General features: G+C 38.9%; 1 protein-coding gene across 2 annotated transcripts; it reads right to left on the reverse strand.

Annotated features, from left to right (window-relative positions):
• Positions 1-1,539: 1,539 nt before the first annotated feature.
• LOC5571996 lies at positions 1,540-17,905 on the reverse strand. Of its 2 annotated transcripts, none has more exons than XM_001660049.2 (4): positions 17,760-17,905; positions 17,291-17,621; positions 16,756-17,232; positions 1,540-2,185 (listed from the first exon to the last, which is right to left on the reverse strand). In XM_001660049.2, exons 1-4 carry the CDS (start codon positions 17,772-17,774, stop codon positions 2,133-2,135), a joined length of 876 nt encoding a protein of 291 aa, XP_001660099.2. In that variant the 5' UTR covers positions 17,775-17,905; the 3' UTR covers positions 1,540-2,132. The 2 variants fall into 2 exon arrangements, with proteins under 2 accessions (XP_001660099.2, XP_001660100.2); XM_001660050.2 differs by having other exon boundaries at positions 16,756-17,235.
• Positions 17,906-72,089: the final 54,184 nt, after the last annotated feature.

Below are 72,089 nucleotides of genomic sequence, written 5' to 3' on the forward strand. Positions count from 1 at the left end.
GGTTAGCCGGAAGCAGAGCTGAGTGATCATATCGACCATGGATGCCGAATATGTAGCCCTATCTCAGGCCACATAAGAGGCACGTAGTTTGCTGGCGGAACTGGACGAGTTTCAACGGGGACCGACAATCAATACAATCAAGTTGCCTAGATTCCGTCGCGTTGGATCAGCAGAAGAAGAAGTCTAAGCACATAGACACGCGATTCCATTACACCAAAAGCTGCATACATCGAGTTGCAGTATTGTGCATCAGAGAGCATGATTGCAGATGTCTTAACCAAGCCGCTTTGGTCAACCAAGGTCAAGAAGTTCGCAACGGCCATGGACCAGCTGTGCCGAACAAAGACGAGGAGAGACAGAGTTGATTTCGCGAGGAGGATTGTTGTGCCATTATCGAATATTACGCTAGGCGCACACGCGTTGTAAGCATGTTTCCGGAAAGATTTTGACAAGTCTGTCGGTGTGGATCGAAAGAGAATTGAGCAGCGCATATATGTTAACAGACAAACACGTAATTTGTCTGCTGATGTCCGAGGAAATTACAAAATATGCGCGGCAGCGGCTTAGACTGCCGAGAATACGTTAATTCCCATATATCATTTATTCAATTATTTATCTTTCCAGATGACTTATAGTCATTTGAGAGACCTTTCAAGACGACCTTGATTAAACCTTCAATTTTGTCACCAAAAGCAAAAAAATGTACTTCTTTTCATCAAGATTTTTAAAAAGAAGTTCGCGATCTCTAAGATTGTCAGACAAAACGCTACAGTTCCCTAATTCCCTGCTGCCTAAATCCTCCAAATTCGGAACAACTGATCACGACTGGTGGCACCCTATGTTTCCTCACGTGAATCAAAGAACCTGGACTAGAGGCTACTTCGATTTGATGTTCGGAAGAAATTTTGTTTTTGGAAGGAAGTTGAGAATTCATTTGTTCGTAGTTGCAACCTGAGAGAGACTCGCGAAGAGGAAAAATATCAACGTCATATGCAGCCCAGATTCCCCTCTCACGAAACGTCAAATGCAGCCCACCGTTTTTATGGCTGAAAAAGTGAAAAGTGTTGTGTTCAAAGTAAATTGTTATTAAAACCTTAGTCAGCGGAGCAGTTTTTTCCAAAGTTGCTGATAAATCTAAGCAGAATATTTATTATTTCTATTGTCTGCTACGTTTGCTGGCATGAAATTTCATTCAAACGGCTATATATGATTCGATGTGATGCAAACTCAATCATTTTTTGCTTAGAGGTTCATGTGAGGGTTTGAACGGCTTGCGCATAATTATAAACACAAAGTGGAATAAGAAAAAAACTCAGCAATCACAGAAAAAGAAGGCCGTATTCGCGAGTCTCGTTTCAGGTTGCAACCATGTTCTTAGAAGGTGTCGTTTCACGAAAGAAAACGACACCTTCTAAGAGGTTTTTTTTATCAAGACGGCGTCCAAAAAGATGTTCGAAACTCATAGACAGTAATTTCAGAGATTGGTTTTCTTGTCGATATATTTTTCTTTGCCAACTTCATTAAAAGACCACACACCGGTTACTTTGTTTATAGAATCTCTCTTTTATTTTCGTCCTATTTATATGGTACTTAAATATAAGTAACAATTTGTTTCTCTCTTCCTCTAATTTCCTACAAATACCTTATTTAAAATTACGATCTTTTCGGGTTGGTTTCAATAATTTAACAGCGAAAAAATTGTCAGCATTAAATAAAATTAGTCTTCCACGTTGTCGCGACCGTGGCATTCGTGCTCTGGGATAGAGGGGGGTCTAGCAATAGGAAGTAGGCTATGAAATGGAAATAGGGTTGCCAGTGTTGCCATCTTTCCTCTGTCACCGTTACGCGAAGAAAGATGACCGTCAGTGGCAGTGTGCTCCCAGACACGAATGAACCATCGATCGCTTCTATTATAGCCCCTATTCTTGTTCCAATTAGTGTTGTCCGATGTCATAAAACGGTTCGAAATCGCAGCAGGAGGGGGGGTCTAACCGAGTATTGTCGTCGCACCTAGCAAATCGCGTTCGCTCGCACGCTCCTATCCAGACTAGTTTTAAAGCAAATACGGGAGGTATCGCGGGTTGATCAGCCGGGAGTAACGTTGGGGTCTCGAGCCTCCAGAGGTGACCCTTTTAGGGGTATCCCTGGTGACCGATGGGGGCTCCGTAGTCCGTGTGCGGCAGGCCTGCTTAGCGGAAAGAAGGAAATAAAAGAAAAAAGGCGGGAAAATTGGTTAGCAAACAAGTGTCGATGCGCTTGGGCGGGAAGAGGGAGGGGCGAGACGATTGCGCCATCAAGGTAATGACAATCAAATGAGGAAGAGTGCTGCGTCTAATTGTGGTGCACCAAATGGTGGAGGAGGAGGAGCACGAAGAGGCGGAGAACTAAGGTACGAGTGAAATCGTCATAATAAATATTTATCTAACATTTTGAAGGCATTTGTCGCACACCGCATCGTGTTTGGTTGTGCTTCTCTTCCATATGCGGAACCATGAGCGTAGCCAAGTTTTTCATTAGATAAAGGCAAGCGACCTCGAATGTTGATTGACAGACATTTTATACACTATTTTTGCATGAAACGTAAGGAGCCCTCCGTTTTTCAGTAAGGAAAGTAGAATTCGAATAGAGTCCCAAAGCCCTGTCCCAATTTTAGTACCAAACGCTTAAGTATATGCCAAAAACACATGTTTACTCAATTTTTAAATTCTTGTTGTTGGTTTACGGTGAAAATACATTTTTTTCATATTTTGCCCCACCTCTAGGTTTAAAATCAAATTTTGCGTGTATTTTGTTTTCCGTGTTCCTTCCGAAATGTCAGATAAGAACAACCTCATAAGCCTATTCACATGACGTTACAAAACAGCTGATCGGGAAGCTCTTTGACAGTTATTCTATGAAAATGACAGCCTCGTGTATGCACCGGTCCTCCACCGATGTAAACAAATGCATAGACGGACCTGTCACATGAAAAGGCCTATTGTTTAAAAATTGAACCCCTGTAGCGTTTTTGTCGACTAAGTGAACGTCAAAAATGAACAAAAGTGTGAAGGTTTTCATTTGGACCCAATTTATTCGTTATTTGAGCGGGAATTTTAATACTTTTAATTTTGCTGACGAGATTCTTTGAGTTCCACAACAAGCGTTATGCAGATTTCTCAGAAGATCTGCCAAAGGCTGTTGATGAAACTGTGGAATGATTTCTTGTTAGATCTTTGTCAGAAGCCCGATTTTGATTGCCTGTTGGTTTTGGACATAAATCTTCGGCCAAGGGGTGCATCGAGGCCATCCTCCGGGTACGCCCATGTGCGACACAACACGACAAAAGTATGCGATTATGTAGATTGCCGTAGCGTGCGAAGTGGGAAGTAAAACTGCTTTTCGCACGAGGATGGACGGACAATCAACCCGCAGGCAGCTGAAGATCTCTTCTTCCATATCGATCGACGGAAAAAAAAAAGTAGGTTAGATGATGATTTCGTTTGTTTAGCGATTCGCCGAAAAGGTCGAAATTTGCATGCATGTTATGCAATTCAGCAGTAGGCCATGATATTTGCGGAAGGCTGTCCCGTGTTGACCTTGATGGAATCCGTGGAAGCGTTTCTCGGTAGACGCCTACTGGGATCATTGCCCAAAATGAAATCGAAAGTGGTAGGTATCTGCCGAAGAAGGATGTTGAACATCGATTTCGACATCGTTTTTCGCAGGGTGAGACCTCCTCCGAAGTCATTTATTATGCAAATCTTTGAAATCTGAGACCCAAAAACCGGATATTCTCGGACCCCCGAAACCGAAATCGATCGATCATCTGTCAGCTTGGCATTCCGTGATGTTGCCGTGGTCGTCATCGTTATCCGGACCGGGACATGTCACTTTCGCTTTCCTGTATGCGTTGTTGCGTCGATCTTTATGCTAATCTAGCGTCCTACCCCGTCGACGGACCCCTCAAAAATGTCAAATCTAACTCCGGTCGGTCATATTAGTGACAGCCAACGAAAATTGCCGAACATAACTCGCTTGCACCCGGGGAAGGCGGAGAAAGTTTCCGGATTTTTTTTTTCTTTTTTCGAAAAAATATCAACAAACACTTCCTAATTTATTGACATTGGGCAAGTTTTGTCTAAAAACTGGTTCGTTACGTTTGTCAAACGTTGAGACGAAGGCAAGCCGCACACGTATTGTTGCTGAATGTCGTCGGCCGCCTGCTTCGATCTTCGTCATGTCATCGGGATGCCCGATCGTCTGTCACCCCTCTCGGATCATTATGTAAATATTGCGGTAATGTAATCGAACACTGTTGATGATCGTGCAGATGGGATTTAATTTTCAAAGTTTTCCAATTTGTGTGGAGGGTGATCAACGCAGGCGTCGTTTAAATCGAAGACGAAATAAGAACTTTCATGTGCAAGAGACTCAAAATTCAAAGGCACATGAAGTAATAGAACAAAATCTAGAATTCTGTCAAGTACTGCGTCAAACTTGGGTACTGAACGTTGTACTAGAATTGGTACCCATTATGAACCCGACCACTATGTCTTTATCTCATCTTTGGTGAAATGTCAACTGTGCACAGGCGATGATTTATCACAGTGAGCGATGATATCGGGACAGAGGGAGACGGGAGGTGCGTGGGAAGCGAAAGTTGCCCTTTCGCGCTCGCTCCTTGTCGGGATCCGCTCGGACACGGGGCGGTGGCCGTCTTTTGATCACATTTTCACATTATTTTGCGCGCATAAATATGTTTAACACGCCTGCTGCAAAAGGGAAAGGGTCTTCTCAAGGGTTGTCAAGATCCATCGCAGCAACGGGGTGGTCCTACGCCAGCCGTTGCATAATGCGGATAATGATCGTTAAAAAATTATTTACGATAAAGGAGTCGAATTTTTCCCATGCCGATGACAAACAGGTTCGAGAGTTGTTGTATCATCGATGATTCGGGGCGGGAAGATTGAGCCATTTGGGCAGGTTTATGAAGTAATGCGATGATTGAATAACTTACTGGGAGCGTTGAGCCGGGTGACGTAATAAGCTGCAACATTTTAAGGAGGACAATTCAATGAATGAGGGCCGAGCTCTATCAGGAGTTTTGATTCAGACTGCAAAATTTATGTCATATATGTAGTCTAAAATTGTATTGAGCAGAGAAATTGACACTCTCCGCAGCATTACAGTGGCGCTACCGTAAGTAACATTATATCATTTAAAGGAACTCATTTGGCACTTCTCGCCTCTAAAAAGCGGCGATACCAGAGATGAAATAGTGACGTAGAAGTCAGGCTTGAACCAAGTAGCTAATTTAGTATTAAATTCAGAAGTGTAGATAGACCCATATTCATTCATCGAACGCTCTCGTGAGAGGAATATCATTTGAGATCTCACTCATGAACATCACGCTTAAGTTTTTCAGGTCAAATCACTGTATGACATATTGTAGATTACATTAGACAAACTTGGGTATCTTTTGCAGTACCAACAAAGACAAAATAAAGATCTCAATGTCCCTTGCAGTTGCCCAAATTTTTTTGGCTCATAAGGTAATCTAGAATGCCGTGGAAAGTGTACTGAGATCTGTCCTTTACAGTACCGAGGGACCAAATGCAGTACTAGAAGTGGTACCCAATCTTAACCCGAGTGGGACGAACCTGGTACCAAGGGACCAAATACAGTACTAGAAGTGGTACTCAACCCGACTACTGTGTCCTTATTCGTCTCTGGTTATTCTTCTACTTCGTCCTGGCGTTACACCGCACTGGATCATAGTAGGTATCTCTTTCGGCACTCTCCGCATCAAACCAGTGGCGTCACCAGTCACCTAAAGCGAGGATTTGCTGGTTGAAACACGACTGCCTTCCATCTAACGAGTCCGACCTGTTAGTTGGGATGACTGACAGCTGGTGAAAATGCTGCAGACTCACGCGTTTGAAGAACAAATCGTCACGAATCGCAAATATAGGGAGCCGGATCCTATTCTTGGCACTTTTGATTCACTTCGACAGTGGAGTTTTTCGAAAGCTACTGAGCTCATATTTGGCCACAATATGTGTATTATTGAAGTGCTCCTTAGAGCAAAGTAGTAGTCGAGGAAAACCCCTCATGCCAAAGTGAATCATGGAAGTGTCCAAGTAGCTCTACACCAAAGACAAATTAAAGACTTCCATGTCCCTTGAAGTTGCCCAAAATATTATGGCTCTTAAGGTAATCTGGCATGCTGTGAAAAGTGTATTGCGATCTGTCAAACTTGGGTACCTGTTGCACTACCGAGGGACCAAATGCAGTACTAGAAGAGGTACCCAATCTGAGCCCGAGTGGGACGGACCTGTCTGCACCCTACATGCTCATTTATACTTGATTTAGATTAGTGATGAGTAACTCACTAGCGTATCGTCTCGAATTCCATAGTGGAGCCCCAACAAGTATGGGACGAGTATGCACCACAAGACTACGGTGGCGCTATCTACGCTTTTCAAAGCGGCTGTTTTGGTGGTTTAAGTGATCCGAAGAACATGGTTTTGGGCAGATATTTGTTTCCGTGCACAACGCAACTCTTTGGATGGCGATTATGCTTGAAGCTATTCCTGCACCTCTCATAATGGATCTTTGAAGGTCACTCATTTGCCACTTACCCAGTCTTGGGAACTGTGATCACAATTCACCACAGTTCATCGATTCTGCCATTCCACCAAAACACAAAGCAGCAGCAGCATCAATACCATCAGGCGTTGCGCTGCCAACGGTTCACACACTGCTTGACTGTTTTTGTCTCTCCACTATGACCATTTTCGGGCAGCCATTCCAAGCAGAATGATTGAAAAAAGTGTTAAATCATTCAATCGCTAATATTTCGCTTGTGTTTTCAACTAATTGAAATCTATTAGCTCTAACAGAGAGACCACAATCATTCCGTTACGTTACATATAAACAAGTTCAATTTCATACTGCTTTTATCGAGCAAAAATGCAAAACCCCGAAAACCGCAAAAATCGTGTCACCACTGTGCTCGAGTCATTTCGCATTCGGGGTTGAAAAACGTTAGGAAGAAGAAGATTACATTTTTTGAAGAGCCGTGACATTTTTTGTTTTGAACCGTCATGGTTTGCTTTGGATTTTGATGGTCGTGTAGAAAGATGTAAATGTAGAGGCGGTAAATGTTTGCTCCAGTACTTTTCTCATCCCTGCACTTACCACATCAAAAAACATTGGCGCCATCGTATATGAGATTTAACATTGTGACAGGTATTGCAGTTCTATCAAACACACAAAACAATGGTGGCGCTATCTATTCATTTCATTGCGGCCGTTTTGGTTATTTTAACGAAATCTTGTGAATGATTTCAGTGTGTTTAATGAAAACTTGTGAAAAGTTTTCCCTGCTTCTTGTCAGAAACTTTCCCAGCTTCTTGTCAGAAGCTTTCTTAGCTTCATTCACACATGATTCCCAGATTCTTTTCAGAAGCTTTCCCAGCTTCTTATCAGAAGCTTTTCCTGCTCTAAGTCCCTCAAATAGCCTTGAAAGAATTTTTGAGAATCCTGAAAAAAAATCCATGATACTAGGTGTTCCTTTCGCAATACTGGATAATCTATGCAAAAAATATTCGAAACCTTACACGAATCTTGCAGTATGGTGTACGCATGTGAAAAACTGCTTAGATTTGTCAAAATAATTCATGATGAAACTTGTACATTGAAAATATCGTTATTTGAGCAATTAAAGTGTATTGTACACCTGTATTGTCCGATTAAAGCTCCAATTGTCTGCTCAATTGTTCATGAACAAATGCAATGCAATAAATTATAATTCCAATGAAAGCGTTTGATCAAAGGTAAAGTTTTATAGGTAACTCAGTATCATTGGGGCCACCATCGAATTTCAATGCTATTCTAGAGTTTTCATGTGACCAAAGCTCTCAAGGTGTCATTGTAAATCGTGAAACCAGCAAGGCACTCAAAACACTAATGAAAAGAATCATAAACCAGCAATATTACCTACTAACAGGAAATGAATCCTGAGAAAATTGAGAGTATCTCTCACTTATCATTCTCTGTAACAATCATTATCAGCTAGGCATCATGAGAACTTGTTTATCATTTTCTGCTACAGATCTAATTAAATCTGGGAGATAACAGTGCATGATAAAACTTATCTAAACAATCTCCAAACCTGAGGGTGCTTTTGCTATAGTATGTTTGGGAATTTTTTAGCATGTCAGTAAAATAAAACACCTACCCCCAATAATAAATAAGCGAGAGAAAGGAGTTTTTTCATCGATCTCTCTACCGATACGGATGCGATGTTTTTCTTCGCTCGCTTGCTTGGATCGTGCTTCGAAATCAATTGAGAACGAATTCTATAATGCCTGGGTGCATGGTACTCATTTAAGGGGTACTTTGAAGTTAGCGTGCAAGTCACCAGAGGTCTCACTCAAAGTGGATTTCGATAAGAGTGGCGTCAATGTCTAAATTGGAACAGCGGCGAACTGTCATTTTCATACAAATCCACGTTCCAATCAAGCAGGAGACTTATCAAAACTAGAACATGACGTCACCCTTGTTTACAAGCACTTTAGCCTCACTGTTTGTCTTTTATCATTTTGACGTTTAGCAAGCACTTGCTGAAGTCAAGTCAAAGATTGTACAGCAGTTTTTCAACTAAAATTTTAACTTCCAAATACATTTCTACTAGAACCATCAGTACATGGTGTCAAATAATTGGCTGTGATCTGACAGCAGTATAAGCATTTGTTAAATTCTTTCACACGGATAAAAATCTGATTCTTTAACCATGATTTTCAAGTCCTTTAATTTCATGAACTGATCAGATCATGATATCCTGACGACAAATTATGATTTCATGAGCCATAATCATGATTTTTCGTAAGCGTAACATTCAGAGGGACAATACTAAGCAGTGAAATTTGCATTAACTTATTCTTCTAAGGATCATCCATAATCTAACACGACAAAGAAATTGTGTGGTAGAATATGTATATGGCTTTCAATCAGAAGGTTATTGGTTCAAATTCCGTTCTGACATATTTTTGTTTTCATTCTGTAAGGTTGGCATGAATGAATGCGCAAGTCATGACTCATGATTTCTAGCAATCAGCACCAAAAACATAACCCGTGTGTTGCGGTACGGTTAACTAAATCATGATATAATAATTTTACATCATGATGTACTTTCATACCATGAGTCATAATCATGATTTTGGAATTCTCTCTTTTTCTCTAGTGTCAAACAAATGTTTGGAACGCTATCAGAACCCAGTCAATCGTGTACTACATTCTCAAGAGTTACGTCAGTTTGTTTGCAATGAAAGCACAAATCTGTGTAACAATTCTAAACGCCAAAAGCTTTTCCAAATCATTCATTGCCCCCTGTTTAAAACAGCCAATGATCGAATCCTCTCCATCAAGAGGGCCTACACACAGAAAATTTCGCAAACTGTCATTGGCTTTAGCATGGTGAGAGACCAATGACTCTCTCTTGTTCATTCTTTTAAAACCAAAAGGGCCTAGCCTTGACGCTAACAAAATTCAAGTTGGCCTATAAAAAGATCGATGCCTGGTTGAAAATCGAAAATAGGCTATTTAAACTAATACGTTTTTACACATTTTTGACAGTTTTCAAAATAAAATGGATTATTAACGTGTAGTAATAATAAATCGCCACTCAAAGAGCAAGAAATCACATGATTTGATTTGTGTACTGAGAAATAGGAATTGAAAATGCGGTGAACAATATTCACATCGAGCTTTCTCAGAATCAACGATCTGAGGATTGACCCTTTTGAATTTTTACGCGATAATTCACTTTGGCATCAATGCAAGCTCGACTAAACAACTGGAATTTGTTACAAGAATAACTGGATGTAAAATGGGCTGCGTTTCGTTAAAGATGTAAAAGCATAAAGAAGAGCTACTTGTCATGTTGAACAGTTTACAAGGCTATTCTCAAATTTGATTGAGTCATCAATTTAAAAATTGTATTCTTAAGAATTTGTAATCTTAAAGCAATCTTCATACTTGTTTATGACACCAGTTGAGGGAGATAAACGTATTTTTATGGCGCATTCTATATCCAGTTACAAGATCGCCCTAAACCAATCAACCTAAAATCGATCCCAAATGCGATCACCAAACAATCAATAAAATCGTACCGGTCGTCCCATCTTTAAAAGTGTCTAACGGTATCACGTGTTGCTCCCGACAAACGAGAAATGGAATCCCAAAACAAAACTCCGAAGAAAAGATAACACTTCCCCCCTCCCAAAACATTCGCTTTCGATGCAATCCAGCATCCGAAAAGCGAAAACCTGTCCCATCGGGCCAAAGAACGAACCGCTTAAGGCTTAAGTCATTTCACAAGTGTGTGCCCCTAGGGAACCAGTTCTGGACCGCGCCGCGTGGAGAGCGTGATGATGTAAGGAGGTGACCGGCGGCCGAGCGCGGTCATCCGTGATTGCGGGACAAAACAAAAACGCCGAAAACTGTGCAGGTCAATGACCGGCTCGGAGTTCGGTTGGACGGAGGATTCCGGGGTTTGTCGTTCTACCAATAATGCAATGCACGTTGAAAAAGTTGGATTGAAAAACCTGAGCAGGGAAGATTCGATTCGTTCGATTAACCTGGTTTCGTCTTTGAAATTGAATTGAAACCTTTTTTTAAGTGAGTTAATCTTCTTTGGTTTTTAGAGTTGTTTGTTACCATTAAATAATCTAAGGTTCACGCTCAATTGGTTTTTCGCGCAATTCTTCGCATCATTTTTTTGTCAAACGACTGAATTAAAACTAGTCGATGATACATGGCAAACAAAACTAGCAAATCGAATGCAAACAATCATCTCAAGACTAGTTTAGGTTTTTTTGTAAGCCATAATTTAGTTCATAGCTGACTTACTCAATTTTGATCTACAGCATCGTACCACAGACGAACAGACATCAACCTCTCATCATTGCCCATCGACTACATTTTCAACTGTCGATTCAAAAATATGGTAGATAGTCAATCCGCCATCCTCGTGACTATGATTTTGATCGAGATTTGTTCTAAATGTAACGTCTGTTTGTCTGTGATCGTACTGTCATATTTTGATTATTTTGTTTTCTGTTTCTTGAAAACCGTACTCTGAATAAAGGAAATAGGGTCCTAAAGTTCTGTCCCAATTTTAGTACCAAACAGTTGAATTTAGGCCAGAAACACACGTTTACTCATTTTTTTTAAATAATTTTCGTTTGTTTAAGTCCAAAAAACTTTTTTTTTTGTAGATTTTTGTGAATTTGGTTCAAACTCAAATTTTGGGTGTATTGGCTGTATTCCGTGTCCGTTCCGGAATTTCAAATAGGAACCCCAGTGTCGAAAACTCAGATAGAAACAATCCTCTGTGGTGTTTTTGTCGACTAAGCGAACGTCATACATGATCAAAAGTGTCAAACTTCAAATTTGGAGAAATTTTTAAAATTAAGTTAAAATTTGCCAAAACAGTAGCAAGAACACGCTCTATCGTGTTATCAATTGAACACATCAAAAGTTTTAGGACCCTATTGCAGTTCCACGAAAAGTACTACATCTAGTGATCGAAAATTGAACCTAAGAACGCCTAAACCTTGCGTTAAAATGGACAAAAATGCTGCTTGCCTCCTTGAACAGCAAAAGTAACAGAAAATATGTTATTTATTAAGTCCTTGAATACAGAAAACACGGCTAAATTTCATTTTGAGGTTTATCATGGTTTTACAATTGATTTAAAACCGTTCTAAGAACCAATAATTTTGTTAGTTATGAGATCTAACTTCATTGTATTTTGCTGTAGTGAAAAGTGAGAAAACAAGATAGCGATTAAAATTTATATGTTTGCTTCAGTTATCAACGTTTTCAAATCATAAAATCGATTAAGAGAAATCGAATTGTATTGATTATGTAATTAACCTGAAGGTTCCATTGTGCTTTCTTTAAACATTCAAATCTAAAATTGAACAAATGTTCGATTTTTTGTTATTGATTTGAGGACGAAATTATATAATAAAAACACTTTTTATTCCCGTATTATCCACATTTGCCGTTTTCGGACCCTGCTGTATTTATGCAGGGATCAAATAAACACTAAATTTCAGAATGAATAGTGTTAGACAACCCCAAATGCAGTTGGCAATAGTGAGCTGTGAATGTTTGCTTCGACATTTTTCAAGACATTCGTTTCGCTTCCAGGGTCAGCACTCAAGTAATTTTTGTGCACACCGCCGCATTTGAGCCTTAGAATGAACATCGAATGTATACGTAAACTGTTTAATGAGTGTCGCTTGACGCGATGATATTTTCTAGCAACGCCATTGTGGTCAGCTGCATTTAATTGACATTTTTCATTCGAACGTTCGTTTAACCGCTCGTGTGGTGAATGCTGAAGGCAAAAGATTCCGAACGTCCACGAAAACGTGTCGACTATCGTGATTGCTTACAACACTGCTTACCAGCACTGTCTAATGGCAAAATGACGAACAAATTAGACATGCAACGTATAGTCTTTGATCTAATGAATAAAAGTATAGAAGACATCAGGCTTACATCCAGGCTTGACAGAAACTCTTCTGCGATGTAAAAATGAGGCGATTTTTTGGTTTTTCTGAGGATTAAAAATTGAACTCAAAATTTACAACACGAATCCTCAAGCGATTCGAGTGAAAGGGCATTGAAACGTGAGGATTTTTTTTCTGGTACTCATTCTCTTTAACTTCTATGCTCACCTTTACTCACACCTTAAAAATACAGTTCTTACAGAGTTACTCTTGAGTGACCAGTCCGAACAAAACAAGCCTCGCGGAGTTGTGATGGCACTCTGTTTTTGAGGTAATTTTCCTCCATTGGGTTTTGTGTCGCATCTTCTTCGCTCATTTTTCGTTCCCTCTCTGCTTTGTTTTGTTTTGCTCCCTCAAAAAGAGGCAAAGGCAGCACGCTACTCTAGACAACATGCTACCGCACTCTGGTGATGCTGAGGAGTATTATCAAGCCTGCTTCTATCTAATGCGCTAGGAGAAATGGATGAACAAGGATGAACTTGTCATTCAAATACTTGTCAAATTTCTTATTTTTTTTTTTATTTCTCAGAGATAAGTTCATTCCTCCTTTATTCTAGGTAGGTGAACCCTAGCCAATCCTGAGATATGAGCATAGACAAGCAGACATAACACTGTCGTTCCTGTCCATTGCACTTTTTAGCGGTAAAATTGAAAACATAATGTAGCGTGGACTGTACTCGCAACTGTCATGGAGCCGCTGCTGCACTCGCATCCCTTCTCTCTTTCGGAGAGAAACGAACGCTACGCCGCTCTCTGTATGGACCGATGCACGAGTTCACTATCTGACGTTTGAGCGGTGCCGTGTTATTTACGGGACCAAGGCAGCGAGTGAATTCGGCACCACTCAAACGTCAAATTAGTGAACTCGTGCATTACGTGCAATACATAGAATGACTCCAACGTGAGTGTTTGTTCATTCGTAATAAACGGATAACTGCACGAGGGAATGTAACGTGTACAATTGTTGCATGGGATTGGCGAGTTATGCAACCTGCAAATGATCGCATCATGCTATGTGTTGCAAAAAAATAAGCCAAACGATGTTTATCGAAACAATTTCTTCATAGTATTACGCTCTGTTTGTCTGTGATATGAGTTTGAAAACTTTAATATCCTAGAGCGCATCCTAGTGGTAGAATGTCGAACCAGCTTAACATGACCAACATTTATAGCAGTTACCACTAAACTGCAGCAGCTAATTTCGACTTGCCATCAAGTAAGCTTTTGAAAAATACCATGAAATCTCGCATGCAAAATGAGACATTGGTTTTCTCCAGGTTTCCCGACTATTCCGGAGACATTGCTAAACTTTTTCTACACACTAACACGTCAGCATCCTGGATGAATGCAAATGTAAAAAAATATGCTAATCTGACGACCCGTTCTCAAGCCATTTCGTGACATACAAACACCATTTTATTTTATTTGTATAAAAAGATAAGTTAGATGTGACTCGCTTGTTGTTTGAAGAAGTCAAAGCTATTACTGAGTTTCTGGTTTATCTGTACCAATATTTTGAGCAGTTTTCATACGAAATTGGTTACTATAAACCATAATTAGTTTTTGAAACTTGAAGCTTTAAACAACTCTGAAGAATGCCAATAATCTTATTTTTTCTAAAATCTTGAGTGTTATTCAATCTGGGAGATTTATTAAGCTTTTTAGAATCCTCAGACTTGAAATGTATCTCGTAGATTGCTTCATTTCATATGTATTTTGTTCTGCTTTGTAGGTGAATGGTTTTTTCATGTAAGTGATCATCTTTGATGAAAAGATATGGAGGTTTCTCCATACTTGTAAATTCTATGATCCATCTTCTGAACCTGTCTGACCTCTTGAATGCTTGGTGCATCGTTAATCGCCTTGATGTTGTCCAGAAACATGGAAGCTTGGAATCCTTATTCGATAATGTATCAAGACTTTTAAGGCAAAAATCTCGCGAATAAAATATAAAACAATTGTGCAATTTATATTTTAGCTTTGTGGGCTAGAAAAAAGTTTGAAATAAGAAGATCGACTTCATATGTGCGTTATTTCTTTAGATTGGTGCCTTTGAAACCGTGAGTAGGGATACAAGCCAGCCATTGTGACAGCCATATTTGGATTCTGACATGTTTCACCTTAACCGTAATGTTTGGAAAATGACCTTTGTGTAAGTTGATCTAGTTTTCAACTGAAATAAGGAACACATTGGCGATTTACCTTTCAAAACGGCCAAAAATCTCGAATTTCCAAAGCAAAAGATTCACAGCATTTCAAAAAGAACATTCAAGTAATAGCAAATATCCTATTTTGTGAAGAATTGCATGATTATGAAACAATCAACCTAACTAGAAACATAAAACAGTCAACTCTCCATAACTCGATATTGAAGGACTATCGAGTTGGGGAAGTATCGAGTTATACAGTTGACTCTCCATATCTCGCTGTTTCACATTTCGATATTTCTCTTTAGTCAATGATTTCTTCGGTCCCTTAATTTTGCATACAATTTCCCACCCCGTAACTCGTTATCTTCCTTATTTTGATATTTCCATATCTTTGTGTATTTTGTTGATTTTCTATTTCCTATTTTCTCTCCGTATATCGATACCATAAATATCGAGGGTTATTAGACCAGATTTCCGTGATTCCAAACAAATTAGGAGCGTGAAATGTCATCTGCTTGTTCATTATTCTATAGTATTTCATAAAAAACAGTCCCTTCGATATCGAGATGTGGAAAGACGACTGTGAAACGCAAAAACAGTGTAACTGTGTTTCAAGGGATCATCGAGGTAGCCATAAAACCCAAATTTGACTATGGTCTCTAACTCGATATCGAGATATGAAAACCAATAAAGGGAGAGCAAATTGTATTCTTAAAATTGGTTTGTCTCACCAAATCAAACGATTTTGCTTTGAAAACTTCCGTTTCAAAATATTTCAAATCAGAAAAATTGTGATTTTTGTCCTAATATAAGAACAGCAATTACTTTGTCATAATGAACGAACCAGCTCAGGGCTGAAAGGCTCTATAATAAAGCAATTAAATAAATGATCCTTCAATGTTTGATAAAACCTCTTGCCTGACGTCCACAAAATCGACAAGAACACCATAGGGGTTCAACTTTTCAACACTGGGGTTCCTCTCATCTGACATTTTGGAAGGTACACTGAAAACAAAATACACCCTAAATTTAAGTATAAAGGGTGTGAAAAAATAACAAAAACCGTGTTTTTGGACTAAAATTCAGAATTTGGTACTAAAATTGGAACAGGGCTTTAGAGCCCTATTTGGGAACAATTTGGAATACACTTAGAAGAAAAATCATTTGTTGGGTTGCGTATTTTATTTCGTACAACACTTCATATGTGAACTTATAGCTTCCAATAAACCACCTAAACACAGCTGAATGGAAGGCTGACAACGATTGCTATTCAAAGCACTTACAACCGGAAGTTGCGAGGGAAATTTCTAGAAACAAGCTGATAAGCTTCTGAAAGTGCAGGTTACCACAATAGAACTTAAGTTTGATCACAGTCTGAATAAGTGGGATTCATGCAAATCTCCGGAATCTAAGAACTGAGAGAACTTATCACAGGTTTTTGGATAAAAAAAATCAACTAATTATTGCAAATCTACACCACTAACACGCAAAGTACAGTCAAATCTACCATTTTGTGGTGAAACTTCTTGATAATCAAGTTATTATGACTCAAAATAATCCTGTGGGGGATGGCACAAACTTTGGGATTTTCGCCCTTTTCACACATTGATCTATCATTTACACTGTTTGTCTTGTGTATGTGTGAATGTAAGTAATATGTTTAGACATTCAAAATTTTAAGCACGCTTCTTGATAATTACTTATGAGGATTGGAAGAACGAGCAACACTTCATTTCTGTGATTGGTATAGAAGGCTCAAAGCATATACCGATATACCTTTCCATATAAAAAAGGAGCATTTGTGCTTCTTAAAATGTGCACTTAAACTCAACTTGTTAAGAATTCGACAAACTGTCTTTAAAATATTCAAATTTCAAAATATACCGGATTAAAAATCTGTCACTTTTCTTATAAAATGAATGTCGGGCACTTGAAGCTTGGATATTCCAAATTTCCCGACTTCAGTATATTACATACACACAGTCAGATTAGTTTCTTCCTCATTGATTCACCAAAAACAAATAAAGATCAATACTTACTGCCGCCAACAACGGAGGAAGAGCTGCTGCTACCGCTGGCTCCCAGGGTAGCTTCGAAGCCATGTCCCGAACCACCGTGTCCGGTGGCAATTCCGGCACCGGAACTACTCACGGAACCGCTCAGTCCACTCAGTCCACTCTGGCCGACATTGGCATCGAAAGCCTTGTTGGCCTTGTACTTGATGAAGTAGACTTCGGGCTTGCTTGGGGGCAGCGATGGCAGCTGTGGGATGTTGATGTCGGCCTGTTCATCGGGCTTCTTGACCAGCACGTAGACGATGGTCTTCTCCTCCTGTTGGGCCTGCTGGAGAGCGATCTGGGCGGCCGAAGGCTGCACGTTCGGTGTCTTGATGAAGATGATCTTGTAGTGCTTGCGGGGAACGCCCTGGCTCACGATCTGCTGGGCACGGGTCTCTTCGGGTTCCTGTGGCGGCACGTGCACGTAGATGTGCTTCTGCACTACGGTTTGCTGAGGAGCTGCTAAGTTCGGATGGTGAGTAATTTGCTGCTGGATGAATTCCCTGGGATAACTTACCAAAGCTTTGGGCCTGACCGGCTCCACTGCCGAAGGCACTTCCGAAACCAGAACCTCCGAAACCAGATGCACCAGTTGCAGAACCTGAGCCGAATGCTCCACCGGAGATAGCTGATCCAAATCCGCTCTGATGGAAGACTGGAGTGTGGACTGGAGCCGAGACTTGGATTGGAGCCTGAGCCTGGTAGTAACCTCCTCCGTGACCGTGAGCGGTGGCATGCCCTGCAGAAGATGCCACAGCCTGGTGCACTATAGGTCGTGGAGCTGGATAGTTATATCCATGGAGAGGAGCCTCTGGCCGGGCTGCAGCCATGGCCACACAAGCCAAAACCTTCACGAAAGAAAAACACATCACATCTTAGAATCGTTTTGACACGTCATACAAGAACACTGTTCACAGTTGCACTCAAGTCCAATAATCGTCCATCAGATCCCACTGTTCATTAACACCGTTCTCCAACCCACTTACCACTAAGATCTTCATTCTCACAAGAATAGGAAAAATCACAACCAAATCAAAAACCCCAAACTCAGAAACTGAATTTCCACAAAAAGATGCTCCGATATTCACTGGAGGAAGCTGATTCTCGAACTGAATATTGGAAGCATTGTTTGTATCGATAAATATAGGTAACTCCCCACCACCGAGGGCCGGGCCATGAAGCAGGCCTTACAGATGAGACCTACTCACAAAACGATGACGATGACGACGACGACGACGACGAAGACGACGACGGCCAGGAGAGCCCACCGAAAAAAAAACCAGTCCCCTGAAGACCGACGACAGGCGGCGGCACGGCAGTGCGACACAAAACCGACCGGCAGACCGCCCCGCGATCAACCCGAAAGAAGAAAGCACATGGGCTTTAAGTGCAGCAGCCACGCCAAAGGGTAGATAGAGGAAGGCGTTGCGTTGATGAGGAGCGCGCGCGTCCAAACCCATGCCGAGATCGCATCCACCACACCGCAGTTGCACAGAGGGGTGGCTAGAACAAACGCATGACCATAATTTCAAATTTGAAAATACCCGCTATATTTTTATCAACATTGCCAATAAAATGCCGCACGTTATGGTTACATTGAGATTTGAGAAGATGTTGAAAAAACATTGAAAATGTGATGGCACTTATTTTACATTTTTTTTTTATTAGACTCTATTCCCGTATAATCAATAGCTATAGCAGTACGAATGGTAAATAACGAGGCCTCTATGAACTTTTTGAAGAATATATTTGTTCCTTAGGTAGAGAAAATTTACATGTAGGCTCATAGATTTTCCACAAGACAGAGCTGCCTATCAAGCTTAAATTGAACCTCAATAGGGCGATATTCAAAACTGAAAAGGCAATAAATTTCTCTTTTTCAGTGGTAGTAAAAACAAAATCCTGCACCACGGAAAAAACTACCTATACACAGAAAATTATATATTCACATAACGCTGTACGCTGTATAGTTGCGATATCATAGAATATCCAAAAACATTGGAACAAATGACAAATAAAGTTATAAAAAAATTTAGACAAAAAATGTTGCATTCTTTTATTGTCACAATTATTGCGTTATATATTTAGGTTAAGTTAGGTAATGTAAATCGAGAGCGTTTTTATTTCCCTCATATAAGCAGGAGAAATCAACTCGCAAACGCAATTTTGAAACCAGTTCGAATATAGCTCCTGGAATACCTTCATGAAAACCTCCAGAAACTCCATTCCTTCGCAGATTCCTCCAGGGATTGTACCAGATATTCATCCAAGATAATTTCTACCGTAATTCCCACAGCGACTTCTCCAGGAATTCCCCTAGAGCTTTCATCACAGATTCCTCCGAGAATTCCTCTAGGGAGAACTTTTGATCGTTAGAATTCCTCCAAATTTATTTCAGGGATTGCTGCAAAAAAAATCCATACAACACGGGAAGAAATCTGCATCCTAAAATTCCATGATTATGTAACCGGATATCATGATTCCAGAGTGTTTTCATCTTATTAAAATACATCATGATTATCACAATATCATATTATCGTAACGCAACACAAGCGTTATGTTTTTATAGCTGATTGCTAGAAATCATGCATCGAAAATCATAACTCGCACATACATTTCTGATCTATTTATCGTTTTGTCAGTTTTGTGAGTAATTGATGCGAATGAGTTGTAGCCAAGTGCACCGCATAGTGTTGCTATTCTGGATGTTAATGCAACCCACAGAAGCTCAGACGGTTTGACCAACATTGACTCCACCCCCAAGTTAGTCAAACCGATTTATGTTGATGCAACCAATTGACCAACTGTCAAGGTTGGTTGCAGCAATACGATATTCTTCGCATGTTTCGAATGATCTCGGCAAGACTAGTGAATATATGATTGGTACTTTTTCGAATTCTGTGGCTGTGGGGTAGAATATTTCTACGATTTTTTTGGCTATAATCGCAATAAGGATTTAACATTTAAGTACCGGAAGAAATGGATATTGATGAGGAATTCCAGTTGTAATTCGCCAAGAAGTATTCCGTCAAAACTCTGGAATTATGAGGGGTTTCTTTAGATGAATATTCTCACAAATTTATCAAATATTCTATCCAGAATCTTTAAGTGGTTTCCTCTAGTTATTCTACTTTGAAATTTTTCCAGGAATCCATGGATTATACTAAGGAGTCCATCAAAAAAAATGTTCCTGGGATTCCAGAAATTGTTCCGAGAAAAAATTCTTCATACATACCTTCAGGTGGATTCCTTTAAAGGTTCCTCTACAATTTTTTGTGGATTTTAAGCACTGATTCTTTCAAAGATCTGTCCAGAAAATTCCCCAAGTAATATCTTCAGTAATTCTGCAGGGCTTACTCCAAGGCTGCCTCCAAGAATTTCTCCAGAGATTGTTATAACAATTTCTTCAAAAATTCCTTCAGAAGTTAGAAGTTAGTTCCAAGGATTCCATCACGCTTTACCCAGGAATCACATCACGAATTCTTTCAAATACTTCTCAAGGAATTCCTCAAGAAATCCACCACCAGAAATTCCCCCAAGGATTTAACCAGGACTTTTTTATGGCTTCTCCTAGTATCCTTCCTTAAATTCCACAAGGAGTTGCTTCAGAAATCACACCAGGAATTTCTTCAGCGATTCTTTCTAGTAATTTTTCGATAGATTTCTCCAGGGATTTATACAAAAACTTCCCGAGAGATTTCTTCATTGATTCATCCAATGCTTCCGTCAAAAATTCCACAAAAAAAATCCTCCAAAGCTTTATTTAAGAACTCCTCCAGCGAAACTTCAGGCATTTCTAGACAGATTCTATCAGGATTTTTTCCTGCGTTTCCAACAAGAATTACACTATAAATTCTTTAAAAAAAATACTCAAGAAATCCCTTCCAATTAATTAATACAGAAATTAACACAAAAATATCCACCAGGAATTGTTCCTATCAAAATCTTCCAGTGATTCTTCTTGTGATTTCCCTAGCAATTCCTCCACATATTCCACTGCAAAATCCTTCACCTATTTTCTCTAGAAACTCCTTCGAAAATTCCTACAGAATACATACAGAGATTTGCTCCAGGAACTCTTACCCAGGATTTATCCAAAGTTTCATCAAGGAGTTCGTCCAGGGATTCCACCAAGAATTCTTCCAAGCATTCCACCAGGAAGCCTTCAAGGATTCCACAAGAAATACTGCAAAAGAATTCATCTGAACTTTATGCACTGGATATCAGCAGGAATTCCTTTAGAGATTCCGCTTGCAATATTTTGAGAGGTTCCCCCGGGTTATCCTCCGGTTTTCTTTTAGAGAATCTTCAACAAATTCATTTATGAATTCCACCAGTGTTTTCTCTAAAAATTCTTCTTTGTATCTCTGAAAGGCATTCGTCCTGGTATTTCTACAGGAATTACTTCTATAATCTACCATACATTTCTTCGAGGATTATACCAAGAATTTATCCATCAATATCCTCCAGTATTTTTTTACACGGAATTACCTTAGAGAATCCTTTTGAAACTCCTTCAGAGATTGCTTTATAAATTCTTCTAGAAATATATTGAGGAATTTCTCCAGGGAATTGTTTGGGAATTTCTCCAGTGATTTCTTTGATGATTCCTCCAAGGATTTCTCAAGAAATTGCTCCATGGATTTGTTTAGAAATTTACAAAAAAAATTTCAGGTCCTAAAGTGGATTCAACCTGAATCCATTCAGTGAAATGTTTTGTGCGATCCTCTAAGAAAATATCAGTTGATTCCCTGGAAAAATTCTGATAATCCTGAAGGAAAATCCTAGTAAAACCTTTGAGGTGAAACTCTGTTAGATTTTTCTGGTGGAAATTCTAGCGAAACTTTGGTGATATTCTCAGTGTTGACCTTAGAAGAAAACCTTGTGAAATTCGTTGAAAAACCTCTCTTGCAAAAAATTACAAGTGAAATAATTAGAGAAGATACTGGTGAAATCTCTGAAGGAATTACTGGTGGAATCTTTATTGGAAATTGGGGTTAATCTTTACAGTGATCATTGAAGTTCATCTTGGCGGAATCCACGGAGCAACCTATGGTGGAATTCTCAGAAAAATCCCTGAAGGAATTCTTGTTTTGAATCCTAGGAGGAACTCCTGATAGAGTCACTGGATAATATTCTGGTGGTCCCAAATTACAGGTGAAATTCTTATAAGAAATATCTGGTAAAATCACTTGAGGATTTCCTTAAAACCCCCTAGAATCCCTGAAGTTATTCCGCGAGAAATTCCTTCATAAAACCCGGGGGAATCCCTTGAGGGATTGATTCCTTAAGGAAATCCGCGAAGAATCCTTTAAAAAATTCTGGAAAGAATCTTTTGAGTAATTCTTATAATAAATTTCTGATAAAATCCCTGGAGGAATTCCTGATAATCCTTTAGAATCCTTGGAGATATGTGGGAGGAATTCCTTGAGGATTAATCTCTTCAAGAATTTCGGGAGGAATCTCTCGATTAATTCCGGGAGAAATCCTTTAAAAAATTCCGGGTGGACTACCTTGAAGAGTTTCTGGATGAGAGTTCCCTAGAGAAACTTCTGATGGAATCCTTGGAAACACTTGTGGTGTAATCCTTGGAGTAATTCCTGATGGAATCATAAGATAAACTCTTGATAAAATTCCTGTAGAAATTCCAGGGAGAATCTCTAAAGGTACTCGTAATGGACACACTAGAAGAACTCCTGATAAAACTTTAGGAGAACTCCTGATGGAATCCCAACAGAAATTTTTGATAGAATCCCAGGAGGAATTCTTAATTAAATGCTAATGAAATTCCTGAAGGAGCTCTTCTTGAAATCCCTAAAACAACTCCTGATGTAATTCCCAGAGGAACTCCTGATGTTATCCCTAGAAAAACTTCTGATGAAATCTTTGAAGGAGTTCCAGGTGGAATATTCGAAGAAACTTCTGATATAATATCTAGAGGAACTCCAGATGGAATCTCTATAAGAACTCCTGTTGAAATTTCTGAAGAAATTAATGATGATTCCTGAAGGAATTCCTGATGGAATCCCTGAAGGAACTCCTGATGAAATACTTGTAGGAATTTGTAAATATATTCTTCCAGGGGCTCCAGATGAAATCATTGGAGGAACTCCTGATGAAATCCTTTTAAGAACTCCTGATGGAATCTCTATAGAAACTCCTAATGAAATCCCTGGAGGAGTTTATGACAAGATTCCTGATGGAACTCCTGATAGAATCCCGATGGGAGCTCCTTATGATATCCCTAGAAGAAATCGTGATGGAATTTCTGGCGGAGCTCCTGATATAATTTCTGGAGGAACTCCTGACAGAATCTCTGAAAAAAAAAATGTCAGGTGGAATCTCTGAAAGAAATCATGATTGAATCCCTCCTCCTGAAGAAAACCTTATGAAGCCTGATGAAATTCCCTGAAGAACTTCTGATCGAAGCTCATAAGGTATTCCTGGTAGAATCCCTAGAGAAACTCTTGATGGCATATTTGTAGTAATTCTTGAAGAAACTCCAAATTAAATCATTGGAGGAACCCCTGATAGAATCCCTTGAAGAATTCCTAGGAGCTATGAAACTCTCTAGAGGAACTCCTTACGATATTTCTAGAAGAAATATTGATGGAACTCCTCGAGGAACTCCTGATATTATCTCTAGAGGAACTCCTGATAAAATCTCGTGATGAATTCCAGGTAAAGGTACTCCTGATAGAATCCCTATAACAACTCCTGATGAAATCCTTGGAGAAATACCTAAAGATATTCTTGAAAGAACTCCTGATGGAATCATTGGAGGAACTTCTGATGGAATTCCAAGAAGAACAATTGATGGAATCCCTAGAGAAACTCCTGATAGAATCCTTGGGAAAATTCCTGGTGGAATCTCTGAAGGTACTACTGATGGAATCCCTGGAGAATCTTCTGATGGAATTGCAAGAGGTACTCCTAAGAATCCCTTGAGGAGTTCCAGGTACAATCCATGAAGGAGTTTTGGCAGTATTCCTAATGATATTCCAAGAGGATTACCTGCAGGAACTCCTCGTAAAATTCCTGATAAAATCCCTATAGGAATTCCTGGTACAATCCCTGAAGAAATGTCTTGTTGAACTTTTGATGGAATCACAGGTAGAACCACTGATGAGTTCTCTGAAGATAGTTCTGTAAAAATTGCTTGAGGATTAATTCAAGAATCCCTGGTGATTTTTGCTAAAGAAAACGGATAGAGAGACGTCGATGTTGATGCAACATCCCTACCGACAATACGATCAGTTTGTCAAACATTTGGCTCCGCCCATCGGTGGTTTTAGCAAAATCAAACTCGTTTGATTTTGGCCGACCGATTCGTCAACCGTCAAATCGGTTTCACATACTGTCATACTGGGGCCCAAGCATGACCAAGCTGAGGGTCGTGGGTTCGAATCCCACCGGTCGAGGATCTTTTCGGGTTGGAAATTATCTCGACTTCCCAGGGTATAGAGTATCTTCGTACCTGCCACACGATATACACATGCAAAAATGGTCATTGGCATAGTAAGCTCTCAGTTAATAACTGTGGAAGTGCTCATAAGAACACTAAGCTGAGAAGCAGGCTCTGTCCCAGTGGGGACGTAACGCCAGAAAGAAGAAGAAGATACTGTCAAATTGGTTTCTCAAGCAGCATCACAGACGGTCACACTTAGCACCAACATGAGCACCAACCTGGGGGGCGGAGTCAATGTTGGTTAAACCGCCTGAGCGTATGTGGGCTGCATTAACGCATATGGAGAATCATAATTATGACTCCGAAAACCATGATTTGTTGTCCTAATATCATGACCTAACCACTTTATGAATTTAGTGATTTGTAAATGATGTGGGAATCAGATTTAACCGTTACTGGGATTTCTGCAGGAATTACTCCAAAGACTTCTCCGGGAACTCTTCAAGAATTTATTTCAGGTATTACTCCAGGTAAACCTTCAAAAATTTCTCTAAGGATTCTTCAAACGTTTCTCCTGATATTTCTATAGGGCTTCCTAAAAAAATTCCGGAGATTCTTCCAAAGATTCCACCAGGAAAATCTGTACAAAAATTCTATGTTTCATCCAAAAAATCCTCTAGGGATCTCAAAGAATTACCCTTGTGAATTCTTCAGTGATTTCTGCAGAAGTTCCTCCAAGCATAAGAACTAGGTAGAGCTCCCGAGATTCCTCCAGAAGTTATTTCGGAGGTTTCTGCAGAGATTCCACTAGGAATTTCTTCAGAGGTTCTGCCAGGAATTCCTTCAAAGATTCTACAAGAAATCACTTCAAGATTTTCTTCCTGGGATATCTCCAGAAAAATCGCTACATGAGTCACTCCAAAGATTTTTCCAAGTAATCCTCCAAGAATTCCCCGAGTTTTTTTTTCCAGAGATTCGTTATTGACCTGCAAAAAATACTGTGCAAATTTTACTAGAGATTCCCTCATGAATTCATTCAAAGATTTAATCAGAAATCGCTTTTAGAGTGCCTCCAAGGATTTTCCCATGATTTTTTCCAAGCCTAGGAACAAGGAGAGAAGTTTTTGAAAATCCATTATAGGATATAGAAAGCCCTTGATATAGGAAGAATGGTTGGAGAAATTCTTTATGTTATCCCTGGAGGAACCTCTAGAAAAAAAATCATGAAGAAATCCTTAAGGTAATCCCTAGAGATCTTTGGATGATCTCTTCTAGAAAAAATATGGAGAAATCTATGTAGTAATACTTAAAGTGATCCTTAGAGTAATCTCTAGAAGAATCTCTGGGAGAATCCTTTGAGGAATCCTTGCCTAATCCCTGGAAGATTCCTTGGGATATCCTTAGACAAATTTTTTGAAGTCTCTGGATGAATACCCGAGGAAATCTCTGGTGGACTTGCATGTAGAGGTTTTTCTGGAGCAATTCTTGGTGAAATTCCAGAAGAAATTGATGGGTAAATTGTTGAAGGAATCCCTGGAGGCATCTTATAAGTTCTTATAAGTTAATCTTATAAGTTACGGTCGGAATAGTATGAGAGAGTAACAAGCCACTAAGGCCCACCTAATTGTCCTAGATGATGAGGAGGTCGAAGTTGAAAAATGACTCAATCAGCAACTGAGGCTGGTTTCATTTCATGAGACAAGTTCTTTTCGAGCTCAAGTGCCTATTTTTCGATATCTAGGAGATAAACGATTCCGATCAATGGAGTAGCAGACCTTCTACCCTTTAAAATAAGCTTCTTGTTACAAGGAATCTAAATGTCTAATGCGATGCAACCTGTTCACAGTTACAAAAAAAGATTTTGAAACTTTTAAGTAGAAGCAATAATTTGATACGCTAGAGTACCGATGCACGGTCAAAATCAGTATCTTTCAACTAGGTTAGTGGCCGAATCTGATTAAGGGGCGTGCTTTTGGGAGTTAAATGGTGACAAACTGTTTTCTCCAAAAGATATAAATAGCGGTATCTTTTTCTAAAGAGGCTCTACGCAAAATGGTAAAGAATGTTAATTGTATAAAAAACGACTACTTCATTATTTCTCAATAGTAGTGGAGTAGAACGACATGCACTAAACAAAGGGCACGGGTATATCACAAAAGATCAAAGAAAACTGGTCGCAGTGGTTTATCCCGAACAGAAACAGATCAGGATAAATCGCTTGAAGAATGCCTGGAGAATTATTTGGAAGGATTGCTGGAAGAAATTCTTAGAGCAATGCCTTTAAGAAAATAACTTGAGGAATCTATGAAGGATTCACTGGAATCATTCCTGCGGAAGCTTCATGCGAATTTTGAAGAAAAAGACTTTCTTGCAGAATTGCCGAAGGAGTTCCTGGAGCCCTCTTGAAGCTGGTCTCAAAAATCATAATGAACAAAAGTTCTTCCCGGAGGAAATACTGGTGACATCCCTAGTGGAATCCTCGGACTGAAGATTATCTCGGAGGAATCCCTTGAGAAATGTTCGAAATAATGCCTGTAGAAATCTCAGGAAGAGTTTCGGGAGAAATTTCTGAACATTTATCGGGAAGAACACTTACAGTTATCATTGGAGATTTTCCTGAAGGTATTTCTGGGGAATTCTTGCGGCCACGATTGAACTGGTCATGAATAATAGCTTGCCGAATGATGCGGATTCGCTATATTATCAATTTTTTCTAATTTGACTTAACGGAAACGACTAGGGTATCAGGATACAATAATATTATAATTGTGAGGCCAAGATAGCCATAGCGCTAAATACGCAGCTTTCCAGCAACACCAAGTTGAAGGACAAGGATTCGAATTCTACCGTTTAAAGATCTTTTCGAGCATCAAGTATCTTTGTACCTGCCACACGATATACAACTGTAAAAGCTCTCATAGGAATACTTAGCTGAGAAGCGGGCTCTGTCTTGGTTGAGACGTAACACCAGAAGAAGAAATTTAGCATGGCATGGCATTTGGCATGGTGTCTGGACAGATCTGGCTGAAAAATCATGAATTTTAAGATCTCGCATGATGGGACTATATGATGGTCTGAAGATGTCCACATCACACCCTACCGGAACCGGTTCCGGAATTTTCCGATCAAATCTAATTTGGTGCTTTTGTAAATCTGAACGAAAAATCATGAAATTCGAACCTCGTGCCATATATGCGTATAAACGTCTGGATATGATATGTACCAATACCTTCTGAAACAGGTTCCAGGTGCCCTTGAGTCATTGTGTCTAGAGTAGCTATACTTCCAAAATATGTCCAGGATTCCATTCACCGGATTCATATCTTTCATATAAAGCTAAATGACGAAAATCGGTCAAAAAAATGATTTTTGAGAGCGTTTCAAAGTCATGGATTATTCTTGACCCTCAATGCATAATGTGTAACTTTTTCTTAATGCATTAGGAAGGTTAAGATGGATTTTAAAATATAAGCAGAAAACTAATTATTCCGTGTAATTGATAAATGTGCAGGAATCCCTAAAATACCTTAAATACTGCAGTTAATGAATTAGCAGAGGGCGTCCATCTCCCTCAAAACCTACCATTCATCGAGTGTTGAAGAGCCACCAGAAATAAGGCATTTCACGGCGAAATTCTCTATCTTTCGCTCTTAAACGAAACTTTCAAACAATGGTGCCAGTACCTTTCAACTTTTTTCAGGAACTGGCACCACTGTTTTCAGATTTCCCGGAGGAGGGAAAGAAGGCGATTTTCTGATGACGTCACCGTGCAATGGGCAATAAGGCTATCGAAGGCAATAAGGTAAATCGGTTCCCTAACAGTATAAATTTTACTCTTTATGGTCGTTTTATTGAAAAATCTCATACTTTCAAAAACATTTATGCATATTTTCCAATCTACAGCAATTTGTGAACGTTTTTCTCCAAACATTTCCATTTTTTTCTCTGACGTGCTTTAAATACGACGCGAACACTAAATAAGCACTTTTTTATATTATGATTCATGGTCGTACGGCTAATCAGCCGAGTGGAAGTTTAACAACTACATTGGTGTAGGGGTAACGCGCCCTATCTAGTGAACAGGGAGACGTGAGTTCGATTCTCACCGAAAATACGTTTAACATTTTCTCAAATTTCACATCAATTTGTCCATTTAATTGTTCAGAATATGTTATGTTTGTTTATTCGGTAGTTAATAAATAAGCAACACTACGAAGGCCTAGTTATTTGTTTATAAAAAGACAAGGATAATTCGCCAATTGTTGAACGAAAAAATGCTCGCTGATTGTTGAACACGCCATAAGGAATACACGGACTGTTCAACAATAGGCAAGGTTTTTAGCCGTTCAACATTAGGCGAATTGCCCTATATTGGTACTTTCGCCAGGACGTACTTTAAGCCTTAAAATTCTACTTATTTCAGTTTCTTCTTCTTGGTATTAAACGTCCTTACTGGGGCAGAGCCTGCTTCTCAAGTTAGTGCTCTTATGAGCACTTCCACAGTTATTAACTGAGAGCTTGTTTGCCAAAGTTGCTATTTTCGCATTCGTATATCGTGTGGTAAGTACAATGATACTCTATGCCCAGGGAAGTCAAGGAAATTTCTATTACCTTCAGCATGGCTTTGCTTTGTAGCCACGGACTCTAACCACACGGCTAAGGAAGTCCGAAGATCGTTTTTTTATGATATCTGGAGAATTGTTGCTCCAAAAATAATCAGATGTTTTCAGGAGGCTTATTGATGATACTTTTGAGAGTTTTAGCAAACTAGCGGCTCATGAATTTGTGCCTTACAACAGTTTAAAATAATCGTCATTAAGCTATAACTTATTTAAATTTATATTAGTGCATAGAAATACCCTTAAAGGCAGGAAATAATTTTGACCAAGATTGGCCTTAAAAATACTCCAGTGTGATGGCATACCGGCTGCTGAGGTGCGATGCTGAGCAATGCAAGCCTTCGACACGCATCATTCGATCCTCTGCTCGCACGGTGCAAGGGTGACACTAAAGCCCCAAGCACAATGTGAGCGACAACGCGGTACAGCGGCAACACGACAAGCCCATCTTGAGCTATTCTCTACTTGTCAAGTCAATGTTGAAAAGGATTTAGTCAACACTGCATTGATAAGTAAAGTGTAGCTCAAGATGGGCTTGCCGTTTTGCCGTTGTACCGCGCTGCCGCTCACATTGTGCTTGGGGCTTAATGCTCCAAAGCTCCATGGATCATTTGATCGCGCGCGTGAGGTTGCGAGGCAGGGAAGGAACCCACTTCCGAGTTTTACGACGAGCCTCTAAAATTTGGTGGATGCCAGGATTGATGTCTCCCACGCAAACGGCAACAACAGATGGCAACAACGAGGCACACGTGACGGGAACCGATCGATGTCATAATCCCATGCGCTGCTATCTCGAATCGGTTGATTGCCAAATGCCTATTGGTGGAAGTTATGTTTTGGCACAGTTTTACACACTTTTGTTTGTGCTTGTCCGATGGATGTATGGTGATTAATATGCCTATCTGTTATACAATAATACGCGCACAAACTTTAGCAACAATGATGGTCAAAATGTCACAGCGCATGGTCCTTCCAAAGGTTGACATCACCGTCGTTTATGGGTCATTATGCGCTGTTTATCACGTTGGTTAGGTTGAAGAAGCGTTAGTTTGCTGAAATTATTTTGCCGGGTGATGTAAATCAGCAAGTTTTGGAGATTTATGGTATGTTGCTGAAAATGGAAGAATGGTAAGATATTCTTATAATTAAACGGTTTAAGTTAACTAAGCATTCTTCGTATATGCAGGTCAAAGATCAGCATTTGATGGGAGAACATTAAGTTGCAGGGACACAAGGTAGTAAAATCCAAATGTCGACTCGAACACAATCTTTCGCTTCAGTAATGTCGAAGCAGTCAATTTATATTATAACAAAGATCAAGTACCGTAAACCTTGGGCAAGTTGATCATCATTTTACCATTTTCAGTTATAGACGGATAAAAACCTGATTCTTAAATCATAATTTACAAGTCATGAAATTCATAAATTGTATTTGTCATGATATCAAGAGTCATCAGTTCGCGTTCCAGCTCAATATTTAGAACGTAGCGATCAAGTAGACTTGAATATTGTGCAGCTAGTTGTGCAGTTCAAATATATAAATCCGTGCGAGCTGAAAATTGAACCCAATAAATTTTTGCGACAAAAATCAGGCCAAGCCTACGTTTTTGATATGCATCATATAAAGGGCTGTATGTTTTTTTTCTGTTCATGAATGTTTACGGCGATTCATTCATTCATTTCCCAAGTGAGAGCGCCGATCATAATTGCCAACTCACCAGGCCGTTCTTGAGCAACGACAGGCTCTTGCTCGTAAGTTATGTCGAATTCGTTTTTGAACCTAGGTTGGAACTGGCGCAACCCGTTCTGGATCACAGTTTCAACCCCAACCCGATTCAGGTTCGACCGAACTACAATTTACTTGACATTGGTTTGTTTATGTGTTGATCACCGACCCAGTTCCTAAAAACGAAAACGACATTAGTTGACTACTGCGTTCTCGTGCAAATTTGGCACGGGATCCGTTCACTTTTGGCTCGCGTTCAGTTCAAAATGCATGCATAGAACACTATGCTGAGAAGCAGGCTCTGTACTTGTGATGATGTAATGTCAAGAAGAAGAAGAAAAAGAAGAAGAAGGGTAGAGGATAGTTTTCATTCCAAAGCTCTAAATGCATCTTTCCACGTAAATCTACTTTCTGGAGCACTGTGCAGTGAAAGATTGGCTCATGTATTGTTTTGTGTTGATTTGGGGATACGTCGTGATTCCGAAAATTAAACGTTATAAAAGTGAAAATTGAGTTGGTTCAGAGTAGAAACTAACCCTCCAAAATCATCAAGACTAACCCCCCCCCCCCCCCCCCCCCCCACCAGTATTTTTGATAATTACAAACAACCAATTTAAGGCCGCACGGGACGTCATCATAATCACCCTATCCATTTCAAGAAGCAAATCCCAAGAACTACTCCATATATCGATTCGAAAATGTATCACTATGATTCTATATATGTAGTGCACAACCCGATAAATTTTCAGCTTCATCAGTTCACTAAAACTCGACATTTGCTTCCACAAAGTTTTGATGATTATTGTTAGAGTGAGACGAAAGATAGGGAAAATAACACGGTCTCCCGTGTCCCCTTAACATGAAGCAAAATCCTCTCTATCAATGTACATGACTCTTGTTATTGACAAAAATCTCTTTACGTTATTTTATGTTGTACAACTATAGTGAGAAAACCATGACTTTCACATAACGCCAGATTTTGCGTAAAACAAAGCGGTTTGAGTGAGCAGAATTGCTAATGCAGTAAAATGTTTGACCCGCCCGACAATATTCTTCTGAATATTCGTCCGCGACTCGAAAATATTTGGCAGGCTTCTCCTAAGTCATTTGACATTCTTAAACGGCTGACGCAAAGCCCTAATCTATCCAATGCTTTAGAATTTAATTTGAATTGAAAATTATTCAGAGGACTCCTCGGCTTCTATAAAGCAAAACACTCGTCAACATTTCCCTCCCATCCCAAAATTATACTCTATGCCCAGGGAAGCTTCCCTAACGTGTCGCTGGTTCTAAAAAGTAAACAACCGTACAAAATTCAGGCCAAACAATGATGAAGGCGTAATCAATTTTCTCGAAAACATCCATTTTGGGAATTAAGCCGAATTTGCTGATTAAATTGCCAACAGCGAACTGCAGTAGCACGTAGCAGCTGCTTGCAAACAATATCTTTCAAGCGCATTGATTACCTGTAATTTTACGAATAATAATTTTTATTTTTCCTCGTTAAGCCTTAATGGCCGGTACGCTGATCATAAGTACTGTGCAAAAGGATAGGACAAGAAACTGTCAAGGAATGATTCCGCTACCGAAATTACTTGAGCTGTACGCTGCTGAGAAGTAGAGCTGATTTCATAACATCGGTAACGCCTGCTGTACAAATCAAATGGAGCTGTCACTTTTCCGTACGGAAAAATGTGCCGCTCAATTATTCCGCAAGTAAAAGTGACACTTCGCTCATACTGGATCGGCTGTCAAAATTACTTTATTATGGCCGGTACGCTGATCATAAGTACTGTGCAAAAGGATAGGACAAGAAACGGTCAAGGAATGATTCCGCTACCGAAATTACTTGAGCTGTACGCTGCTGAGAAGTATAGCTGATTTAATAACGTCGGTAACGCCTGCTGTACAAATCAAATGGAGCTGTCACTTTTCCTTACGGAAAAATGTGCCGCTCAATTATTCCGCAAGTAAAAGTGACACTTCGCTGATACTGGATTAGCTGTCAAAATTACTTTGGTAAAATAGAGAAATTTTACTTGAGCGCTTTACGTTTCAGGTGCATACTACGCATTAAAAGAGAGAAATTTTACTTGAGCGCTTTACGTTTCAGGTGCATACTAGGCATAATGGTCGGTACGCTGATCAAAAGTACTGTGCAAAAAGATAGGACAAGAAACGGTCAAGAAATGATTCCGCTACCGAAATTACTTGAGCTGTACGCTGCTGAGAAGTAGAGCTGATTTCATAACATCGGTAACGCCAGCTGTACAAATCAAAAGGAGCTGTCACTTTTCCGTACGGAAAAATGTGCCGCTCAATTATTCCGCAAGTAAAAGTGACATTTCGCTCATACTGGATCAGCTGTCAAAATTACTTCGGTAAAAAGGAGATATTTTACTTGAGCGCTTTGGGTAAGAAGCAGTTTTTTCTTCTTGAGCGATTTCCTTGTCAGCTGTGGACTACACTCTACCAATTCTCTCTTTTGTACGTTTTATTCTGTTGAACCAACCGTGTTGACATGAAAGATTAAAATTAACGGTTTTTCCCTTTATTCAATAGAAAACATGTCTGTCTATCAGATCAAGTGTAAAAAACATGTAATTATGTCTTTCATGACACAAATGGCCCTTTTCCTCAACATAGGCGTATCACCCGCGCCCGTTGATGTCAGCCGTTAACAATTAAATTTCAGCAATTCGATTTACTGGAAGCATATCAGCAATACGCTGTTTCGCTGATATTCAGTATTTATATCGTTGTTTAACTATTAACAAAGATTTTCTAGATTGGATCCAGTATTTTTTCTTTTTTGCTGTCTACCAGCATTTGATTTGACAATCAGCAATCAACATGCTACCTTGCCATGAACCAACAAAGCCAATCGCTGAGCACTTATCAGCCAATTTTTTTCTGCTGAACAACAGCAAACCACTCTGCCTGCCAAGTAGAAATGTAAAATCAAAATATCTCAGTGCTGCGGCAAGTCGACCGTTTTTTGCTCGTGAAAGAAAATGTTTGAACGGAATTAACAGATATTCAAAATAGAATCCGATCTTCAAAATATTCTCAAAGAACTAAAAAGACAAAGATAACTTTGATTTGGAAGAGCTTTTTCGTAAGTATATGCAGATTTTATATTGTATTACAGGTATGTTCCGTTTTTATCACGTTCCGATTTTGTCACGCTCCGATTTTGTCACGTTCCGATTTCGTCAACAAATTATTCCGTTTTTATCAACATAAAAAGACAATTTTTTTTTATTTTTTAAAATGCTTGAAATATAAACTAAAACTTATTTTGAAGCTATTAAATGTAGTGTTGATCACCTTCGATACATTATAGATGTCAAGTCATCTACGATTCAATAAGGTTTGACTCCTTCCTATCCACTATTCAATTAGAGTTTTCAAACTTAGCATGGGCTAAGACAAGATTGACGCAGCTTTCAATAGTCGAGAGTTGCTCTGGCCACGTCCTTTCTTTTTTTTTCGCTCCCTCGCAAAGAGGCAAAAGCATTACGCTATTTTATAGTATGTCAACGAACACTGATGATGTTGTGAGTATTATCAAGCCTGCTAGCAACAACTGGCATTTGTGATACGTACTTAAGAGAGTTGTAGAGATCTCTCCTTTTTCTTAACATGGCATAATAGAATTTTCGATGTGAATGTGATAGACATATATCAATGAGTTATCAGTTCTTTGTTATAAGGGTCAAAGGATGTACCGTAAAGTGCCCTAATTCAGCGCATTGCCTAATTCCGCGCATTTCATACAAAACGATTTATATATGGAAATACACATCAATATTGCAACAACTTTCAATGCCATTTGATGCTACTATTATTTAGAATAAGTTTGAATCATCAATAAAAGCAAATAGGGATTTTTTTCGCGGCGTAAAAAAATAATCAGTGGAGGCCCGTCGAAGTCGACGCCATTTTTCTAATTTCCTTAGCGTCCGTGTTAAGACTGTAGGACAAAAACAAACGCGATTTCTTCATTGAAAATGTTTTATTTTTTATGCAATTTTTCATGCAACTACTTGCTACAGATATGTTTCATGGCGCTTCTATGAAATCTTATCAAGTTTTAGCATAATTATTGAGTTTCATCCCGAAAAGTATTGCGCGGAAATAGGTCACGTCTTTTTTCATAATGCCCTAATTCCGCGCATTGTTCTTCGCTGAACAACAAACAAGTTACACATGCTATATTCGTCTTCACATCTAACTATTTCTATGAAAGGTGTCTTCATGCATAAATACGTTTCACGGGCAAGCAGAATCTCGGGAAAGCTCACTTACTGAAACTGAAAGCAGCCGTCCAGAAACCACGTGGTCATTCATGGTGAGAGGAAAAGTTTATCCAAAGACCAAGCCCCATAAAAAATATAATTTTTTTGTGTGAACAATATATCACAAGAGGAGAGAATCTATCACTCACAATAATCCAAACGTCATTGCTACGTGAAAAATGACGTAGATCATTCCAAATTCATTTTGATTTTCATTCTCCTGACTAAGGTAATAATTATCAGATCATATGTAATCACCAAATGTAGGCCCGGTCGTTTTTACTGGGACTACTCATCGCACTTACGTGAAAATCACGTAGGCGCTTATATTCATTTCGACATTGATCTGCACACGGGTTCATTCTTTGATGAGCTCAAATACAATGATGGTGGCCGCTAGCTGCTGGACTTCAACATAATTTGAGATAGATTTCAAGGTAAATGTGTAAAATAGCAGGAAATTTCATATTATTTTACAGTTTACAGCTAATAAGAAATAATCAATTGCAGATTTTGAAACATTGTGAAACAAGTCCGATCGAAGAACGAGACACTAACAAACTTTGCGTTATATAATCGGACATTGGATATAAACTTCTATATTGGATTTATTACTATTAGTATACGGGGAAGAGGGATTGCAAATGGCCATATTTTGTGAGACGTAATTTATGGATGAACTTTATAGTTCTTCTGAGGTTTGTAGTTTGCTTAACAGATTTAGGTTTCAGGTACCCGTGGCATTAGCGGATACCATTGATTGAATTGTTTAAGACATATCGATTCCAAACAATAATGCGAACTGGTTCTTGTGTTGTATGAACAATGCAGAATACAAATACATATAGGGGTAGTCGGGGCGGTTTCGCCTATGGGTTGGAATGAGCACCTCTTGAAAACTGCATAAATTCTTGAAATTTCATCTGAAGTAACATGCAACTCCAAAGCTGGCAAGGATATTAAGCAATATGTATGTTATAAGTCAGTGTTCTAAACTCATAGAAAAATGAATAAATTATATTCGAAATATAATGTTGATGATTGACTGTTACAATGTTCTTTTAAATTTATTCTTTTGCAGTGTGTTTTTACACGCTATTTACTTTCCAGTTTAGTGAACGAAATAATTAAATTACTAGATTCTATGAGATAATTTCACAATCTAAAATAGGGTGCTCATATCACCCCATCGATAAAAAATCGACACGAAAAATGACAAATTTTGAAAAATCATTCATTCATTCGTGAACTTTATAGGACAACGGACATCGTGCGGATCTAAACATTGTTGGAAATCATACAAAGAACTGATAATTCCATAATATTTTCTGCACTTCTATCGACTTTTCCTTGAGGTCTCCAAACTGCCCCACATTCCCCTATACGAAATTCACAAGTATCAATGCCACGTTAATGAAAAGACCATAACAAATGTTTATCTTTGTTTCATGTGATAGTCATAAATATATGAGAAATAAAACTAAACGGCTCATACAAAAATTTACTTTTTTTCATACAAAAAGTATTATGGAGGGTGGAGAGGGTTGTAAATTTCCTATTTCAGCGTTACGTAATGAATGAATGCTGCCTTACATTGAATTTAACCCTAATTTTATTGCTTCGTGAGTGCGCGGAATTAGGCGTTCCTTTGCGCGGAATATGCAAAAGCGTTTCAAAAATGCGCGGAATTAGGCAATTTGGACAAGTGAACTTTTTCAATAAAATCACAATTGTAAATTATGAATATAGTCTAGTTTATATTTTTCCCATAATCTCCAATTGATTTGCTAGTGATCCACTCATAAAGCACATTTGTTGATGCTATACTCATTTTAATTACCCATTTGAATGTTTTTATTCCTTAACTGCGCTGAATTACGGCACTTTACGGTACCTGAGAATGAGATCAAGAAAACAGTCAAGTAATCAGAAACAGTCAGTAATCAAGAAATGGCAAGGGAGATGATCGAGTACATTTTATTTTTGATAAGACTATCGACCCCGTCATATTTGGTACATTACCTATCTTTTATCTCTCAAACTCTATAACACTGCACAGATTATAGCAACCGCCATTGATTAAATACTGTTGAAAGGATAGGGGACAGGGTCCAGCAAAACTTAACAATCTATTGAAATATTTGGAATCTCCATAAAATAAATTTGCATCAAGGAAGAGGGAAAAGGACTGAAATGGATGACAATTTGAGAATGGTTGTTGATACTGAATGGTCCCACGATGCACTTTCCTATCTCAAATTTGTTGGGATCTTGATCTTTGAGTAGACACGCGCCTCTTCTTCACGCGGGGACCAAAAGTTTAATTAAGAGCTTATACCAACTGCCATACTCTTTTTCATAAAACTTAACAAAAGAAATTCTAACCAAAAAGTTCTAGTTTGGTTATGCTTATTCTGGAGTGATAAACCTATTCAATATTGTTTTACTAAACACAGCTGTTCCGTACGGAACGAGCCGTAAACATGTGCGACTCAAAGTGCATCCGAATGTGGCCCCTTCTCGACCCACCCTGACTACGCCACTGAGTGCAGAAGTATCAACAGTGAGCGTGAGTACCATGTGAGTTACCAACAAATGCCGTGAGTTCCCTATGAGTGACTATATCCACAACGAGAGTTCCGTCAGTGAGTGCTGTTCCAGAAGCTACGAGAATGAGTACCTTCGAGAATGAGAACCGTCGAAACTTCTAGAACAGGAATGCACTGATATAAATACGCGACCGCTCCACCATGTGAGTCAGTCTTGTTTTAACCGCCGCGAATTATATATCGAGTGAAGTGTCCCAAAAGTGAACAGTAGTGTGAATAGTGAACAGTAGTGTAGTGTAGTGTAAATAAAGTAGAGTGAACTAGCAGAACCAGTGGTGTTGTTCCTTTCATCCGAAAAATACAGTCCACCCCGACCCGACTAGAACTTTAGTTTAGTTTAGTGCTAGCCTTTTCGTGATCTAACGCAGGGCTAAAAGGTGAAGGTAGCACTGTTCTAGAATGGCGATTAGTGCATCCCAGTCGAAGTTAGTAGGGGAAAGTGGGGCAGTTTGGCCACCTTAGGGAAAGGTCGATAAAAGTGCTGAAAATATTATAAATTGTTCGAATATTTGCAGAATTTTCAACAATTTGTAGATGAATACACTAGATCCACATGATTTCCTTTGTCTTATAATGTTCACGGATGAATGATTAATTTTTCAAAATTTGTCATTTTTCGAGTCCATTTTTTACTGATGGGGTGATACGAGCACCCCGTTTTGAAAACAATCTCATATAATCTAAAAATTCAATTATGTTGTTACTACACTTGAAAGTTATTAGTGTTTATAAACTCCGTGCAAAAAGATATATTTTTTTAAAAACAATCTAACAGTCAAACATCATCATTCTGAAATGATGAAATTTAAAAGAGCCATTCGGGGCAATATATGCAGTTTTTTCGAACATCATTTATCTATCTTTCTTTGAGTTTTGAACACTGACTTATAACATGCCTTTTGCTTCATTCCCTCATCAGCTTTGGAATTGCATGTTATTTCAGATGAAATTTCAAGAATTTATGCAGTTTTCAAGGGATGCTCATTCCACCCCATTGGCCAAACCGCCCCGACTACCCCTAGTGATAACATTAGAAGAAAAATCACCACAATCAACAATTTATAGAATAGATTTTGACAATCCAAAGCACAGGAAACCGTAAATATTCATTTAAGCTTGCAAAACTCTTGCAACATAACCCCACATTTAATCGCTAATCGGCTGTCAAAAATGCAAAAAATGTACCTTGGCCAAAAAAAACTCTCAGTTGATAACTGCGGAAGTGTTTATAAAAACAGTAAGCTGATAAAATGGCTCTTTCTCAGTTGGAATGTAATACCATAAAGAAGAATAAGAAGCAGAAGGATGATGATAAAGAGAAGAAAACAAAGGTATTTTCTTGTTAAATTTTTCTTGAAAAAAAAAACAATGATCAGCGTGATACACTTCCTTGTAGTTATTTTTACAAATATGTCCTAACTTATGATGCAAAGCACATTTATGTGATTATCGTTTAATTATTCCATATTTAATACATTTGAATTATAACCAAGAAAACTTAAACTATTAATGATATATCGCATTAATTTATCATGTTGATTGATTAGAGTCTTCAATCCACCTAATTTACGAACTTATGCGAATGAAAAATCTTAATGCTAATCACAGCTCCTAAACATCAATACTGTCCATTATTATGATGAAATTGTGTATTATCCTGGAAAAACTGCTATTTTATTTTAAAATTTGTAAAATATTTTGTCTAAGAAAATTATTCCGTTTTTGTCACGGTTCCGTTTTTGTCAACTGAAAATTGCCGATCGTGTTGATAAAAACGGAACATACCTGTACCATCAATTTTAGATAAATGGTGTCTTCGGCATAGTTTCTCCATATTTTTCAGAAATTGTTTTCAGTGATGTGAAATTAGGATGGCCCACATGGTTTACGAGATCAGCACATAAACTTTTTTGCTGACGCTTTTAGGCCTACACAATGTTCTTCAATGTTTTAGAACAACCGATTTGGAGCAACTTTGCCGAAGAACCCAAATTTCTATCTTTTATGGTTCGCGAGTTTTTTTAATAATACATGTGTATTCAATTTTAAATGACTTTACATACAGTTTTTTCGATTGTTCTAGCAAATATCTCTTTTCTCGCATGCTTTACCATATAAATTTTGGTTTATGGTGAATATATTTTAAAGCGTTGAGTTTTTATGAGTACTTTGTATGGAACACTTTCAGAACTTCCAATTTTGCACATTTTTGCTGAAGGCACCAAAGAGCTATCTCGATTATTTTTCATGGACATGGACAATTTTCGTTTAAAAAACATATTATTTTACAAAATTTCGTCAGTATTTTCAAACAAAATACGTCCTCACAGTTTTTTCACCATAAACAGCAAAAGAGATAATCTTTCTAATGGCGACAAAAGATTAGAAATCCGTTTGCGCCTTTCGGAGATATCGGCATTTGAAAAATAAAACATTTTTTCGAAGAAAATTTCTGACAACTCTGTAACCATAAGAGATAGAACAGTAGTTTCTTTGGCAAAAAGTTGCGCAATCAAAAGTTCTAAAAGTGCTCGAAACAAAGTTTTTGCGAGAAATTATCGTATAAAAAGTTATCAACAAAAAACTGATTTTTCAGTACCACCCTAACTTTTTTGTTAAAACAAAATCATAACTCGCGAACCATAAGAGATAGAAATTTGTGTTCTTTGGCAAAGTAGCTCCAAATCGGTTGTTCTTAAGGTGAAGATGAATCGAAGCCAAAGTTCTAATTTTCAAGAGCACGGATCTGGAGAACCAAACACCCGTTTGAGCTGAAAACCTAATCGATTGGTCACCACCAGCTAGTGACCAATCGATTAACTTTTCAGCTTAAACGGACGTTTGGTTCTCCAGATCCGTGCTCTTGAAAATTTGAGGTTTGGCTTCGATTCATCTTCACCTTAAACATTGTAGAACATTGTGTAGGCCTAAAAGCGTCAGCAAAAAAGTTTATCAGCTGATCTCGTAAACCATGTGGGCCACTCTAATTTCACATCATTGAAAAAAAATGTCTGAAAAAAAATGGAGAAACTTTGCCGAAGACACAATTTATCTTAAATTGACGGTTTAGGCGCAATCATTTTTGTCTTCCTAGATATGGCTTTGGGACCAATGTGCAATGTGTGGAAGGTTATGTCGATGGCTTGCGGCGACATATGGAAATCCATCTAAATAAAAGAGACTTCGATAAGAATTTTGTCAATTACACTTGCATGAAAGGAGGTTGTCTGATAAGTAATAGAACGTTTGAGAATTTTAAAGCAACATATCCTTGTTTTTAATTATGAATCGTGATTTCTGGCTAAGTAGCCGAGTGGAAGTTTAACAACTACCGAAAAGCTGAACATTACATATAATTTGCAATTGGATTAGATGGACAAATTGATGTGAAGATTTGCGAGAAAGTTATACGTCTTCTCAGTGAGAATCGAACTCACGACTCCCCGATCTCTAGTAGGGGCGCGTTACCACTACGCCATGAGAGGTCTCATGAATACATAAGTTAACCTTAATTCGATTTCAGCTCAATAATCACGTGGTCTTTTTTCGCAAAGTGCACCTCTTTCGGAAGAATTAGATGCCCATCCAAACACAACGCTTTCTATGTATATCCAATGCCTAGCCCGAGAGCGCATTGTTTTTTAGGTATAGGAATAGCACACTACACTAGCCAGCAACTGCGCTGGCTGAGGTTTCTATTGTGTGGGCTTCCAATGGGTCGCGACGTTCTCAAACGACCGGTTACGGAACATGAGTCCGTTGCTCGATAAATACTTGTTTTCAATTATGAATCGTGGTTTACGCTGAGCTGAAATCGAATTCAGGTTAACTTCTGCGTTCATGAGTCCTCTCATGGCGTAGTGGTAACGCGCCCCAACTAGAGATCGGGGAGTCGTGAGTTCGATTCTCACTGAGAAGACGTGTAACTTTTTCGCAAATCTTCACATCAATTTGTCCATCTAATCCAATTGCAAATTATATGTAATGTTTAGCTTTACGGTAGTTGTTAAACTTCCACTCGGCTACTTAGCCGGAAACCACGATTCATAATTGAAAACAAGTATTTATCGAGCAACGGACTCATGTTCCGTAACCGGTCGATTGAGAACGTCGCGACCCATTGGAAGCCCACACAATAGAAACCTCAGCCAGCGCAGTTGCTAGCTAGTGTAGTGTGTTATTCCTATACCTAAAAAACAATGCGCTCTCGGGCTACACTCAGGCATAGGAACCCCTTATGAAAATTCGCCACAAGAAATCGGGTTGAAATTCATAAATTTGCCTTATGAAGCCGGAATTTGAAAACAAAAAACGTTTACGCGGCAACCTGGAATCGAACCAAGAACCACGCGCCTATCGTCGCCTTGATGTGGGGTGATGCTTAAACGATACATAAAGCGTTTTTCATAAGGCAAAATGAATGAAATTCGATAGTCTAGTTCGCTGCGTGTAGGCATTGGATATATATAGAAAGCGTTGTGTTTGGTTGGGCATCTAATTCTTCCGAAAGAGGTGCACTTTGCGAAAAAGGATCACGTGATTATTGAGCTGAAATCGAATTCAGGTTAACTTATGCGTTCATGAGTCCTCTCATGGCGTAGTGGTAACGCGCCCCAACTAAAGATCAGGGAGTCGTGAGTTCGATTCTCACTGAGAAGACGTGTAACTTTTTCGCAAATCTTCACATCAATTTGTCCATCTAATCCAATTGCAAATTATATGTAATGTTTAGCTTTTCGGTAGTTGTTAAACATATCCTTACCAACACCCTTTGCCAAAACATCAGATCGCAACTTTTCCAAACTCAGAACCACAGGAACATCTGCCAGAAATTCAAAACCAGATCGATGCCGCACAACAACCAGATGACCCTTTGGTGATGTAACTGAATATTGTACTTTGCAGTCCATAAGGGAATTTGCAGCAATTTCAGTTTATCGCCTTAAATCGGTATCGGAATCAATCAAAGCAATAGTTACGTCCAACACAAAGTATCCAGCTTCATTGATTGCTTTGCATCCCTAAACGTTCGGGTAACTGGAGCTCTACAATACGCCCGGCAATTTCGTGACGCTAAGTGTACGCATCAAGGTATCAAGGTAGGTATTAAAATGCGATTTTTTTTTCATATAAGCAGGTTAATTCAATTCACCTGTAAAATTTCTGAACTGCTACAGGACATGAAATGTAATAATGTTGTAAACAAAATGTTTTTAATAGCTTGATTTAGTTTTATCAAATGGGATGACGGCGTTTTCCAACACAGAACATCAAGATATCAGAAAACAATGTAATGTTTGCAATGATACTAATGAAAAAATAAAAAAATAGTATCTTGTTCCCAAAGTATCGTAACAAGTAAACTTATCACTAATTGAACTCCATCCGATTTGATGCTCTCGGAATTGATTTCCTTTGGATTAAGCTAACGATCCCAAACACACATTAGCTGATCGCGCTAGATAGCGAGGTGTTGTAATCAGTGCTGGGAATGGTAATAGTAGTAGGCTTGAATTTCGCGAAAATCACGTGGCTCTCTCACTACAGTAGTTTAAAATCGTGAATCTCATCAAGTAGCCTATATTGGGTACATGATTTTCTCTAAATCGTTAGTGTCATTGAAGGCTTAAAATGCGGGAAATGCAGCGGGAAATAGAACATTTTTCTACAGTAATTTTGGGTTGCCCTTAGCAACGGGTGTTTTGCGATTTTCAAGGCTCTTTGCCTACAGCAGCGATAGGCGTGAGTTTCACTGACTTCGCTGACTGCGATTGGCTTTGTTTGGCTACTGTAGAATGAATTTCAGATTTTTTCCCAACCCTGGTTGTAATACAATGCCGGAGCTCACGTTTCCAGCGAGGTGTTGCCTTCGTTACATTGATCGCTTTTTTATATGTCTTTTTTCTGCTTCCAAGCACTTTGAACTTTTTGAAAAATGTTGACCATTGGCAGCGGAATATGCATGTGTGTGTCATTACGCATCGACGAATTTTGGAGGAGGCACACGGGATGCGCTATACTACTAATCATATCACATCGAATTTGCATACAAATGGCCAACTGCTTTCGCTTTCGTTTGTTTATCTATCGGCTGATAGGGGAGAGGAGTTGAGCGCAGATGAGTAGTGGAAAAGTGGTGTTTGGCTTAGATGTTTGCCTCGCGTAATAATGACCGGACTAGAAGACGAGTGCGACATTAGATAATACCTCTGCGTTACCCTTTCAGAAGAGGGGAACGAAGATGAACAAGATTTCGTGGTTCGCCGTTTTGTTAGGACTGAGCTAGTTTTTAGCGGTGTGAATAGTGTTAATTGATGTTTCTGCAATTATTCAACAGGCTGTAAATATTGATTTACCGTAAATAGAGTTCAGAGACGACCAGAAATGTCATGATTGGGTAGCTCTAATTAGGCAAAGCTTTTAACACCGACTATTTGAACGTGGATATCACGCAATAATGAGCACGTAGATGAATCCTTAGAGATTCTCCCTGGAGGAATTCCAGCTGAAATCTTTGAAGGAACTTCTGAAGAAATTTCTAGAGGAACTCCTGAGGAAATTACTGGAGGAACTCCTGATGAAATTACTGGTGGAATCCCTGATAAGATTCCTGATAGAATCACTACAAGAACTTCTTATGATACCCCTAGAAGAAATTCTGATGGAATTCTGAGGAACTCTCGATAGAGTCTCTAGAAAAATACCAGGTGGTATCTCTGAAGGAAATCTTGATGAAATCCTTCCTTAAAATATTCTTGAAAGAACTCCTGATGCAGTTTCTTGAAAAACTTCTGATGTTATTGGGAGGAACTCCCAAAGGTATCCCTGGTGGAACCCCTTATGGAATCCCTGGAAAAATTGAATCCCTCTAGGAATTTTTGATGGAATCTCTGGAGGAGCTCCTGATAAAATCCTCAGAGGAACTCTGATGGTAGCCCTATAGGTACTTCTTATAGAATCCCTGGAGGAACTCTTCATGAAATCCTTGGAAGAATTCCTAGAGATATTCTTGAAAGAACTCCTGATGAAATTCCTTGAAAGTTTCTGATGTAATTGGGAGGAGCTCCCAATAGAATCCATGAAGGAAATCCTAATTGAATCCCTCTAGGAACTCCTGATGGAATCTCTTGAGGAACTCCTGATGAAATCCCTAGAAGACTTCCTTTGGAAACACTTAGGGGAACTGTCGATGGCATTCCTAGGGAATATTTTGATAGAATTCCTGTAGGAATTCCAGGTGGAGTATCTAAAGAAATTGCTAATAAAATCCCTAAAGGAACTCCAGATGAAATCCCTACAAGGACTCCTGCAATAATTCCTAAAGAACTTCTGATATATCACTGGAGGAGATCCAGGTGGAAAATTTGAAGGAACTTCTGATGTAATCAATAGAGAAACCCCTGATAGAATTCGTATAGGAACTCCTATTAAAATTTATTCCTAGTGGATTTAAGAAATCCCTAAAAGAAATCCTGATGCATTTCTTCCTGTTACAATCTCTGGAGTAATTCCAGCTGGAATCCCTGAAGGGAGTAGGAGGGAAGGGCCGGCCGGCTACGCACTGCGGATTGATTCTGCTGTGAAATGGAAATAGAACAAATCGATAGCTGTCTCTGACCCTAGTTGCCTTTCCTTTTCGCATATTCCCTTTTTTTCTTGCTTGGTCCTTTTTCTCGCATGTGGCATCACCTATTGCTATTCAACAGTGCGTACGAGGGGTAGGGTGTTGTTTAGATGTGTTTTAACAAATTGGGTTACCTAACTTAACAATATATATCATTTTTTTAGTATGCATGCTTTTTAAACTAGTTTAACAATTTTATATGATAAATGTTTGACATTAGGGATCATATTTGAGAATAGTTTATTTATTAAATTATCATAACGCTAATAAATATATAAAGGGTAATTTTAGAATAGGCAAATAAAGAATTTTACATCACAGCGGTAACAAACTCCTTATGTAATCCCTAGAGGAACTCTTGATAGAATCCTTGGAAAAATTCCAGGTGTTATCTCTGAAGAAACTCCTGTTGGAATCAATCACACGACGCGACGCGAGACAAGACACAACACTTATGATTCTCACAAACGTTAAAAGGACATATAAATTACCTTTTTTAATGACCGATTTCGGGCTTGATGCTGCCCATCATCAGGACGATGTCCAACTGATTGTATAGAAGGAAAACGCACATATACAGCTTCATACTTGGCTAACTACACGTCGAATGTAGTGAGGTAAAATCATTTGATTTTCGTCTGGTCAGGTAAAATAAGGATGGTGTTATTGGGACTTTATCTTCGTTCATCAATGGTTGCTCAGCAGTAGTGATGTACATTGATTCCCAAGCGTTTAAATGCGAGGACGAGCTGTTTAATTTTCTTACAGTTAATAACGTGCATATAGCAGTTATCACCGAAACGTATTTAAAACCTGGATCTAAACTCAAAAGAGATCCTAACTTTTTTGTTTATCGTAATGATCGACTTGATGGGCATGTGGGAGAGTTGCAATCATCATTCATAGGCGTATAAAACATCAAATGTTTTCATCATTTGAAACTAAAGTTTTTGAAACTTTAGGTGTTTCTGTTGAAACACAGTTTGGTAGATATACTTTCATAGCTGCCTATTTGCCTTTTCAATACTCTGGACAGCAAGTTAATTTGCTCCAAACTGAATTGCGAAAATTGACTCGCAATAAGTCAAAAAATTTTGTCATTGGTGACTTTAATGCCAAACATCGGTCATGGAATAATTCTCAAAGTAATTCCAACGGCAGAATTTTATTTGATGAGTGCTCTTCAGGATATTTCTTAATTCAATACCCTGATAGCCCTACATGTTTTTCCTCTTCTAGAAATCCATCTACGATTGATTTGGTCTTAACCGACTCTAGTGATCTTTGTAGCCAACTGATAACTCATGCTGATTTTGATTCTGATCATGTCCCTGTTACATTTCAAATATCCCGTGAAGCGATTCTCAATCCTATCAGCTCCACTTTCAATTATTTTCGAGCCGAAACTTGATATTGACAATGCTTTTGAAACTTTAACAAATTCCATTGTTGAAGCCAGAAGCATTGCAATTCCAAAATGTGAAGTAAAATTTGAATCCGTGATTATAGACGATGACCTTAAACTCTTGATCCGTCTTAAAAACGTGAGGAGAAGGCAATTTCAACGCACTCGCGATCCTGCTATGAAAATTATATGGCAGGATTTGCAGAAAGAAATCAAGAAACGTTTTGCTCAATTATGAAAATAAGATATCTCAATTGGACTAAAATTTTGAAAAAACCTCAGAAGCCAATACCGGCATTGAAAGAGGAAAACAAATTATTACTAACTAATTGCGAAAATGCTTGAAAACTATGCTATGCAGTTCTAAAGTGCGCACAATTTTAATTTAGGACGTACTAGTCCAATTGAAATTCAAGTTACTCAGGACTTCTAAAATATTCTCAATCAAGAGAACGTTTTCGAAAATGCCTTTGAGACTGATTTGGAAGAAGTGAGAACTATTATTTCAAAATTCAAAAATATGAAAGCTCCTGGCTATGATGGAATTTTCTACATCCTCATCAAGAAACTTCCAGAAACTAGCTTACCATTCTTAGTTGATATATTTAACAAATGTTTTGAATTAGCATATTCTCCTGACAAATGGAAAAATGCTAAGGTTGTTCCAATTTTAAAACCAGACAAAAATCCTGCAGAAGCTTCTAGCTATCGTCCAATCAGTTTGCTTTCCTCCATCAGTAAACTTTTTGAAAGGGTTATTTTGAACAGAATGATGGCCCACATCAACGAAAATTCAATTTTTGCCAATGAACAGTTCGGATTCCGCCATGAACATTCGACCACTCATCAACTTTTACGTGTAACAAATTTGATCCGTTCCAACAAATCTGAAGGCTATTCTACTGGTCTTGCTCTTCTAGACATAGAAAAAGCCTTCGACAGTGTTCGGCATGAAGGTTTGATCGTAAAATTAAAAACTTTAATTTTCCAACATACATAGTAAGAATAATTCAAAGTCATCTGTCAAATCGTATTTTTCAGGTTAATTATCAGAACTCCAGATCTGAAAGACTTCCTGTAAGAGCTGGTGTTCCCCAAGGCAGCATTTTGGGACCAATATTATACAATATTTTTACATCTGACTTACCTGAGTTACCTCAGGGATGTCAAAAATCCTTGTTTGCGGATGACACAGGCCTATCCGCCAAAGGACGAAGTCTGCGTGTCATCTGTAGTCGATTGCAAAAAAGTTTGGATATTTTCTCTTCATACTTGCAAAAATGGAAGATTTCTCCTAATGCTTCCAAATTCAACTAACAATATTCCCACATAAAACGAAAGCTTTTTATTTGAAACCTTCAAGTAGACATGTTGTCACGATGAGAGGGGTTCCAATTAATTGGTCAGATGAAGTTAAGTATCTAGGGCTCATGCTAGATAAGAATTTAACTTTCAAAAATCACATTGAAGGCATTTAAGCCAAATGTAATAAATCTCTCTATCCCCTTATAAATAGAAAATCAAAACTTTGTCTTAAGAACAAGCTTTTGATATTCAAACAAATTTTCAGGCCAGCCATGTTGTATGCTGTACCAATATGAAATAGCTGTTGTAATACCAGGAAGAAAGCTCTGCAGAGAATCCAAAATAAAATTTTGAAAATGAATCTGAGGCTTCCTCGCTGGTATAGTACCAATGAGAATATCCAATGTTGAAACATTGGAACAAATGTCAAATAAAATAATTAATAATTTCAGGCAAAAATCGTTACAATCTTCTATTGCCACGATTAATGCGTTATATGTTTAGGTTAAGTTAGGTTAAGTATATTCAAAACGTTTTTTTTTTTCTCTTATAAGCAGGTTAAATCAACTCACCTGTAAAAAATCTGAAATGCTACGGCAAATGAAATGTAATATGTTGTTAACAAAATGTTAATAAAATCTTAGATTTGTGTTACCAAATTAGGATGATAGTGTTGTCTAATACCGCAGAATACCTAGATATAAGAAATAATGAATGTAATGTTTGGAATGATACTAATAAAGAAATTAAAAAAAAGGAGTGATGTTACATCGCACTCTAGATCATAATCACTGCAAAATGAGTGATCACGTGGTAATTATCCAAGCTTTTATTGTTTTTCAGTGACCAACAGATAGTTTCAATCCATCTGCAGCACTATTAAAAATATCGTACTAATAAATTGCCACTTTATTTGCTTAATTGAAGGCTAAACTTAACCTATCAGTGACATCCATAGACTATCGCCATCAATTCACTAGTGATGGAGTAGACAGTATGATACTGATATGATATAGAATAATACGAATTGCATCGCAGTCAGCCTGTACGAATCACCAAATTTTAAGCTTTGATAGTGATAGCAAGCAACTCTGGTCATTGGGGTTCATTCACATATTTCATAACGCCAAAAATTGCCGTTTTTTGATACCTACTCACTCAATTACTGAATCGACTGCATCTATTGTTTGATTAACATCAGTCAGAGGTTGGAGAAGTTCACATTTTGTTTGATATAGACATAGTTATTTGATTTCAACAGTCACAGGGATTTGCTGATATATATGCTACACACTTCGATTCTATAATTTCTGACGATATATCTGGGTTTATTCTACGACTGGCGTGAAGTGACAATTGTCGGTGTCGTATGGCGAGGTGACAATTCTCGACTCAAGTGATTTACACGGCGAGTCACTTTACTCGAGTCGACAATTGTCACCTCGCTATACGACACCGACAATTGTCACCTCACGCCAGTCGTAGAATGAACCCAATCATCAAAAGTAATGTCAGGATTATTGTTCCCAGACAACCAGAAGTCGTATAACAATTTACGAGCGTTTACTCATACACATTGCATCACATCCGCACTAAATGGTGGATGAAATCTTTTCATCGATGTGTTTCCTCGCATAAAATGCAATTTTATGAGTTCATATGTACATTTCGTTTCATTCCGTACACTCGTACAAAGTAAATCGGATCAATCCGTAGCAGCTGTCAAATAAATTTTGTTATCATAAATAAAGTCGCATGGGAGTACAGATTAGTTCGCAATAAAATCTACACACTCGCATAGTATGCTATTTTACATCACATAAAATATGCACGTATATCGCCTCCACTTTTGTACGTATAAGGCCTTTTCACGACATCTTATACGTTAAACTTTGCGCACATAAGAATCGCATAACGCAAAAGGTGATTTCATTATACGTACATTCTGGTTATCTGGGTTATCATCTATTCGCAAAATAATCTTTATAATAAACTTGACATAAATGATTATTTTTTAAAATGATTTTGTATTTTTATTTTATGTGTGATACTTTGGCACTATGATTGTTTGGCGTTTACGCCACTCATGAGATGAATTAGTTGTGAGTTATTTTGCAAACATCAAATTTTATCATTTCCCAACATTTTCTAGAAAAGATCACATTTTTACGAAGCCAAATATACAAATGGACGCTTATGTCACTTATGCGGTTACGTTCATCACATACGTCATTTATGTAAATTATAGCCCTTATGATTCCTGACAACTTTCCCATAAACATCATTGAGCTTAAACGTCTATAACGGGAGTTATGGTTTTTGTCCCGACGTCCCATACATTCGAAGCACTGTGCGACGCCTGCCTTGGTACAATCCTGGGAGGGAGAAACCAATATGAAATTTGTGTGCGTCCAGGTGAGCCGAGATTCTGCTGTCACGAACTGTCAGTGTGAGCCGCCTACTAAAACAATGGACTAACATGATAAAAGCACGTAATTAATTAAAGCATATTTTTGCATTCTGTTGAAGGTGACAAAAAAGCAGATAAGATTTAGTTTCTACACATCCAAAAGCAATGTCACAATAGCATTTTTGATTTAAATTAAAAAACGGTAGTGAAACATGCATATTTTTACTCTTTTTCTATAATAATTGAAATTAAATGCTTAGAGAAATGTGGCCCTTTTTCAATATTGGTCCGGATAGACCGAAGGCACACATCAAAACGAAACTGGTGATTATAACCAAGCCAGCCTTGATTGTCGTTGGCGAGCTAGAATTATCTTGAAGTTTGTTGCATATTTAGTGTGTAGTATCGGTGTCTCCCTCCCAGGTACAATCTAGCGCGACTAAAACAACCAAATGTCGCCAATGCGTACGCGCAACATCTTGAGGCGTGTTGCTGGATGAGAACGAGCTCGATGGACCTCCTCTTGAGGACAGTCAAAGCAGCCATAAACGAAGCAGTCGAAAGCATTGTCAGATATGCACGTGGAATGGTTTAAGAAATGATTGGTGGAATGCCAAGAGATAGAGTTGCTGTACCTTTCTAAGAAATGCGGAAGTTCTATTAGAAGCAGTGTTGATAGACTCACACTCAAAATCTCAATCAATACGCTCTCCCGTGAGAGCAAACCCATTAGAGATCTGCTTCGCAAATCTCACGCTTGAGATTTTGATGCAAAATCAACTCAATCAACTCAACCCGTAAAAAATGATTCAGTCACAAAACCCGGCAAAAACTCGTGAAACACGAATGTTGTTATTTACGTTAGAAAGGATTGACATAACTTTAGCAGACAAACAAGAATTTATTGCCGTGTGTGAGTAAACTGTGGAAATACGAGACAATGAGTTAAAAAGGTGAGCCAACTCATCCATGATATTTTGACTGCTGAGTTGCATGATTGACAACTCACGCATGAAAAATCTCAAGCATGAGTTGTGAGAAATTGAGTTTTTCACAACACTGATTAGAAGCTCAACGTATCCCGCAAAGGCTTCCTGCCGCGAGCTGAAATGTGCAGGGATAAGGATGGGAGCATCTTGACGGACGAACGTTACGTGATCGAAAGGTGGAAGCAGCACTATGATGAACACTTGAAAAGCACAGAGGACACAGGCATAGAAGGTCAGGACAGTGAAAACCAACTAGCTATCACTATAGAGAAAGTTATAGATGCCATTTAACAGCTCAAGAACAACAAGACCGCTAACAAGTATGGTATCGGAGCCGAACTCATTAAGATGGGCCCGGAGAGGTTGGCCGCTTATCTGCATCGGCTAGTAGTCAGAATCTGGGAAACGGAACAGCTACCGAAGGATTGGAAGCAAGGCGTTATATGCCCTATCTACAAAAACGGCGACAAACTGGGGTGTAAAAACTATCGTGCAATAACTATCATAAAAGCCGCCTACAAAGTGCTATCCCAGATTATCTTCCGTCGTCTATCACCTATAGCAAATGAATTCGTGGGAAGTTATCAAACTGGTTTGGTGAACGACCGTTCGACAACGGACCAGGTCTTTAAAATACGGAAAATCCCCCAAAAATGTCGGGAATATCAGGTCCCTATGCATCACCTGTTCATTGGACTAGAACCGCTTTCCCGGGAACCTCACAAGACTGATTAGAGCGACGATAGACGGTGGGCAGAACTACGTAAAGATTTCGGGCGAACTCACCAGTTCGTTCGAGTCCCACCGGGAGCTAGGACAAGGTGGTGAGCTTCCATGCCTGTTGTTCACGTTGGGCTAGAGGATGTCATGCGAAAGCCGGTTTTAACAGCCGAAGCACGATTTTCACAAGGTTCAGTCAATTTGTTAGCTTTGCTGATGGCATGAATATAATCGGAAGAACTTCTGCCCATCAATGGCAGATGGCTAAAAGTTCAGTCACCGCGCAAAGTATTCCGGTGGCGTTCCCGCCACTGAGGGTCTTTGTAAAAGCAAAAGGGTATATCACAATAGTTCTAAAAAAATGGACGCAGTGATCTCACACCCGACAGAAGGAGAATGGCCTCCATAAGAAGCTACTGTCAAAAAAGATTCACCCCCGCACCAAATGTACCACGTACAAGACGCTCATAACACCGGTAGTACTCTACGGGCATGAAATGTGGATGATGATCGAGGAGGACCTGCAAGTACTTGGAGTCTTCGAACGTCGGATGCTCAGGACGATCTTTGGCGGTGTGTATGAAACGGTGTGTGGCGGCGAAAGATGAACCACGATCTCGCCCAACTCTACAGCGAACCGAATATCCAGAAGGTGGCCAAAGCTGGTAGGATACAATGGGTACAAGACGGCGTGGAGCGTAGCGAGCTGAGTGGGCAGATCAAGTGCACAGCGATCTTGCGAGTGTACGGCAGACAGAACCGAAGAAGGAGAGATGCGTTATCTGTTAACATGTTAACTAGATAAATAAATGATACTCTCATATCATATGCTGTTTAGATAAAACATGAGAATCCAAAAAATAATCACGTGGTTTCCGGACAGTTTCAATTGATCGTTCCCCTAATTTGACCCAATAACATTATCATAACCTAGCTTTTGACGTTGCATCCTAAGCATTGCTCATTTCATAATAAAACGTGAAACAGGTACCGGTAAAGTCCTACTAACTCTCACTCACTCTCATCTTCCCCTTGGGAGGCGCACTTATTCGTTCACTCATCATCGCACGCACATGGCTCTTGAGTACCATCGTGCATCAAGGAGAGGATTATTACGCAACACCAAATCGACATCCATCGCCATCTCGGCATAGTTTTTATTCGACATTTTATTTTTTGCCATAACTTTGAAATCAAACCATCATTCAATCAATTTTGCGGTTGTTATCGATGTCAATAGCATAGGCCTCCCGATTGCTGTAGTGGGACACGGCTCGTATCACAATAGAGTGACCGTGTAAGCATCGCTACTGAGTCAACAAAAGAACCTAATCAAGTGGCTCAATAAAGTACGCCCTGCCCCGGAGATTGAACAAGTTTGACAGCATGATTCGACGATATCATCAAACGAAAAACCGGTAGACGGGTACGCTGCCCTGCCCAACCCGTCCCACAGTGGTTCGAGTGAGGCCGAAACCTGAAAAATTAAATATGTTCACTTCTTTTTCTTCTTCCTCTTCTTGGCATAACGTCCTCACTGGAACAGAGCCTGCTTCTCAGCTTAGTGTTATTATGAGCACTTCCACTGCACACTGGGCCAGGAGCAGAATTTAGCCAGACAAAACCTTCTAGCGCATTAGGAGTGCATTTTTCTGGATTAGTGTCAAAGGAGACTTATCTTGAATTTGTTTGTTCTTCAATTTGATGATAAAAGTTATTTGGAAATTTCGCCGCATAGGTGGCGCTGCGATGCAAACTTTTTTGTTTTACGTCCTAGAGCTTTCTCGTCTTTGGCAATGTTTTAGAACGTGTAAAAATACGACAAGTTGTCGAAAACACTAAAGTTCTAGGACTTCAAATAACAAAGTTATGGTAAAAAATGTGTAAATCACTTAAATTTTACGTTTTTTTTGCTTTTTATGTCAAAATCGTAAACTGTTTCATTTTAAAAACCATGCGTCGCTTGATTTCGATAATATGCATGTACTGTATGAAAAAAAATTTCTTATTTTTATATAAATATTTGAATTTTTGAACAAATTATTGTAAACATATCATAATTTTTAACATAACTTTACTCAAAAAGTTGCAAGTTTTTGCAAAAACTTATCAATGTTCCTAAATACGCTATATTTAATCTACCAAATGTCAAAGTTTGCCGGATGTATATTTTGATATATTTGAGATATCTGAATTCAAAATAACCACCTTTTTCATATAAATAGAATAGACTTAATATTAATTTTATCATTGTACTACAAGATTGTTGACACATTGCGTGAGTCAAGTTTTATTAATCTAATACTTTTTGTTAGTCAGGTCTTACAGTATCTAGATATTTTCATATTGTTATGTGGCTCTTTTGTCATCTCCAGCAACTGTCTAATTAGAACTTTGGTATGACCGTATCGAGACAGTTCTCTCTGATATAAATAACAATTTATAAATCACAAGTATCAAAATAAAAGTATTTGATTAACAAATCTTAACTGACGCAATGTGTCAAAAATCTTGTAGTATAATGATAGAATTAATAATAAGTCCATTACATTTATATAAAGAGATGGTTATTTTGAATTCAGATATCTCATATATATCAAAATATACATCTGCAAAACTTTGACATTTGGTAGATAAAATATAGCGTATTTAGGAACATTGATAAGTTTTTGCAAAACTTGCAACTTTTTGAGTAAAGTTATGTTAAAAATTATGATATGTTTACAATAATTTGTTCAAAAATTCAAATATTGATATAAAAATAAGATATTTTTTCATACCGTACATGCATGTTATCGAAATCAAGCGACGCATGGTTTTTAAAATGAAACATTTTACGATTTTGACATGAAAAGTAGAAATAACGTTAAATTTAAGCGATTAACACATTTTTTTATCATAACTTTGCTATTTGAAGTCCTAGAACTTTGGTGTCTTCGACAACTTGTCGTATTTTTACACGTTCTAAAACATTGCCGAAGACGAGAAAGCTCTAGGACGTAAAACAAAAAAGTTTGCACCGCAGCGCCACCTATGCGGCGAAATTTTCAAAAAACTTTTATCATCAAATTGAAGAACAAACAAATTCAAGATAAGTCTCCTTTGACACCAATCCGGAAAAATGCACTGCTAAAGCGCTAGAGGTTTTGTCTGGCTAAATTCTGCTCCTGGCCCAGTTCTTCTTCTTTCTGGCGTTACGTCCCAACTGGGACAAAGCCTGCTTCTCAGATTAGTGTTCTTATGAGCACTTCCACAGTTATTAACTGAGAGCTTTCTTTGCCGATTGACCATTTTTGCATGTGTATATCGTGTGGCAGGTACGATGATACTCTATGCCCTGGGAATCGAGAAAATTTCCTTTACGAAAAGATCCTCGACCAGTGGGATTCGAACCCACGACCCTCAGCATGGTCATGCTGAATAGCTGCGCGTTTACCGCTACGGCTATCTGGGCCCCTTGTGTACTGTTATTGACTGAGAGCTTTCTTTGCCAAAGTTGCCATTTTCGCATTCGTATATCGTGGGAAGTCAAGGAAATTTCCATTACGAAAAGATCCTGGACCAACTGGGAATCGAATCCAGACACCTTCAGCATGGCTTTGCTAAGTAGCTGCGGACTTTAACCACTCGACTAAGGAAGGCCCCTAAACTTCATAGTATCTTCAGGAAAGTTGTAGTTTTAGACAAGATAAACAATTTTGCTCATGACAGATTTTGTGTGGTGCTTCCAGATTTTATGATAAATCGTCTACAATTCTTCGTCAAATATTTTACTTTAGCCTAATTGTTATTACGTTTGTCCTGATTGAACAAGAATCATTTGAAAATAAAAGTTCATAATGCTTGAAAACGACGTACAAACATCAAATATATAATTTAAGCCATTTAAATGAGAGTGTGGAGCTTTTTCCTAGATCGAACCACTGTGCGTCCGTACGTCTCCGGACCGTGTCCAATCGTACACAAATCACGTGCGCAATTTCTCTACATGATGTGCATGCGAAGCACTTGAGTTTGATTTTTGTCAAAGATCACCGTGCGCTCTCCGTGAGCGAAGATTGAGGTGAAGATGACGAACCTTGGTGGTAGTTGTTGGTGATTCGTCCGAGTCTTTTGGATTTGGCAAATTCAAGTGCCAACATCGGGATGACACTACTAGCCCACATTTAAATAGTATGGGCCTTGAGCGCTATGCAACACAGCGATTTGCAAGTGGTTCGGACCAGTGGTTCTCAATCGCTTAAGATGGTGAGGAAACACATTTGAAATTTACTGCTTTCGACACTTGTTTTACCTCATCTAGGAACCCTGCTACGACTGATTTGGTCTTAACACTTCAGTCGTCGCGCTGTTGTATTTTGTACAACACTGGTGAAAAAACCTTGCTTTTCAGTCACAACAGCAGCGCGGTGGTTCTGAAGGTGGCAAACCGCGCGACGACTGGAAGGTTAACCGACTTTAACCAGCGCTGTAACAAACTGGTTAATCACACTGACTTGGATTCTAACCATGTCCCAGTAACATATCAAATTTTCCATTAAGCGATTCTCAATACTATTAGCTCCACTTGTAACTATTTCAGAGCAGACAGGAGTGCATATGAAACATATATTGATAGTAATTGTGATGTTTAAAACTGCAAATGAATTTGGATATCGACAATGCTCTCAAAACTTTAGCAAATTATACTTGTAAAAAAAAAATTTTCATTATTTCAAGAAATTATGCGTTTTTGCTTAGCATATTGCTTATTTATCTTTTCCTTATAATTCTTCTTCTTCTTATTCTCCTTCTTCTCGGCATACCATCCTCTGACTGGAGCAAAGCCTGCGTTTCAGCTAAGTGTTCAATTAGCACTTCCATAGTTATTAACTGAGAGCTTTCTTTGTCAAAGTTGCCATTTTCCTATTCGTACATCGTGTGACATGTACGATGATACCTAATGCCTAGGGAAGTCGAGGAAATTTCCGTTACGAAAAGATTTTGGACCGACCAGGAATCGAACCCAAACACCTTCACCTTTGTAGCCGCGAACTCTAACCACTCGGCTAAGGAAAGCCCCTAGCTAAAATATCTTGGGATGCCAAAAATTCCTTGAAGCTTAGGCACATGCTTCTACATGTGGAAACGTGGGCTGGCTAAAAAGGGCTCAACAGCATCGTTTTTGATAAAAAGCCTCAAGACCTCTTGGGTCCCTTTTAAATGTTTGTTCAGAATACAGGTATCTGACTATCTGTGCAAGATCCTGAGGAGATACTTCCAGAGCAGAATCTTAGTGTACGAAATCAGAGTTTTCAATCCCGGGAACATTTCCCGTGAAATGAGATTTCCCGGGATTCCCGTTTCCCGGGAAATGATTTCCTGTTTCCCGGGATTTCCGTATTTCCCGGGATTTCTCTATTTCCCGGGTAGTTATATTAAAAAAGGATTGACCATCCATTTTCAAAACAAAACTATCGTATAATTTACTTTTCATATCATTCTAACCATTGACCTTACTAGATCACTAGTTATATTTCGATATTGATTTGTTGTTTTTTGTAATCAAATAGTTTTTGATAAAATGGATAGCTCTTTGACGATGTTTTTTTTTTCAAAATAGATTATATGCCCTACAAAATACAGGATTTTTTGAGGGATCATCCATAAATTGAGTACGCTCATAAAGTTTTCATGGATTTAACCATCACATTTTCCATCGTTAAACTCTAGTTTTTATTCTAGTGCTTGAAAGGTTTAATTTAATGTTGGTACAGGTCGAACTCGATTATCCGTTGTACCGATTTTTTTTTTCACTGCGGATAATCGAATCTTCCCAATAATCGAATCACTAAAAGAAAAATTAAAATCTGCATTAAAAGAACTTAAATATTATCTTTCTTCGTTGTTTTATTTATATAATGCAGTGGCGTAGCCAGAAGTTATTTCTAGGAACATTAGGGGCCTTGGGAAGAAATTATTATGACCGGCATACAAAAATCCTCTTTTTTTTAAAAAAAAAAACCTTTTTTTTACCTGCATCGAAAGCTGCAAAACCATTCATATTGTATATTGCAATACCATATTATCTCAAATTTATGCATAAAATCTCAAAAGAAAGAATATCGAAGAACAAACTCCGGATAATCGTGTCTAAAAATCCGGATAATCGAATCCCGGATAATCGAGTTCGTCCTGTACATATTATTTGAATTTCATACGATTTGTCAAGAATAATCTCCACATGGACTCAATATCATAATGAGTGCTGTTCTGAAGCCCAGCGTACACAACGAATCAATAGATTTTTTTGAGAAACATAAATAAATTACTCACAAAAAAGAGAATGTAGGTACCATACAAAAATTAACAGAAATACGAATAATTAAAAAAAAATCACCAAAATTGCTTTATTTTCGGTTTTTGAAAATTTCCCGGGATCCCGGGAAATGGCAAATTTATTTCCCGTTTCCCGGGAAATCAAATCCCGACAAGAAGCACATAACAAGATTGTAACACATTCCTAACTGCAGCAGTTAAAAATGACAGAAGTTGATAAAATTTTGTTATCAAGATGGCTTTGTTCTCAATCTGTTATATTTTTAGTAACACATTTATAACAACATTGGTTATATTTTTAACATCACATTTATAAATTTGTTGCAAGTAACATCCGTTGTCATAATTAGTAACATAATTTGCAATAATTTTGTAACATCCTTGCAACACATTCTGTAATAATTTTAATATAATTGTAACAGGATTTGTTATATTTTAGTTTAATTTGCTGCAATTTTGTTATTTTAACTATTAACGGTACAAGTTTTATAACAACTGGTGATATAATAAAACAACACATTCTGTTATAATCTTGTTTCTTCCGTCTGGTCTGGTATTGGCCACCTGACGCCGGAGATGTTCCGGATTTTCCGAGGTTATGTCCAAATGGCACTTTTTCTGTCGCTTGTATTTTTGTATGGTGTGAGGTTGTATAGATGTTTACAATTTCCCTTTATACTAGAACTAATAGGAAGTTGAAAGTTTTAATCATGTATATGTTATCTAGAACTATATCTCAGTGGGCATCAAACTTCAAAATGATGCTTCCAGCAGCATATTCAGAACCATTAGATGCACTGATTATTTTATAGTAGATTCAAGGTGCCCTGGCGGAAGTGGCCAATAAGGAATACCTGGAACCATATCAATAAGAGCATCAAATTTTAAGATTTTCAAAGGTGTCACTTCTCGAAGCATTTTCAACAATACCGGCTGCCATGACCACTCTAGGCTAGGCTCCAGGTGCCCCAGGGGATGTGGCCAATCAAAATGGGTATGAGCGGTTCCATTTGAATTCGAATGTCGGTTTACTTTTGTATTTTTTGATTTGGATGGAATTTTGCACATGCTTTCTTTATGCCCAAAAATGCCTTTTTGCATCATCGGATCGCCATTTTGACTCTAGCCTTACTTTTGAGAAGGGCCTAAGAAAAAAATCCTTAATAATTTTAAAAAAATTATAACTTAGAAACGGTTTGTCAGATCAGTTTAGTGCCTTCCGCAAAAATTTAGGTTATTGTTGGGACTATCTGGAAAAAAATATACACTGTAAAAAAAATGTTGTAATTTTTTATACATCGAAAATAAAGCTTAAAAATCAATTTTCTCAAAAATCGTATTTTTGATTTTTTTTTAATTTTTTTATTTGTTAAAGTAAAAAACAAAAAAATGAAGTCTTTTGCACAGTGGGTCAAGATGGAGAAATCATGGACAAAAAAGTTATGATTTTTTAAAAAAGGTGGATTTTTCAATATGGTCTAAATAAACTTTTTGAATGCTTCTCGACCCGATTTTATGAAAGTACCGAAAATTTTCAACAAAAAAGGTATATGAGAAAATTTTGCTAATTACTACCCATTTGCTACTCATTTGAGTCCAATCGACAATATTTAAATATTCAACGATTTTATATGTGAGAGCTCAGGAAAACAACCTGAATTTTCAATCACATCCAGTTTCAATTTGGCCAGATTTTGACGGTTTTTCACGCTTTGCCCTTCGAATGTGCGGTTTTCCAGTGACAGTTGATGACAGGTTCCCTTGACTTTTGGGAGTTCGCAATCGAAGCCAATCTCCTCTCTCTCAGGTTCAATATTGTGAATCTCATCAAGTAGCCTATGTTGGGTACATGAATTTTCTAAATCAGTAGTGTCATTGAAGGCTGTAAATGCGGGAAATGCAGCGGGAAATAGAACATTTTTCTACAGTAGTTTTGGGTTGCCCTTAGCAACAGGTGTTTTGCTATTTTTAAGGCATTTTGCCTACAGCAGCGATACGCGTCAGTTTCACTGGCTCAACTGACTGTGATTTGCTACGCTTGCCTACTGTAGTGTGAATTTCAGAACTTTTCCCAGCTCTGGCCATCCGTCGGGTTCAACAGAAATGCCGCGAATACAATGTACCCGCACATCATTTGTTCATCGATTTTAAATCGGCCTATGATACAATCGATTCGAGAACAGCTATGGCAGATTATTTATTTATGCATGAATACGCGTTGTCCGAGTATCAGGGACCTTCTCGAGTCTCTTCGAATCTCGCAATAGGGTACGGCAAGGCCTTAGAGGGTGTGATAAGAAGAGCGAGGCTAGACACAAGTAGCACGATCTTAAGGAAGTCCGTTCAGCTACTTGGTACTCCGCCGAAGACATTGACATTATTGCACGCAACTTTGAGTCGGTGGTGGATACGTACAACCGACAAAGGGCTGAAGCTAGGCGACTCAACATCAATGTGTCGAAGACGAAGTACACGATAGCGAGAGGCTCAAGAGAGAACACGGCTCGCCCTCCACCTCGAGATAATATTGACGGTAATCAAATCAAGGTTGTCGAAGAATTCATGTACCTACATGGGCTCAGTGCAGAAAATGCGTCAACACATAAATTAATACGTAGCTTGCGGTGAACAGAGCGATAACGCCTATCATGTCGTCGCTGCAACAAAAATGACAAGAAGACCAGAGTGCAGCGAGCCGCGATTGGAGTAGGCTAAATCCAGCTTCGGCGACCAGGCCGAGTAGTAGCGTCACGTAGTATCGGTGATGGGTAGTCGGGGCACTTGCGAACTGGAATTCTTCTTCCACCGACATCGGCACTGTGCATTTCCGTGTTATAGGAAAAGGGATAGGCCAGGATTTTAAGCAGTACTGTTACTTGCTCGTGCGCACTGTCAAGTCCGGAAACAGAGGGGAACCATTTCCATGGTGCGATGCTGGTCGCTGCCTACTTATGCGCTCGAAGCTTTCGTTCGATAAAGAAGAAGTCTATATATTCGGCGGGCTACATGCAATCAAACGATGAATGTAAATGCATGCTGCACAGGCACCAAACCGATCAGCATCTAGTCAATGGTCAGGGTATACTAAGTCTGCCGTCGGGGACTAGTTGAGTAGACCGCGAATCAACACCGGAAAATGGTCGTCGGGGCGCCTGTGAACCAAAAGTTTCCCACCACTGGAACTGCAGGACCGGCGTCAGTATCTGCCTGGAAAGCATCGGTTCCCGCCGCCAGGAAAATTTCTTCGAAGTAGAATAGATCCACCTCCGGGGACTATCCCGAGTAGTATCTAGCGGGTGGAGTCGTCGAAGTGCCAGTGAACCGGAATCGCTGGGCCAGCTTCGGCACTCTACCGGCCAACAACGCGTGACGTTACCGGATTCGGAGTAGGCTAGCATCACCGTCGGGAACTTCGTCGAACCGCCGGCTTTGTGTCGTCGGGGCGCTTGCGTATCGGAAGTTATTCCTCAACCGGAATCAGAGGACCGACCTCGGCATCCAACCGGTCCGCCCCAGGAGCGTGACGAGCAGCGCAGTGGAGTCCAGAGTTAAGTCCTACTAAAAAGCACAGAAGTATCGATAATAAAAAGTCTCTCATGGCCCAGGCGAGTGGCTAGCCCCAAAATGTAATTGACGTGGCAGAGGCATATCGCAGCTAGAGCGAATAGAGCAAGAAGTAACGTAAAGGCGTAGAGACATCAATAACCCAAACAACCAGAATGTACGTATAATGGAATCGCCTTTTTCGTTATCCGATGCTTATATGTGAGAAGTTTCACTCATAAGATGTCGCGTAAAGGCCATATACGTATAAAAGTGGAGGCAACATACGTGCATTTTTTATATGATGAAAATTAGCATGTATTGCGAGTGTGTAGAATTTATTGCGAACTTGTTTGTACTCTTATGTGACTTAATTTATTATAACATTTATTATACGAGACAAAACAAAATGTACATATGAACTCATAAAATAACGTTGGCTTCGTGGCCGTGCAATTAGTATTACCAAGCATTAAGCTGTTTCGAGTCAAGGTGTGTGGATTCGATTCCCGCTTTAGTCCTGAAAACTTTTCGTCAGGAATGTATTTCAACTGTGCCACTGGGCGTTGCATGTTAGTTCGTTGCCTAGTGTGGTGCTTATTTTAAAAGGCAAATCGCCCACTGGAAGCATTGATTTGTCGTGTATTTTTTAACGCTTTATGCGAGGAAACCCGTCGATCAAATATTTTCAACCACCTTGTAGTGCGAAGCAATTTGTATACATAAACGACTTTGTTGGTAAACTGTTTTGTTACTTCTGGAGCCATCAGCCCCCTGAAGTGATACCATGTGGCAGTTTCGGTGGGACATCGGACTTGTAGCTCAAGCCAAATAATGGTGGCGTGGTACAGAGTCGTTTCTCTGTACCACACTTGAGACTTGCATCCGTTATAGACCGTTGGAAAAGGACTTCCTGCCTTTGGATCTATGTATAAGCGTGACCAGTGGTCTATTGATAGTTTAAAGTTCTGACACAGATACTTAACCGTTCATAGAAGTAAATGGAGCATTGTTTGATTTAAACCGATGTTTTTGATCCTACAAGGACTTCATGGAGTACAGGCCTTGAGATCTAGTTACGAACGTGCATGTTGATCGTTTTGAAATATGGCATATACTCAACACTTCGTGTAAGTTTACTGTTATTTTATGGTTGTGCAACTTTTCCCCGAATATAGTTTCATACGCCACTTCCCCGAATTCAGTTCCCCGAACATCCCATTTCCCAGAATAGCATTTTCCCGAAAAGATTTTGACTCTCATGTGTGTCATGACATCATACATTTCGGGGTGGTGAACAAACAGGTGATTTGATATGTCCCCTTCTTTATTTGATCGACGTTTTTTTACTTTTGCCGTCTTCTGCATTATTGGAAATATGTGTTTAGTTAAGAACAACCAAATGAGGACTGTGTCGAACATAAATTCAACAACGATAACTTTTAAACCAATGAGTGGAACGTTTTGTTCCGTTTAATAAGTAATAGTTTCAAAAATATGTCAAGAGTGAAAATAAAGCTATGCATATGTGTAACAAAAAATCAAAAAGAGCATTAGAAATATTTCGTTAAATTGACATAAAATTTCAAGCACCCACGTAGTTTTAGAAAGAAAATATATAGCAATTTTTAAGCCGATAATTTAAAATAATTTTAGTTAACAACAAACGTTACAGATTTGATAATTTTACATTTAGGAGTCCTAGCAGCCATAGAGAAAAAGGTTCATTTAGCAATGAACCAATGCACGAGTTCACTAATCCGACGTTTGAGTAGTGCTAAGTTCATTGGTTACCATGGATACATAAATAACACGACACCGCTCAAACGTCAAACAGTGAACTCGTGCATTGGTCCATTGCTAAACTTTTAGAATTGAAAAATGTGTCGAAAATCATACAGAACCGATCATAAAGAGCGATAATTCAAAACCTCGAAACACGCAAAAGCAAGAAAGACTTTAAGTAACAGAAACTTCCATTTATTCAAAGGTACACTGACAGTTTGTTATTTTTTGACAGACTTGACTTTTTGTTGTAAAAACTTTTATAATTTTGATACTTTAATAAATACAGTTCGTACTTATAGCATGAATGTATCTATTATTCCATATTTTTGGCATATTAACATGAATTACGGAAATGGAAAGCATCGTAAAGCTGGTAAAAGTTTTGCAGGTTTTCTAGTTTTGTTGTTGCAAATTGAATTATCGTCATGTTGAAAATCTTACGGTAGAGATTGGTAGGTACGATGTTTATTCAAAAATTGCAAATAACTTTCTTTCATGGTACAATAATTTTGAAGGGTGGAAATAAAGCTGAGAGAAAAGATACAGGACTTTGAATTTTCCAAGTTTAGTTCCTCACAGTCCTTATTGCCTTCTTTCGATTGCTCGTTTTTTCTACATCACCAGCCTGCCAGTGAAGACTCTTGCAACTTTTTAAGCTGTATCACTTTTCGGGGAGACGGGTCATTCGGGGAAAACGGCCATTTGAGGAAAAGTAGCACAATATTTAAATATAGGCTTGGCCTTCAGTTATAGACCTGGAGAGATTATGAACTGCTCCGGCCAATGAAATGTAATATGCTTACTATTAATTTTCTTGAATGATACCCAAGAACTGTACAGTTGGGGAACACCTATGCGCAAGAACCACGTTGCTACGTACTGTGAAGCCAAACGGCATCGCAACAACGATCATCTCGAGCTGCGTTGCATTGCCAGCCACGATGGATGCGGCTTAAGCCAATTGCCCAGCGGCACTTTCGTCGTTGAGGGTTGGTTTTTTCTCCTCCACACAACGGAGAACCAACCAGCCAGCCAACCAACGTTACCCATATCTTTTTATGATACCTGCCCCTTGATCTTGCAACATGTTCACCGCAATCCGCAAGCTACACAGCAAAAAATAAACTAATAGCGACCGACGTAACATTTGACTATGTATCCAGATTCGGACGTAAGTGAATTAGATTACACCAATTTTATAGCAATATTCCACTCAAAACGTATTCGGACTCGGTTTAACGAAAATGCCAAGAAATCCATTTAGAGTAGAATATCGAAACGAGCAGATGGCCAAGATGTATCTGTTGTTTTGTATGTTTAAAATATGAGATCGTTCTTCGCAGCTAATATGACGTGATATTACAGTTTATTTTTTGCTGTTTGCACGACGCACGGTTTGTGACACATGAAGATCCAAACCCCAATCTTGGGGTTGAGTTACAGTGCAGAGATACATTGTCGAGAGCAGTGAACATGCGAACGTTCGGAGATATGGATGGTATTTATGTTTATGAGCGTGCAATAAACCGTTAATAGAATAGAGATTTATCGTGCGAGAACTGTTCTGTGGTAGACCAGCTTAGATGTATCGAAATTAGCGCTTCATTGGGTTTGATGGCTTCATTGATTTTTTTAATTTTTCTTATTGCTCGATTCACATGGTGTTTCTGATTGATTGACACATATTTCAAACGCTATGTTCTGTACCACTTTCCTAGATTAGAGAATCAAGAGAAGATTGAGTATGTTGTACCTTTATATCCCATGCTGATGCTTATATTAGATGCTTGAATCATTCGTTCAAGTAACCCACAAGGAAAACTGCTCCACAAATTTCTCTAAATAATTCTCAAGGGTACATAGACAAACTTATTTCTCGAGGAATCCTCAGGATTTTTCACAATTCCTACAAGAGTCCCCATGAATTTCTCCTGAAATTTCTTCAATGACTTCTACAGCGATTACCTCAAGAAAAATCACGGAACTTAAAAGAATTGCGTAAGGATAAATCATTGTATAATGAGGCATTACGCTACTAGAATCAGTTACGTAATTACTCTGACGACACTGCTTAATCAAATGCAGGAAAGTAGGCCATTTCAAGATAGATTAGCTACAGACAAACAGACGTGACACTTTTAATAAAATTCTTCAAAATCTATCACCCAGTTTACACCATTATCATCTGATGAGCATGTTGCACGAAATACTGTTTCGTGCAACAAGACCTGCAAATGGTGGTAGTGTGAAACGTCGAATGCGATGAAAACTCTGGTTGTGAGAATTGTAACACAGCGAATTTGAAATGATCCTTATACGAATGGTCGATAGAACTTTCGTCAGTGTTACTTCTGTTTGTCTGTGGATTAGCGTTGTGGAAAACAGCATATTACCACAGATAACAGACGTTGAAGTCCGATTGTAAAACTGTGTAAGACAATTGACGGTCATTTTGAATAAAAACACAAGTAGCAACATCGTGGTGGCGCTGTCATCGCTAAGTTCCCATGACGGTGTCAGTGGTGAATATGAATTATTTCAAGATACTGATATTTACCACTGATTAACGCAATTGGTGTGGTAGTTTCAAATTGAATATTTACACAGGTTTTCAGATTTTTTTTGTTCCAGCATAAACATCTGTCATCTGTGCTATTACGATGAGAAATTTGAAAAAATATTGCTGCGGGTAGTAGCGAAACAGCCGTAAAAAGACACTAGTTTGACTACAGGGTCTACTAAGGTACACTCACCCTGAAATTTAGTTTTAGCAAAATAAGTTTAATATGTTGCCTAACATGTAACACCTGTTATAAGAAATGAAAGTGTCGTTCGAAAAGATACTAAAGTGCGTTTTTCGGAAATAAGCACAGCTTTTCAAATTCGAAAATCACAAACAACAAAAAAATGGACAAAGTCGAACAAGCGGGCCCTCTTCGAAAGAGAGATGGCACACAAAATCCGAGATCAGGTGTCCATAACAATAAATGCTAAAACTGGCTCCAGGCGCAAGATGGACGAGGAAAGTTACGGACACAGGTTATCTCATCTTCCCACCGGCTGGCTGGTTGGGTGCGATGCGTGGTATATTGTCAACCGGGGACGATGCACAACGACAACGATCGTTGACTTCGCCACGCAGATTATGTATTATGAAATATTGGCGAATTTCTTTAACCTCGATTCACCAAACTGGATGAGATTCGGTGGTTTACTGCTGAATGGTGTTATTTATCATGTATGGAAAACAGTCGATCGGGTTTCCCCATGTTGCATAAAACATTTTTATGGAGTCCGTAGCAGATGTTACTTTGGAGCGCAGCCTCGTGATAAATTCGAGATCATTCCAGGGACAACACTTTTTGAGAAACATAGACAAACATTTTCTTCAGAATTTATACTTATTAGCAGTTGGAAATCCGATCTGCATGAGTAGGTGTTCAGTATCAAATAGTGGAACTGTTCTAATTACCATATTGCTTTGATGGTTCAACCAAGTACAAACAAATTTCTAAGGAATTTCTGTTCACACTGGGCTCTAAGATCGTTACTATTAGAGTCAACTCTTCATGACTCGATATTAAAGGAACCATTGAATAAAAGAGGTATCGAGTTATACAACACAAAACCAGTGCAGATGCGGTCCAACCGAGTTAGCCATGAAAACCAACTTCTACTATGGTTCTCTCGATATCAAAATACGGAATAATGTCGAGTAAGTGAGAGTTGACTGTAGAACAAAATCTTCATCAAAATCTTTGCTATCCAGACGACTTCTATGACTAAACTGCATGTCGGTTCAAAATTTTAAAAAAATACATCCTAGGGCTTTTTTTAAAATACGCTTTTTTGATGGTTTAATTCCACGAAAAGAATTCAGCGCTAATTAGATTTTGTATGGGATTTTTAATTTCACCAATTATGAATTTAAAAACACTTTTAAAAAAATCATAAATAGCTGTTCATAAATAGCAATCAATTTCTGCACCTTTTATTAAGAACTTTTTGATGTTCAGTGATTATTTTTATTTCTCCATTGACGTTTTTGAATTTTTCAAGGCAACTTCACCGGCCAAATAGACCAGTAAAAATAGACCAAACCGCAAGTGCATGCAACAATCGTTGTATTTTTTTTTTTTTCCATCAATTTCGAGTGTGATCAACAAAAACACACAAATAGTGTTGAACTTTCAAAATTCTAAAGTTTATTGCCGGATGCTTCATTTTTCAATTTTTCATCTGATATTCACTGATAAGTGGAGGAGTTGCTGCTGCGGAAGAATTTATGCAACAACTTCGGAGCAATTTCCGGTTGAACTCCTGAGGGATTCCAGAAGGAGCCTTGAAGGAATTCCGAAGATATCCTAGGACTCTTGAGAAAATCTCGGAGGAACTCTGGAGGATTTCTCGCATAATCAAGGAAAATTCTTGGAGTAACTCCATAAAAATTCCTAGGAGACTCCGGAGTATTTCTTAGAAATTACTGGAGGAACTGTGAAAAATTCCTGAAGGAAATCCTACAAAATTCCTGGAGGAACAATGTCGGAAAGTTGAAGGAGCTTCAAAAGATATCCCGGAGGAACTCCAAACAAAACCCATGTGGAACTCTGAATAAATTCTTGGAGGATCGCCAAAAAATTCTTGGGGGAACAATTTGCTGGAGGAACCACTGAATTTTTTTTTTTTTAGATAAACCGGAGAAATTCCTGAAGGAACTATAGAGGACATCCCGAAGGAAATCTGCAGAAATTTCTGGAGCATATTCAAAGGAATTCCTGGAGGAACTCCAAGGAATTTCTGAAGGATCCATGGAGGAAATCCGAATGAATTATCGGTAGGCCTCCGGAAGGGGCTCCGAATTTCTGAAGGAGCTTTTAGAGGAACACCGAAGAAATTCCTGGAAATAAGCATAAGCATAAGCATAAGCATAGATGACCGTACAATTCGTAGTTGCTACTCCGTGATTGACCAGAACAATCGAAGTTGCACAGGGAATTAATGAATGGGGCTTGGGATTAGCTTACCATTCTTCAATGTGCACAAATCGAGAGCTCAAATTTAAAAGTCAATAACGGCGCCGGCCACGTCCTTACGGTCATCGGGGAAGGGAAGGAATGTTAGTGTGACTACCGTTGTTACTAAAGACCGAGATCACCTCTGCATCTCCACGGTTGTCATGGAGAGGATATTGGGTTAGTGGGATAAGGTAAAGATCTGGGAGTCACCAATGTTTGGTGATGCGAGCCATGATATAATCACGCCTAACCGGATTCGCGAAATAATTCGATAATCGCATTAAACGCCGAACAAGTGTTCGTCACTCGCCCACGCAAGAGCAAGCGACGCGATCAATAGATCAAACACTACTAGCGATCCGCGGCGCTTTTTCATTTCTCTGAGCGAACGACGCGCGACAAGTTTGATCCTGCCCCCATCGCCCGCCCCCGCAGGAGCAAGCGTCAAGGTCGAAGGATCAAACTCTACTAACGAACCGATCACTTTTTCACCGCTTCGCTACCGACGCGCGACATGTTTGATCCTGCCCTCATCACCCGCCCCAGTACACTGAGGCAAAAATCTCGCATGATTTTCATAAGATCACACTAGTGAACGCGTTTTTTATTATTTTTTTGTTGGTTCATAAGACACTTGTGAATTTCATTCGACGAGATTGAGATTCATAAGACAAGTGTATTTTTTTCATAACAATCAATTGTCAATGTCATAAGAACGCTTATGAACCCCATTGCTCATCATTGTGAAGAACCACGTGAGGCAAATTTTCTCATTTCACTATCAGAAATTCAATATGGCTTCCGAAATGGACGTGTTTGCTGATTTGTCGTTGGCTGACTCCGTTTCTAATGCATCAAAGGGTAAATATTTTCTATTTATCATCAATTCCGCTGTAACTAACACTTTCGAACAGATTAAGGAATTGGATCCAAACAATAAGATTTGGGAATGAAAATTCAAAACAATTTGTATGACGCGTAAGAAATCACAAACCCCCCTCATCCATTAATCCGCCCCTAAAGTAAACCTGCAAATATTCAGGCGTTCTTCACAACTTTTCTCAATAATGTTTCGCTGCTATGATATACTTCTTTGCGTTCAAAATAGGTTAGCCAACTAGAGAAAATCGAATTTTCATCCATTTTGTCGTATCGCAAATCGATTCTAATGCTTACAGTAAAGTGCTTTGATCGAATCGCGGCGTGACAAAATGGATGAAAATTTGATTTTCCCAAGTTGGTTAACCTATTTTTCAACGCGGATTAGTATTATTCATTCATTGAAATTTATAATCAAAAGCTCAAATTACACAAGACAGGCTTATGGAACCAAGAATGGTTCAGAACGTTATTCATAAGACTATCTATGGATTTTGTTATCAAGTCAATGATGGTTCATAAGATCATCTTACGAAATTCCTTCGAAGTGTATTATGGAAACAACATCTGCCGAAAACCATACGATGGTCTTATGAATTTCAAAGATTTTTCTTGTGTCGTAATTCCATAAGCAAATCTTATGACAGTCTTACGTTTGCTTTCCTCAGTGTAGGAGCAAGTGTCAAGGTCGAAGGATCAAACACTACTCTATTCAAAAGATGTTTTTATTAATGACGAAAACTGAAAATTACATGTATATATTTTAAATTATATGAAACAGGAATAATGCCAACACTTGTAGTGACGAACTATACATAGTTTGTTTGAAAATTACATTTGAGTATTACTGTGCATTTTGTCTCGATATGGTACAAGTTTTAAAAAATACGTCAACATTCACAATGTCGAACAATTCAAAAGATAATATTTAATAATGTATAAAAGAGGCAAATATATTTATGTATATTGAAATTGTATAAGAAAAAAACACATAATGCCGACACTTATAGTGACGAACCATACAAAGTTTGTTTTAAAATTACTTAAAAGTTACGCTTTCAAGAAAATATGTGTTATCACAAGAATGAAACGAACTCACCAGTTGGTAATCCATCCTCGACTGAACACAAAACTGATACTGACAGCAAAACTTCTTGGCGTCCCGAAAACAAACCGTCTTGCTTGTGCCTTCCAAATACCTACCCAGCAAGACGCTCCAAAACAGAAAAAAAAAATCTTAGGAGCCGAAAACACGCGCGAAACCGTGAGCCAAATCTATCGGACGACTCAAAACCGAACTGTCCTGCTTGGGCTTCACGAAGCACTACCCAGCAGGACGCTTGGAAACAGGAAAAAAAAATTCCGGCGACGAAAACATGCGCGAAACCGTGAGCCAAATTTATCGGACGACGCAAAACCGAACTGTCCTGCTTGGGCTTCACGAAGCACTACCCAGCAGGACGCTTGGAAACAGGAAAAAAAAAATTCCGGCGACGAAAACATGCGCGAAACCGTCAGCCAAATTTATCGGACGACGCAAAACCGAACTGTCCTGCTTGGGCTTCACGAAGCACTACCCAGCAGGACGCTTGGAAACAGGAAAAAAAAAAATTCCGGCGACGAAAACATGCGCGAAACCGTGAGCCAAATTTATCGGACGACGCAAAACCGAACTGTCCTGCTTGGGCTTCACGAAGCACTACCCAGCAGGACGCTTGGAAACAGGAAAAAAAAAATTCCGGCGACGAAAACATGCGCGAAACCGTCAGCCAAATTTATCGGACGACGCAAAACCGAACTGTCCTGCTTGGGCTTCACGGAGCACTACCCAGCAAGACGCTTGAAAACAGGAAAAAAAAAAATCTCCGGCGACGAAAACATGCGCGAAACCGTGAGCCAAATTTATCGGACGACGCAAAACCGAACTGTCCTGCTTGGGCTTCACGAAGCACTACCCAGCAGGACGCTTGGAAACAGGAAAAAAAAAAAAATTCCGGCGACGAAAACATGCGCGAAACCGTCAGCCAAATTTATCGGACGACGCAAAACCGAACTGTCCTGCTTGGGCTTCACGAAGCACTACCCAGCAGGACGCTTGGAAACAGGAAAAAAAAAAAAAATCTCCGGCGACGAAAACATGCGCGAAACCGTGAGCCAAATTTATCGGACGACGCAAAACCGAACTGTCCTGCTTGGGCTTCACGAAGCACTACCCAGCAGGACGCTTGGAAACAGGAAAAAAAAAAAAATTCCGGCGACGAAAACATGCGCGAAACCGTCAGCCAAATTTATCGGACGACGCAAAACCGAACTGTCCTGCTTGGGCTTCACGAAGCACTACCCAGCAGGACGCTTGGAAACAGGAAAAAAAAATTCCGGCGACGAAAACATGCGCGAAACCGTCAGCCAAATCTATCGGACGACGCAAAACCGAACTGTCCTGCTTGGGCTTCACGAAGCACTACCCAGCAAGACGCTTGAAAACAGGAAAAAAAAATCTCCGGCGACGAAAACATGCGCGAAACCGTGAGCCAAATTTATCGGACGACGCAAAACCGAACTGTCCTGCTTGGGCTTCACGAAGCACTACCCAGCAGGACGCTTGGAAACAGGAAAAAAAAAAAATTCCGGCGACGAAAACATGCGCGAAACCGTCA

The sequence above is a fragment of the Aedes aegypti genome, chromosome 1 (assembly GCF_002204515.2).
Source record: "Aedes aegypti strain LVP_AGWG chromosome 1, AaegL5.0 Primary Assembly, whole genome shotgun sequence".
NCBI lineage: Eukaryota > Metazoa > Arthropoda > Insecta > Diptera > Culicidae > Aedes > Aedes aegypti.

Bases quoted from the DNA above. Each gene is read 5' to 3' on its own strand.
- LOC5571996 (XM_001660050.2), bottom strand. The intron at 17,236-17,290 runs GTAAGTTATCCC...ATCCGAACTTAG, and splicing joins CGGTCAGGCCCAAAGCTTTG to CAGCTCCTCAGCAAACCGTA. The intron at 2,186-16,755 runs GTAAGTATTGAT...TCCGCTAAGCAG, and splicing joins TTCCTCCGTTGTTGGCGGCA to GCCTGCCGCACACGGACTAC.